The 72,089-nt window shown below is 40.3% G+C and overlaps 2 protein-coding genes across 3 annotated transcripts in view; one reads left to right on the top strand and one right to left on the bottom strand.

Annotated features, from left to right (window-relative positions):
* Window positions 1-22,617, top strand: part of LOC102509272 (kinesin-like protein KIF28P) — a 55,757-nt gene extending 33,140 nt beyond the window's left edge. Inside the window, exons 15-23 of the mRNA XM_006188171.3 lie at window positions 2,672-2,790; window positions 3,413-3,520; window positions 9,859-10,133; window positions 14,477-14,611; window positions 15,369-15,535; window positions 15,757-15,863; window positions 16,069-16,240; window positions 16,535-16,695; window positions 21,969-22,617. Coding sequence (XP_006188233.1) covers window positions 2,672-2,790; window positions 3,413-3,520; window positions 9,859-10,133; window positions 14,477-14,611; window positions 15,369-15,535; window positions 15,757-15,863; window positions 16,069-16,240; window positions 16,535-16,695; window positions 21,969-22,121 — 1,397 coding nt within the window. The 3' untranslated portion in view covers window positions 22,122-22,617. The remainder of the gene's footprint in view (window positions 1-2,671; window positions 2,791-3,412; window positions 3,521-9,858; window positions 10,134-14,476; window positions 14,612-15,368; window positions 15,536-15,756; window positions 15,864-16,068; window positions 16,241-16,534; window positions 16,696-21,968) is intronic.
* A 1,965-nt stretch (window positions 22,618-24,582) lies between these two features.
* SCCPDH (saccharopine dehydrogenase (putative)) lies at window positions 24,583-54,833 on the bottom strand. Of its 2 annotated transcripts, XM_014562159.2 has the most exons (12): window positions 54,491-54,833; window positions 51,872-51,984; window positions 46,404-46,484; window positions 44,135-44,264; window positions 41,784-41,833; window positions 35,224-35,354; window positions 34,456-34,573; window positions 33,405-33,524; window positions 33,260-33,316; window positions 27,616-27,727; window positions 26,273-26,354; window positions 24,583-25,221 (listed from the first exon to the last, which is right to left on the bottom strand). In XM_014562159.2, the coding sequence occupies exons 1-12, from the start codon at window positions 54,678-54,680 to the stop codon at window positions 25,116-25,118; spliced, it is 1,290 nt and encodes a 429-aa protein (XP_014417645.2). In that variant the 5' UTR covers window positions 54,681-54,833; the 3' UTR covers window positions 24,583-25,115. The 2 variants fall into 2 exon arrangements, with proteins under 2 accessions (XP_014417645.2, XP_032322461.1); XM_032466570.1 differs by lacking the exons at window positions 34,456-34,573; window positions 35,224-35,354.
* Between the last annotated feature and the right edge of the window lie 17,256 nt (window positions 54,834-72,089).

The following is a 72,089-nucleotide window of genomic DNA, read 5'->3' as shown; positions in this document are numbered from 1 at the left end:
GTTTTCTTCTTCTAGGCCACTTCTTCCACATTCCCTCTCCTGGATCCTCCTCATCTAACTAACCTTGAAATTTTGAGAGCCCCAGAGCTTGGACCTTGGCACTCTTCTCTAGATGGATGCTTTCCCCACGTCGCTGCCAGTCTCAGTGGTTCTAAGTGCCATCTATGCTAACAGCTCTCAGCTCCATTTGGTACCTCTTGATACCTTGATCCAGCTGCCTTCTTGATGTCTCTGCTTGCATGACTCACAGGCATCTCAACATGAAAGGGTCCAAAGCAGAGTCTTGATTCCTCACTGACTCCAAGACTGTTCTCATACCCAGGACTTTCCATCTTGGCAAACTGCTCAAGCCAAACACCTAGGCCTCCTCCTTCCCCTCACTTCTTCACCCGGCCTGCCTCTTCTCCATCCTCCTGTGCCACCGCTTCAGTGCAGGCCATCCTCATCTCTTGCCTGAACTGTATAATCACCTCTGAACTTATCAGATCATGATACTCTTGGGCTGAAAAATATTCATCAAATTTTCAGTGTTCTTAGAATAAAATCCAAACTCCTTACCATGGTCTTGAAGGCTCTGGATGATCAGCCACGTGCTTTCTCTTCAGCCTCATTTGATATCACTCTCTACTCACCACACTTTGAATCTCACTGATATCCTTTCTGCCCCTCAAACATACCAAGCCCCTTCTGCCTCAGGGCCTTTGAACATGCTGCTTGTTTTCTTTGCATCTTTGGCTCATTCTCATCTTCCATCTCTCAGCTCAAATATTACCTCCACAGATAGATCTTCCTTTTTCTTGGCTTTGTTTCCTCCTTCTTATTTAACTATTTCTTTCATAGCATTTTTAACATTTAAAATTTTATTTATTAGTTTGCCCTCATGAGACTATAAGCTCAAACTGAGATTTTTTTCTCTTGTTCATCCACTCATTTATATATTCCTCCACTCAACAAGTATTTACTGAGCTCCTACTATGTGTCAGGTATGGTCCTAAGCCCTGGGGATCCAGCAATGAGCAAAGCAGGGCTCTGTCCTTACAGAGCTGATGAGAGCATGTTCCCTTCTGAATCCCCAGAGCCTGATAACAGCCTAGCAGTGGGCCCTCAGTAAATACTTGCTGAATGAATGACAAATGAGATTAACCAAATCAGCCCCTCAACAGAAGCTTAGTTGAGCACACATGCATGGTCGAGGGCCCAAACATGGACACATTCTGCTCTTTTCTGAGAGCAGCCCACCCAGGAAGCCCATGCCCTGGACATCAGGTTCCTCCCAGGGCGGAGCAGGCGGGGGTCTGTGCTCCCCACTCACCCCCTAGCCCTGCCCAGGGGCCTTCTGGGCCTACACAAGCTGTGGCCCAGCAGCTAGATGCTGACTGGGAGCCTTTAGAGACAGTGATAAACAAAATCCTGGTCTGGAAGAAATTATAGCCCTAGTTTTCTGAGTCAAAGATTCCCCTCGTCCTCTCAGCCACCCTCCATGCCCCAGCAACAGCCTGGGACTTGCCATACACAAGAGCATTCAGCCGCTCTGGCATCCCCCTTGTCCATCTCTTCCCTCGCCTCAGATGGAGGTTCGACCACCTTCCCTCCCCTCCCATCCCCAGGCCTCAGCTCACATCCCTCAGAGGAGGCTGGGGTACTGGGGCCCCCAGAAGCCAGATGAGCTTGGGCTCCACCAGGGCCTCAACACTGTGCTGGGCTACCTGGGCTCTTTTCAAGCCACACGGGTCCTGCCTGGTCTCGCCTTAATAAACCCATGGGTGGGGAGCCGTGGGCTGCACCTACATATCAGCAAAATATCTCCTCCCTTTTTCCTACCTCAAAGACTGTTCCTCAGAATTTTAGCAGAATAAATTGGTTTGAAATTCACCTCCTTGTTTATTATTTTCTTCAAGTTCCTGACCAAAACTAAACAGGACTCCATTATACCAAGCCTGGATACTCTATCTGTTCATTTATTTATTCACAAGGTTGACTGCACACCTGCCTTCCAGCCCAGGGCTGGCAGCACAATGAGGCCGAACAAGCCCCAGACACTGCGTAGAAGGTGCTCAGCACCAGCACAGAGGGTGGGCCTTCAGCAAGGTGGCCGGTGGGCAGTTCAAGGGAGTCAGACTGCAGGGCAGGAAATCCCTGAAGAGATGAGAGTTCCTGACCCAAGGCTGCGTCAACCGGGGTCTGGCGGGGGATCTTTTCACCCATCATCTCCACAAGCCCCTCCTCCAAGCCACCCCAAATAGAACAGAAGTGAGAATGGGTTGTCCCTGCGCCAGCTGTGGCTCCAGGAGAAATCCTCAGACTTCCTTTAGCCAGCTGTACCCTACCTGCCCCACCTCCTCCCTGCACAGCCCAGAGCCACCTTGGGTCAAGGACCCTGAGACCCAGAGTGGGACTTGAAAGCAGAGCACCTCCTGTCACGATGCTGCTGAGAGTCACGGGTTGAGACCAGCAACTACTTAAGTAAAGTCAGGCAGTGTCCTTTCCTCCCCACTTATTTAGCTTTCTTCTTCTTCTTTTCATTTACATGTTTATAATTTCAAATGTAGATATTAGATGAACAACTGAATAAATGACTGAATGAAGGACCAATGAGCATGTATATTTTTCCATGGCTGGAAAGTATCCCGGAACCAGTGAGTGACTTTCCCTCCTCTCTGATCTGTCCTAGGTGCTGTGCACAATGGGGCTGGGAAGGCAGACCCCAGTGTCCTGGCTGTGTTCCAGGACTACATCAAACTGATGCCACTGGTTGCAGAAGCAAATCAAATGAGTGAAGAGCTGAGGAAGGTGAGTAAATGGTAAAATCTCTGCTCCAGAACGGGTTCAACGTGCCCCTCACTCCCATTGCCCCAAACTGGCTTTATAGTGTAGACAAGACCCGCAGGCTTGGAAAGGCGAGGTGCTTTGCCCGAGACCCCACAGTGAGCTAGTGACAGAACATCAGCCGGCACCCGGGCCCCAGTCCCAGCCTTGAGTCTAGTCCTCCCAACTTTGGCCCCACGGCTCCCAGGACCACCAGGACGCCAGACCAGTACTTGTTCACCATGGCTATCCCATCCTGGGTCATCCTCCAGAGGCCATCTGGGTGCAGGCACCCTGATGGCTTCTCGCCAGAGAGAAGCTTGGGTTGGAGTTAGATCCCTTATGGTCAGGGATCTTGCATAAGACTCAGTCACTCTGGTGAGGCTGCAAGTGTTAGTTCCAGGATATTGTTGAGAAATCCCAGGTAGTTTGTCATTTCTCTCGGTGGGAATTCCAAGGAGCAAGAGTTGATCCATTTTCTTTTAGAAAGTCAGATCCATTCGTCTTTTAGAAAGCCTGAGGGTGGAGAAGAATGAAAAATAAATTGCAAAGATGGTATAGGCTGATAAATGTAGGATTATTTAGTGAGAAGTGTTTTTCTTACCAGGGACTTAAAATGGAGTTGAAAGTGAAGAATTTAGCGTCATCAGATTCCAGGGGCTGTGACCTACAAAAAGAGGTCATGGTGAAGGTGACCAGCCAAAGGACTCATGAGGTAAGGCTGCCCCGGGGGTGGGCGTGAGCCTCTCCAAGGGGTTTCCCAGGGCCCTTCCCAGGGACACAGGTTAGTTTTACCAGGGCAGCCTGTGGAGACCCAACGAAGGCACAAGACAGGTTCCATGTGTGGGTGGGATGGTGGGGGGCAGACTCTGGGGAGAGGAGGCCTCTCCTCTGCATCTCCCCTCCTGGGCCTCTCTCCCACACAGCACCACCACCTGGGATCTTCCCCCCACACAGGCAGTGAACGCTTCCTGTTTATTTTTATCATGACTCCAAACTTTAGTACCAGAAGGGAGCCTGAAGGTGTGTCCAGCTGATAACAGTGCCCGTGTGTGTGCCCAAGAGAGACAGCGGCCATTCTGAAGCAAAGGGAAAACCACATTTTCATTTAGACTCCAGAGGCTGTTTCATAAACTCCACTGGCTGGTCCTTCCCCTGTTTGACACTGCTCGCTGTTAGGAAGGTCCTTCTTAAGCTCTTAAGACCCATTTCCTCTCCGTCTGCCTAACAAAAGAGGGGGTCTATAGCTAGTGTCCCTTATGTGTGTTATGCTGAAGTTCGGAGCAGCCCTCTAGCCAAATGCTCACTCCTAGTGCATCTTCAGAGGATGTGCCCCTGATTCTCAGGTGACCTTTGGGTGGGCTGCTCCCTCCCAAATTCTCGGTGCACACGTGCCTCCTTAGCAGTGAGTCTTGTAGCAAACATGCCACTGGAGGAGGGGCTGGCTGTGACAGGGGACTTTTTGGTCACCGGATGATCTGCTCTACTGAGCAACTAATTGATGCTTCTCTGGGTTTAACTTTTCTGCTCATTGTCCTAAAGTTGCCAAAATTTTCTGGGTCAAGACCAGTCTTTAAAAACTTTAAAAACTTGTGAAATATGACAAACAGAGAAAAGGTTATGAATATATATATGTTCACATGGTAAACGCTTGAGTACTCACCAGCCAATTCAAGGGGCTCTGTGTCTGCCAGGTGCTGGGGACACCAAGACCGCCACTCATGTTTCACTGGCCCTGGGCTGTGGGGACCCAGGAGACAAACCTGAGCAAGGCCGTTCCTGAGCCACAACTCCTGAGATTCTTGTCCTTTTCTCCTTCTCCTCTGACCAGCACCAAGCTGGCCTCCTCTCATTCAGTAGGTTGTCTTTTTGTTTTGTTGATGGTTTTCTTTGCTGTGCAAAAGCTTGTAAGTTTAATTAGGTCCCGTTGGTTTGTTTTTGATTTTCTTTCTTTTGCTTAGGAGATAGAGCCAAAAAAATATTGCTATGATTTATGTCAAAGAGTATCCTGCCTATGTTTTCTTCTAGGAGTTTTATGGTTTCAGGACTTACATTTAGGTCTTTAATCCATTTTGAGTTTGTTTTGTAGAGAAAATGTCCTAATTTTCTTCTTTTACATGTACTATTCAGTTTTCCCAGCACCACTTACTGAAGAGACTGTCTTTTCTCCACTGTATGCTTTCGCCTCCTTTGTTGTAGATCAATTGAACACAGGTGTGTGGGTTTCTTTCTGGGCTCTCTATCTGTTCCACTGAACTGTGTGTCTGTTTTTGTGCCAGTTCCATAGTGTTTGATTACTGTCGCTTTGCAGTATAGTCTGAAGTCAGGGAGTGTGATACTTCTGTCTTTGTTCTTTCTTCTCAAGATAGCTTTGGCAATTTGGGGTCTTTTGTGGTTCCACATAAACTTTAGGATTGTTTTTTCTAGTTCTGTAAAAATGTCATGGTATTTTGATAGGGACTGCATTGAGTCCGTAGATTGCTTTGGGTAGTCTGGACTTTTTAACCATATTAATTCTTCCAATCGATAAACATGGAGTGTTTCCATTTCTTTAAATCATCTTCAGTTTCCTTCATCAACATTTTATAGTTTTCAGAGTACAGGTCTTTCACCTCCTTGGTTTATTCCTAGGTATTTTATTCTCCTTTATGTAATTATAAATGGGATTGTTTTCTTGAATTCTCCTTCTGGTAGTTATTATTTATAGAAAAGCAACAGATTTCTGTCTATCAACCTTGTAGCCTGCAACTTTACTAAATTCATTCACTAGTGCTAATAGTTTCTTGGTGGAGACTTTATGGTTTTCTATATATCAAATTATGTCATCTGCAAATAGTGAGTTTTACATCTTCCCTTCCAATGTGAATGCCTTTTACTTCTTTTTCTTGTCTGACTGCTGTGACTAGGACTTCCAATACTGTTAATTAGAGGTGGTTAACAGTGGGTATCCTCGTCTTGTTCCTGATTTTAGAGGAAAGGCTTTCAACTTTTCACCATTGAGTATGATGTTAGCTGTGGGTTTGTCATAAATGGCATTTATTATGTTGAGATAAGTTTCCTCTTTACATACCACTTTGATGAGAATTTTTATCATAAATGTAGAACTGATTTAGTGGTGCTGAATTCTTTTAGCTTTTGCTTGTCTATAAAACTCTTTGTCTCTCCTTCAAATCTGAATTATAGCTTTGCTGGACACAGTATTCTTGGTTGTGGGGGTTTTTTTTCCTGTTGTCAATGAAAATTCAATGAGCTTTCAAGTTAAGAAGAAAAAAGGGGAATTTTATTCAAGCCAAACAGAATTATAACCCAAGAAGTGGATTCTTGGAAAGCTCTGAGAACTGTTCTGCCTGTTAGAATTTGAAGCCATGACATACATATTTTTGAGACAAAGTATTGTACATCAAAATGACATTCTGACATTTTAAATAAAGTTCACCAAGGATACATAGTCCAGGTAAGTACTTACACGAAGTGAGCAGCAAGTCACCATGGCCCCTAAAGAACTGGAAAAGAACACTGTTCTTTTAAGAATACATTGCTAGCATCAGAAGAAAAAAAAATTTGACCGTTATGGTTGAGCAGGCTCTCCCATCTGTGAGGACCTCTGGTTAATGTGTAATGTAGGTGCACATGGCACATTAGGGAAGGAGGAGGCCCAAACAAACACACAGAGAGAATTTTATGTTTAATTTTTTTCTTGTCCTGACTTAAAATATAAATTTTATTTCATCGCCTTCATCACTTTAAATATATTGTGCCACTCCCTTCTGGCCAACAAAGTTTCTGCTGTAAAGTTAGCTAATAGTCTTATGGGAATTTTCCGGTACAAAACTTGTTCCTTTTTCCTTTCTGCTCTCAGGAGTCTCTCTTTACTTTTTGCCATTTTAATTACAATGTGTCTTGGTATAGCTATCTTTGGGTTCATCTTGTTTGGGGCTCTCTGTGCTTCCTGTACTTAAATGTCTGATTCCTTTCCCATGCTGAGGATGTTTTCAGCTATTATTTCTTCAAATAAGTTCTCTGCCCTTTTTATTTTCCTCTCTTCTCCTCCTTCTGGGACCCCTATAATGTAAATGGTTGGTGTTGTCCCAGAGGTCCCTTAAACTGTTCTCATTTTTAAAAATTCTTTTTTCTTTTTATGTTCAGTTTGGGTGATTTCCACTACTCTCTCTTCCAGCTCATCGATCTGTTCCTCTGTATCATCTAATCTGTTGATTCCTTTTAGTGTATTTTTTCATTTTCAGTTATTGTATTCTTCAGCTCTGTTTGGTTCTTTTTTATATTTTTCTAACTCTATGTTAAACTTCTCACTGTGTTCCTCCATTCTTCTCCTGAGTTCTTTGAGCTTCTTTATGATCATTACCTTGAACTCTTTATTGGGTAGATTGCTTATCTCCATGTCACTTTGTTCTTGTTTTTTATCTTGTTCCCTCATTTGGAACATATTTCTTTATTGCCTCATCTTGCTTCATTTGCTGTTTTATTCCTATATATTTGGTGGGTTGATTACCTCTCCCAGTCTTGGAGAAGTGGCTTTTGAAGGAGACATCCTGTGTGTCCCAGCAGCATACTCCCTTCTGGTCACCAGAGCTGTATGCTATAGGGATGCTTTTCCTATGTGGACTGTGTGGGCCCTTCTGTTGTAGTGGGCTGACTGCTGTGGGTGGTCTGGTAGGCCCGGCTGGCCCCTGGGCTGGTTGGTTGCCAGGCCCTGCCTTTTGCGGAGGTTGCTGGCCACTTGTGATTGGGGCCAGGTCACAAGTGGCTGGCTGTGGAAACCTGGGGATCCTGGGGCTAGTCCTTGCCCACTGATGGGTGGAGCTGGGTCCTGGGGTGGTTGTTTGCAAGGTCAGGGGTCCTGGATCTACTGTCACCTTCTCGTGGTTGGGGCTGGTTCCTGACATGGCTGGCAGTGGGGCCTGGTGTGTCCCAACTCTGATGTTAGCCCATTGGTGAGTGAGGCTGGATCTTGAGGCAACTCTTGAGATGCTCAAGGTTCTCAGAGCTGCTGTTGGATTGCTGGTGGGTGGGATTGGGGCTCAGGGGGCCCCAGGGCTAGTGCTGGCCTGTTGGTGTGTGAAGCCAGCTCCCAGGGTCTCTGGCTGCAGGATTCTGTGGCTTCCACAGTTGGTATTGGCCTGCTGGTGGGTGAGGCTGGGTCCTGGGGTCTCTGGTTGTATGGTCTAGGGGTCCTAGAGCTGGTTTTGGCCTACTGGTGGGCAGGGTGGGGGCACAAAGGTTCCTGGGGCTAGTGCCTGGTCATTGGTGAGTGACACTAGGTCCAGGGGCTTCTGACCTGGGGGTCCTGGAGCTGGTATCAACCTGCTCGTGGGCGGGGCTGGGTCCTGGACCCTCTGGTGGACAGGGCTATGTCCCCTGGAAGCTGAGGGCTCAGGGTGTTTTTGGCAGCAGCCTGCTGATTGTTGAGGCTATGCCCCCTGCCACTACCTGCTTAGACTGAGGCATCCTAGGACTGGTGTCAACTGGCTGGTGAGTGGGGCCAGGTCCCAGTGCTAATAAGCTAGAGGGAGGATTCCAAAATAGTGCTTGCCAGCACCAGTGTCCTCTTGGTACATAAGCCCCCCAAAATGGCTGCCACCAGCATCTATGTCCCCAGGGTGAACTCCAGTTGCCTCTTGCCTCTCCAGGAGGCTCTACAAGATTAGCAGGTGGGTCTGATCTAGGCTGCTTTCAAACTAGTGTTTCTGCTCTAGGTCTTGAAATGTGTGAGATTTTGTAGGGGCCCTTTAAGAGTAGAGTCTACATTTTTCCACAGCCCTCTCGCTCTCCTGAAAGTGAGCCTCACTGGCCTTCAAAGCCAAACATTCTGGGGGTTTGTCTTCCCGGTGCACAACTCCCAGGCTAGGGTGCCCAATGTAGGGCTCAGACCCCTCACTCCTTCAGGAGAACCTGTGCAGTTGTAATTACCTTCCTGTCTGTGGGTTGCTCACCTGGGGGTGTGGGTCTTGATTATACAATGTCTCCGCCCCTCCTACCCATCTCGTTGTGATTCCCTCTTTATATCTTTCATTGTAGATCTTTTCTGCTAGTCTTCAGGCCTTTCTCATTAATAGCCTGTCTATAAATTGTTCTAATCTTGGTGTGCTCATGGGAGGAGGTAAGCTCAGGGTCTTCCTAGTCATCCATCTTGGCTACTCCTGGTAACCATTTCTGATGTGACATTTATCATCAAGAAGTTTTCCATCTGACTGGAATTCCTCATATTCTGGCTTATGCTTTTGTCCACTTTCTCAGTAGGCAGTTCTGATACAGAGGCCCTGTCCCTCACCTACCTTTGGGACAGATAGTGGCAGGCTCTGTCCTGGATCTTCTGCTCACTAGGTATGAGCACACAAATAAATTATCTTATAGTTCAGTGAGCAAGGAGTCCAACACTGATCTTACTGGGCTGAAAGCAAGGTATCAGAGGGCTGTTTTGCGTTCTGGAGGCCTTAGGGGAGAATGTGTTTCCTTACTTTTTCAAGCTTCTAGAGCCGCCAACGTTCCTTGGCTCGTGGCCATCAGAGTCAGCAACACAGCATCTCTAACCCTGCTTCCATCACTCTCTCTTTTCTCTGACCCTCTCTTCTGCCTCCCTCTTCCATATTTAAGGCCCATCTTGATAATCCAAGCTAATCTCCCTATTTTAAGGTCATGTGATGAGCAAACTTAATTCCTCTTTTCCAGGTAAGGTAACGGATTCACAGGTTCCAGAGACTGGGACACAGACATCTTTGAGGGTCATTCTTCTGTGTACCACGAGCCCAAACCTTCATTTCCTGGGAAAGTTTATTTTTTTTTTAAACTCCATTGTTTCCTCTAAGTCATATCCTGGGCTCCTGCAACTCAAGCAGTGCTGAAGTAAATAGGTCAGGAATGAATGTAATGCTCATGAAGGACTTCACCAAAGCCAAGTTTGATGAGAGTCTTCCTACTCCTTGGGTACCCAAAACCCAGCCTGGAGAGAGCATGCTGGGAAAAATCGTAGAAAAGATTTCTTAGAGCAACAGATGGAATCAAATATTGTGATATATATATAATTTGTGTTTCCAGGTGTGGATTTGGTCCAAAGCCAAGTTTATCAATAGGAAATTCCTAATGGAGGAACTTTACCAGCGTTTTCTAGATGGAGAAGACAGCCATGTAGCTCAGGAAGATGATCCTTTCTGGGATCCTGTTGAAGTCATCCACTTGGGCTCAGCTCACATCTGGCTCCAGTCGCTTGCCTACTGCATGAAGTTTGAGGAGCAAGTGGAGTTTCTGAACTGTGATGGGCTCAGAGAGGCCGTGTTGCACATCCACATAACCCCGTGCTTCCCGACAGGACAGTGGGTATCTCCTCCACTCCCTTGTCTAGTTCTGAGTCTGTCACATAGAAAACTGACAGCAAGCCTGAGTTCTCCTGGAGGGGGAGGTCAACTTGGTACCCTGAAGAGGTCATTCATGAGACCAATGAATGAGCTCATTCATTCATGATTTGGCTTTATCAATTCTGATTTTTACCATGGCAGCCAAATCAGCTGACCCGGAATATTTAAAGTCCCATGCCCAGCAGCCTTTGAGCAGCTCAGCACTGCCATGGGGGACCAAAGGAATGAGGACATCCTGCAAAGAGGCAGCAGAAGGAAGGCAACATGGACACAAACAAAAAGACCTGGGTTGATAGAGAAGCCAAGGGTGCTGTAGGACCTTCTGCCTGCAGCCCTCTCCTGGCACCTGTGAGGTCTGGCACCCACCACACACACTTGCTCCTTCCTGTGCTAGAGGCCCATCCCTGCTGATGAGGCCTGAGAACCAGAAGCAGAAAGCTGATTTCCAGCTCATCCTGTCTCCATCCTTGGTACAGGCTTCGGTAATTTCTTTGTTCCTTGTCTCAAGGGACTGTGGTGTCTTTGTTTCCTTCTCTGGCCTCATTCTGAGCAGTTATCTGACCACTTTCTGTGGGTACAAGCTTTGTTTTAAATCCACTCCATTACCTTTACCACCCTCTCCCGGGGAGGAACCTGTTTTCTCTCTTTGAGCCATAAGCAGTTTAGGCAGTTTTTACAAAAACTAAAGTCCTTTAGCAATTCTAAGCAAAGAGGCAGGCTGGGGGTCTAGTCTGGGTGCCAGGGTCCTCATGGGCACCCAATGCAAGCTTTTTGTCTTTCTGAAGAGGAAACAGACTCAAGAAAGGGGCAAGAGAATGGCAAAATCCTGTGACTAAGAGATCAAGATGAGCACTGACTCACTGTTCTTAATGGGACTCTAAACAACTTCCCGGGCACTTGGCTGCCTTGGGCTTCTAGGCTGCCTGCTGGTTATCTTTCCCGTTGTGAATTAATACAGTGCATTCTAGTTTACAGGTTGCAAACTTGTGAGCTTGGTTGGTAAGAGAGATATCCCCTGTTGGAAAGCTGCCCAAATTAGTTTCTGAGCCTGTAGGCCTGGAGTTTACTCTGGACTATGAAGAATTCGCCAAGGAAAATGACACCTTGATGAGGCCACCTCTAGGCAGCCAGCTGGCTTTCTCTGGGTGGCAGCCCCTCTGTCCCACTGGGAACCTACTAAATCTTCAGTGGTAGTTTGTCACCCACATCTGGGTGCATTTACTGCATGAAGTTGTTATATTCCTGCCTCCTCCTTGAGAAGGTCCATATCTTACCTTGAAGTACTAGCCTAGAGTGGACCCCTGTTAAGTCTCTTGAATGAATGAATTCTATAGCTGGTAGTATTACCCATCCTTCCTTCAGAGAATTTGGCCACCTCTTATGGAGTCTGTATAATTCCTATTGACATCACAGTCCTAACTTGCTTGGACCCAGGCTTTTTTTTTTTAATTGAAGTATAGTCAGTTACAATGTGTCAATTTCTGTGTACAGCATAATACCCCAGTCATGCATATACATACATACATATATTCATTTGCATATTTCTTCTTAAAGGTTATTATAAGATATTAAATATAGTTCCCTATGCTATACAGAAGAAATTTGAGTTTTTTAAATCTATTTTTATATATAGTAGCTAACATTTGCAAATCTAACTCCCAAATTTATCCCTTCCCATCCCTTTTCCCCCAGTAACCATAAGATTGTTTACTATGCAAGTCTGTTTCTGTTCTGTAGATGAGTTCTTTTTTTTTTTTTTTTTAGAGTCTACATATGAGTGATATCATGATATTTTTCTTTCTTTCTGGCTTACTTCACTTAGAATGATGATCTCCAAGTCTGTCTATGTTGCTGCAAATGGCTTATTTTATTCTTTTTAATGGCTCAGTAGTATTCCATTGTATAAATATACCACAACTTCTTTATCCAGTCATCTGTTGATGGACATTTAGGTTGTTTCCATGTCTTGGCTATTGTCTATAGTGATGCTATGAACATTGGGATGCATGTATCTTCCCAAATTAGAGTTCCCTCCAGATATGTTCCCAGGCATGGGATTGCCAGACCATATGGTAAGTCTATTTTTAGTTTTCTGACGAATCTCCATACTGTTTTCCACAGTGGCTGTACCAAACTACATTCCTACCAGCAGTGTAGGAGAGTTCCCTTTTCTCCACACCCTCTCCAGCATTTATCATTTGTGGACTTTTGAATGATGGCCATTCTGACTGGTGTGAGGTGATACCTCATTGTAGTTTTGATTTGCATTTCTCTGATAGTTAGCAATATTAAGCATTTTTTCATGTGCCTATTGGCCATTTGTATGTCTTCATTAGAGAATTGCTTGTTTAGGTCTTCTGCCCATTTTGGGATTAGGTTGTTTATTTTTTGTTATTAAGTTATATGAGCTGTTTATATATTCTGGAAATTAAACCTTTGTCAGTCATATCATTTGCAAATATTTTCTCCCATTCTGTAGGTTGTCGTTTTGTTTTGTTTATGGTTTTCTTTGCTGTGCAAAAGCTTATAAATTTCATTAGTTCCCATTTATTAATTTTTGCTTTTATTTCTGTTGCCTGGGTAAACTGCCCTAGGAGAACATTGCCAAGATTTGTGTCAGAATGTTTTGCCTATGTTTTCTTCTAGGAGGTTTATCGTGTCTTGTCTTATATTTAAGCCATTTTGAGTTTATTTTTGTGTATGGTGTGAGGGAGTGTTCTAACTTCATTGGTTTATATGCTGCTGTACAGTTTTCCCAACACAACTTGCTGAAGAGACTCTCTTTTCTCCATTGTATATTCTTGCCTCCTTTGTTGAAGATTAATTGACCATGAGTCTGTGGGTTAATTTCTGGGCTCTCTGTTCTGTTCCATTGATCCATATGTCTGTTTTTTTGGCAATACCATGCTGTTTTGATTACTGTAACTGAAGTCTTTTTCTTCAGTATTGCTTTAGCAATTCTGGGCTTTTTGTTATTCCATAGAAATTTTAGGATTATTTGTTCTAGTTCTGTGAATAATGTCATAGGTAATTTGATAGGGATCGCATTAAATCTGTAGATTACATTGGCCATTTTAACAATATTGAGTCTTCCAATCCAAGAGCATAAGATAGCTTTCCATTTCTTTAAGTCACCTTTAATTTCCTTAATCAATGTTTGTGTAAGTCTTTCACCTCCTTGGTCAGATTTATTCCTAAGTATTTTATTGTTTTAGATGCAATTATAAAAGGGATTGTTTCTTTACTTTCTTTTCCTGATATTTCATTGTTAGTGAAAAAAAAATGCAACTGATTTCTGTATGTTAATCTTGTATCCTGCTACCTCGCCAAATTCTTTAATCTGCTCTAGTAGTTTTTGTGTGGAGCCTTTAGGGTTTTCTATGTATAGTATCATGTCATCTGCATACAGTGACAATTTAACTCTTCTCTTCCAGTTTGGACCCCTTTTATTTCTTTTTCTTGCCTGACTGCTGTGGCTAGGACTTCCAAAACTATGTTGAATAGAAGTGGTGAGAGTAGGCATCCTTGTCTTGTTCCAGATTTTAGTGGGAAGGCTTTCAGTTTTCCACCACTGAATATTATACTAGCTCTCGGTTTGTCATAAATAGCTTTTATTGTGTTGAGATATGTTCCCTCTATACCTACTTTGGTAAGAGTTTTAATCATAAATGAGTGTTGAATTTTACCAAATGCTTTTTCTGTATCTATTGAGATGATCATGTGATTTTTGTCCTTTTGTGGATGTAGTGTATCACACTGATTGATTTGCATATGTTGAACCATTCTTGTATCCGTGGGAGGAATCCAACTTGATCATGGTGTATGATCTTTTTAAAATGCTATTGGATTCTGTTTGCTAATATTTTGTTGAGGATTTTTGCATCTATGTTCATCAATGATACTGGCCTATAGCTTTCTTTTTTGGTAGTGTCCTTGTCTGGTTTTGGTATCAGGGTGATGGTGGCTTCATAAGAATGAGTTTGGGAGTATTCTCTCCTCTTCAGTCTTTTGGAAGAGTTTGAGAAGGATCGGTATGAGTTCTTCTTTGTATGTTTGGTAGAATTCCCCAGTGAAGCCATCTGGTCCTGGACTTTTGTTTGCAGGGAGGTTTTTTTATTGCTGATTCTATTTCATTTCTAGTGATTGGTCTGTTCAAGAGGTCTATTTCTTCTTGATTCAGTCTTGAGGGATTGTACGTTTCCAGAAACTTGTCCATTTCTTTTAGGTTGTCCAAATTGTTTCCATATAGTTGTTCATAGTCAGGCTAACTTGTGATCAGTGTTTACCTTTTCTGTTTGTAGAGCACATGGTGAGGAGGACGTGGTTATCGACCCTTTGGAGCTGCTGGGCAAGAGGATGGATTTCCACATTCACATTGTGCGGTGCCTTGGCACCAAGTGGCTAAAGGAAGATGCAGAGCGGGGCATCCAGATTGGGTACCAGCCTGCCCCACAGAACTGCTTGCTGTGTACAAACTACCCACCTCGTGGTCCCTGGTGGGGGGTGTATTTTCTCAAGTTTTAAAAATGAGTTGATCGTGAAAAATGAATTGATCTGCTTATTCAACTCCCTATTTAACAGAGGGATAAGCCACATGTCCCTCCAGGTCACTGGACTGTGGTCAGTGTGTACTGATCCTCCTAAGTGATTGAAGTGATAAGAGTCAGAAGTTTTAATTATCAGAAAGAGTATCTAGTAAAACTGTTATCTGAGGAGGATGACTGAGGTTTTTGGGTTTTGTTTTTTTTTTTGTTTTTTTTTTTTGTTTTTTTTTTTTTGAAGCAAAAGGACTGTATTACCATATGGCAGAGATACCAGATATACTTAAACTAATTAGGCTAAAAGGATATTAAAAGATAAAGCAATAAAGAAAGGGAGATTTTGAAGGACAAAAACAAACCACCACTTCACATGGAAAATTAACAATTTTAGATTATCTAAGTAGAAAGTATTTATCAAAATCCTTTTCCTTTTTTGTTAGACATTTCATATTATCCATGTAGTGATGATACCCATGTTGAATAGCTGAGATGCTGGAGGCGGTAATCATGAGAATCAATTTTAGGTTATCTTTTATCAACTAACCAAAGCAGGCTATAATTCTTTGGCTCACCTGACCAAAGTGTATACCTTCTGGTTTCTTTACGAGTGTATACCTTCTGGTTTAAGTTATGTTTTCTGTTCTTCTCTCAGGTACAGAATTTATGACCTTCCAAACACTTTATATACCAAGCCTGTATGGAAAATTGTGAATCCCCAAATTGAAGAGACTATCCAGTTTACAGCCTTAAATGCATCTCAGGAGTTTCTGAATTATTTACAGACAAATGCTCTCATTGTTGACTTATGGGGTCTTCAAGGTACCACATTTATTTCCTCTTTTGCATGGTGCATTCCTCAGTCAGATATTGTGTCAGGGTATCTAGGGCTGCAAAGGTCTTGACAGCGGTGGCCAAGAGAATCTTCCCCTGGGCCCCTGGGGTTTAGTCCACAGGTGATTATGTGGTTTAAAGCTCCTCACACAACAGTGCCGGATAATTGAGACATTTCTTTCTTTGGTGGTGTCTTCCCCACACTACAGAAGGCTGTGCCGAACTGAGCTGCTCTTGGGCAAACTTCATGGTCACAGGTGAAGGCCATATCATGGTAGACACCAAGAAAAGTTCCACTATGATGGATCCAGGCCAGGTGTGTATATTTATGTGACATTAAAATGGACGTTACAGATGACTAGAAAAATCTCAGGTGACAGCTGCTTAGGGATCATCAATGTTCCTTCCCATTAACAAACCTTTTTTTCAAATCTAGATTTCACATGGTATAGCAACAATTGCCTGTCTCAAAGGATATGCAGATAATCCAGCAAAAGGCTAAACTGACATGTTTTTTGTAGACTACATCAAACCAGATATCAGAACTCTATCTGAAGCTGCTCAAGTTAGAACAGGAGACGGACCTGCTCAGAAACATTAACAGAGTCCTTCGAGTAGAAAATGTGTTTCTCAAAGAATCTCTTGAGAAAATTGGTGCTTGTCAACAAGGTGAGAGGCCACTCAGGTCTTGGTGTTTAGTTTCTCTTTGAACTCCTACATTTGTGATGTGTATCTGTCTTTCTAAGAAATAAATTCTTTAATAAGTTAATTTATTTCTTGTCTTAGTTGGAAAAAAAAAAGGGAGAACTCTTTTTCCTTGTAAAATTTCTTTGGATGGGTCCAAATTGGTGTCTGATGAAAATGCTGATGTAGTAAAATGCCACCAAGATAATTAAATATATAAATACCTGGATAAATAGATAAATAAGTAAATGCTATCTTTTGTTTCAGTCTCAGAACATCAGCCTTCGAACACCCTGAAGATAGCTGGGATGACAGCACGACTGCCAGCAGCCAAAGAGATTAGTCAGATGGGCACCCAGCAAGCCAGCTATGACAGAGAATTTGCCAAAGCGCTTAAGGTGTTCTACCAAAGCATGAATGTGGCGAGAGGGCAGTTTCTCAAACTGAGACATTATAAACCTCCGGTAAGTAACCAGAATCCTGGGAGCAAAAGGAATTTCTTCCCATTAGATGTAGATATTTGATATAATTGCACTTCTCAAGCTTGGGGATGTGCATGTGTTTAAGCAGAAGAGCAGGTTGAGGCCTGGAATGGTGTGAGTTTACTCCTTTCAGGCCTCTGCCCGCCTTTGCTCCTGGTTTTTTCACTTTAGTGTACATCTGGCTGGTTCAAGGCAGCTGTGGCCATTGCAGGATTGATATTCATTCACTTTATGAAATACAGGATATCCCAGAAATGCAAGTTCTGTTTATCATTATGAAAACAAATAAATATAATTCATCATATTAAGCTATTACGGGAGAAAAGCCATGATTACTTCACTAGATACAGAAAAAGCATGTGATAAAATTCAGCATCCTACCATGATAAAAACTTTTACAAACTAGGAATAAAATAGACATTCCTTAATCTGAAAAGGTAATCTTAAAGGGACACACAGCAAGCATAATCTTAATGTTAAATCACCAATGTCAGCTATCTTCACTTCTGTTTGACACTGTACTTTAGATTCTAGCTAGTGCAGCAAGGCCAGAAATATGAAGTATAAAGATTGGAAAGGAAAAAAATAGTAATAGCAGTTAACAGCATATATTATATAATACTAACTGCTTTTACATTTTCTGACTCAATTCTCACAAGAACCCCACGGGTAGGTACTGTTACCAGCCTTATTTTACAGCTGATGGATCTAAGGCACAAAGAGCGGTTACGTAACTTCTGTAAGGACACACAGCTAGTAAGTGTTAGGGCAAAGCTCCAAACCCAGCCAGGGCTGTTCCACAGTCTAGACCCCCACACCATGGTGCCTCTAGTATTATTTCCAGATGACGTGTTTATGTAAATAGAAAATCCAAAAGAATTTATAAATTAAAAAGTTGCTGGATACAAAATCAATATTTAAAAATTAACTGTATTTGAATATGACAGGAACAAGACAGAAAAATTTTTATAAGCAATACCATTATAATTACCTCAAATATAAGAAGCACTTAGGCCTTTAGCTAACATAAAACTATGGACCTTCTATGGAGAAAATTTTAAAAGTTGAGAGATGTTAAACATGATCTAAATAAATGGAGAAACATGCCATGGCTCCACGGTTTGGAAGACTTGCTATTGCAAATCTGTCAAGTCTCCTGCGATTCAATATAATCTCAATAAAATGTAATGGAATCTGACAAGATAAACCTATAATTTAGATAAAGTTGCAAAAGCAAAGAATAGCCAAGACAATTCAAGATCCAAAAACAAGATAGGAGGACTTGCCCTAGCCTGATATCAAGGCTTATTTAATGCTATTTGTAATAGATAGTAAGGGATTGGCCCAAATGTAGGTAAGATAACCAAAGGAAAAGAACAGAAAATCCAGAAATAGATTCACTCAGAACTAGAGATGAGTGTGGCAAGGATGGATTTTTCAATAAATAGTGGTAAGAGATTTATATGAGGATAAATTGAGTCTTACCTAGAACTATACCCAAAAATGAATTTTAGGTGAGAATTAAAGACCTAAATATGAAAGGTAAACCCCTAACACTTACAGAAGATACTTCAAGAGATGTCTTCATGATCTCACAGTAGAAAATGATTTAAACATGATGTGAAAAATACCTAGGTTTAAAGAAAAAGATTGATAGATTCACCTACCTTAAAATTGTAAAGTTTACATAAATGCTGGAGAGGGTGTGGAGAAAAGGGAACCCTCCTACACTGTCAGTGGGAATGTAATTTGGTGCAGCCACCATGGAAAACAGTATGGAGATTCCTTAAAAAACTAAAAATAGACTTACCATATGATCCAGCAACCCCACTCCTGGGCATATATCCTGAGGAAGCTCTAATTTGAAAAGATACATGCAACCCATTGTTCACAGCAGCACTATATACAATAGCAAAGACAGGGAAGCAATCTAAATGTCCATTAACAGATGGTTTGATAAAGAAGTTGCAGTATAACATACACACACACACACAATGAAATACTACTCAGCCATAAAAAAAGATTAAAATAATGCCATTTGTAGCAACATGGATGGACCTGGAGCTTGTCATACTAAGTGAAGAAAAAGAAAAATGCCGTATCGTATCACTTACATGTGGAATCTAAAAAAATGACACTAATGAACTTATTTACAAAACAAACAGACTCACAGACATAGAAAACAAACTTATGGTTACCAGGGAGAAAGGTGGGAGTGGAGGGATAAATTGGGAGTTCAGGATTTGCAGATACTATTACATATAAAATAAACAACAAGGTCCTAATGTACAGCACAGGGAACTATATTCAATACCTTGTAATAGCCTATAATGAAAAAATACTATAAAAAGGAATATATATATATGTATAACTGAATCACTATGCTGTACACCAGAAATTAACACAGCATTGTAAACTGACTATATTTCAATTAAAAAAATTAAAACTTTCCAAAAAAAATTGTAAAGTTTGGTCCAGATACCAAAATAAAGTCAAAAGGGATAGGAAAAGTCATCTGCAACACATTTATTATATAATGAACTACTACAAACCAAAAAGAAAAATAGATTTTTACTCAATAGAAAAAAAATGATCAGAAGACCTAAACAGGAACTTAACAAAAGAGGAAATCAAAAAGGCCAATAAATATATGAAAAAGGGCTTACCCTCATTAATAATTTGTGAAACACTAACTGAAGCCACAATGATATACTAGTATAAAGCAACCATACTGGCAAAAATTTCAGTCTGAAAATACCAAGTTTTAGTGAAGATACGAAGCAACAGAAACTTTCATGCTATGCTGGAAGGAGTATAAATTGGTACAACCACTTCAAAAATTGTCTGCCATTTATCTACTAAAGGTCAAAGACGCATCTACCCTATAAGCCTGCAATTCTACTCCTCTTCTCCAGGGTACGCTGGTTTTAATGCCCCGAGGCAGAATTTCTCAAAGTGTGGGCTCCCCACCAGCAGCTCCAGCATCATCATTTGTTAGAAATGCACATTCCACAGTTCCCTCCCAGACCTGCTGAACCAGAATCTCTGGGGTGAGGCCCAGTAATCTTGTGTTTTAACAAGCCCTCCTGATGATTCTGCCTGAAACTGAAGTTTGAGAACCACCTCTCTAGGCATCCTATGTATGTAATGAATTAATTTTTCTCTTACCTGTCTGGAACAGTGCTAGTTATACACTACTCTTGAGAGAATTGGGAAAAGTCACTCATTTTCTATTCTGTGGTTCAGATGATGGATTCTGCAGAAACCTGTGCCTATGTGCACTGACTTTTTATAACACCATCTTCCGTAATAGTCCCAACGTGGAAACATCTCAGTGTACATCCACAGAAGATAAGTAAATCATAGCACCTTTTATACTGTGGAACACGACACTGCAGTGAAAATGAACTATAGCCACATGTAACTGGATGAATCTCACCATCAACAGTGCTGACTGAAGCTTCAGGTCACAAAAGATGTCATCCAGTAAGATTCCATGCAAATGGCTAAAAGACAGGCAAAATATACTGTTTAGGGCTGCATTCTAGGTGGCAATTATCCCACAATTCATGTTAGTTTTTGCTTCTGGGGGAGGGGGAATGGGTGTGATCAGGAGGAGCTTTAGAGGCAGCATTTTTTTCCTTGAGCAGGTATGTTCCCTTTAACTGTACCTACACATGCATTTTGGGTATTCTTTTGTATGATATATCTCATAATAAAAAAGGAAAAAAATGCGATGAAAGACACTAAAAACAAAGTTAAAAATAAGCCATGATCTGTATCTATTTGTATTTATCATCAAAAATTAGTATCCAGAATATATAAACAACTACATACTTTTAAAGTAAGAGAAAGACATGTTGGAAAACACACTGGAAAAAATGGCAATAGTACATGAGCAGGCATTTCACTAATAAGCAGAGAAACAGCAACTAACACGAGGTGCATGGCACACTACCTGCCCCCTGCCCGTTCCCATCTCTGTGAGCACTGGCACCTGCGCCACCACGGCTCACTGGCACCCTGGCCCACAGGGGTACCTGCTTCTATGGGGCAGGGGATACATCAGCCAACCCCAACCATGGGAGAAGTCCCACCATGTATGATCCTTTGCAAACCTCAGAACTGCTACAGCATTAAAAAAAAATACATACCATTCCAATATGAAATATTTGGTTATCTCACCAATTTTTCCTGTTGGCAGTAACTAAAGGGCCACTCAGGCAGCCTTCTCTAGTAGCAGCTATCAAATGCAGCTTTCTAGCCCAAAGGGAGAACTCACTAGCTACCTCCCTCATGTACGCACATAATTTTTACTATAATGATGTGAGTCACTAATATTGAAACCAAACAGGACCCTGCAGGACCATCCTGGGTACAAAGGCCTTTCCGTGTCCCCTGTTTGTTGTTTGTCGAAAAGGCGTTAGTTTCCTAGGCCTTCCCTGAGTTCCAAAGAGTGGATTCAAGCACTTACTAACTAGGGAAGTGAGGGAAGGCAGAAATAAAGGAAATATAAGCCCAACATGATCTCTTCCATGACTATTAGCTGAAACCAATGCCTTGATTTATGACCCCAAACTGGGGGATAATGTCCTATGGCTTCTGTTAGCTGGCCCCAAATGGACTTAAAATTGATGACCAGGAAGGTCAATTAAGAACTGAAATTCCTGAACCATCACGAAGGCTCTAAGTAAATAATAAAATGCCTCAACCATTGCTTGTGCTCTCTCCTCGAAAGTTAAGGTATCAGGAGACCATGATGTATTTGCTTTGCAGGAATACATAGATCAATCACATTCACAAGAGACACATCAAATCACCAGACGATGCCAGGAAGTCTGCAACTGAGGTCTTATCAGAAAGCACAGGGAACTATATTCAATATCTTGTAATAACTTGTAATGAAAATGAATGTATGTATATATATGCATGACTAAGGCATTATGTACACCAGAAATTAACACATTGTAACTATACTTCAATTAATAAAAAGAAAAAAAAGAAAGCTGAAATCACAAAGATCCCCTCTCCCCTTTACCTTTTTTGCCTTTAAAAACCTTGTGCCTTGGCCAGCTGACAAAATGAATTTAAGATGAGTCTAGATTTCCCATCTTCCAGGTTGGTACCTCCTCGACTAATAAACCTTTTCCTGCTCCAAACTCCGACGTTTTGGTTTGTTTGGCCTCACTGTGCATCTGGCACACGAACTTGGGTTCAACAACAGTATCATTTTTTCTCCTTTCATTTATTTTTAGGAAGATGATCAAATGCTTCGACCATTTGTACACCAACAGTCACAAATGTTAAAGGAATTTGGGGACCTACTTGAATCTAGCTTGTGGAAACTGAAAAATGATGTTGCTCTTATAGTGAAAAAGAAGAGAGAATGTTTACTGCACATGGAATAAAGAAGATACACCAACTGAAAACATTTGAGCTGTTGAGGATTATTTGTGCAGCTAATGAGCTGAATTAACTTAGTTATAAGAGCTGAATTGTGAACTCAACATAGTCAACCCATTTCCAACTTATTCAACCTATATCGCTTTTAAGCAAAACTCATCTTAAATTTGATTTAAAATCATGTAAAAAATGAATCCATATCCAGGGTGAAGTTTAGGTGGGAGATACAAAAGTTGATTGTTTAACACTGAGCTCTGGGATCGACTGCCTGGGCTTGAATCCATCACTTATCAGCTGTGTGCTTTGGGGCTTCCCCTCTCTAAGCCTCTTTGCTTATCTGTTACATGGGAATGGTAACTACTTACTACAGATGGTTAACAAATATAAGAGAATATAAAGCTTTTAGTATGGTGCCTAGCACTCAGAAGCAATTGATAAGCATTTGCTCTTCATATTTTCAAGACCAACAGTTTGAAACTTCAAGTAAAAACTCTTTTGATAAATTTCTTGCAGACCTAGAGAATGGTTATTTCATGACCTTCATTTTGTATCTTTGCTCTGAACAAAGTTTGATATTCTACCTCCCCTTATTTTCTGTCTTCATAGGTTTATTTGAAATAGGTTCAATTCATTAAGCATCATTGGTACCTGTACTGTGGGACTGCTTCAGTGCAAGGGCCTTGCGTTCAAAGATTAAGATTTATTACGAAATCTGCCAGGAGTTAGTGAACCTCAAAGTGATCTTGATTCCACAAAGAATTCATTGATGAGTCTTAGTCAAGGACTTACAGGCACTGAGTGCTCTGGGGAAAGGCTTGTAAAGAAACTTTTTGTAGCCAAAGAGAGACTAATAACAATAGCAGCAATAATACTGAGACTGAGTGCTTACTGTGTGTCAGGCACTAATGTAAGTGCTAAGTATCTGTTAGCTCATTTAATTCTCACCATAATTCTATGAGTTTGGCTTTATTACTTTCCCCATTTGCGGGGCTTTAAATGTTAAATAAACAAGGCTTGTCCAGGCCACTGTGAGTAAGCAGTGGGCTGACTCAGACTGCATTTCTAACCAAAGGCCTTGGGCCTTAATATGCAGGACTGTCCCAGGGAGCCATTGGACTGATTTGCATAAGCAACCAGGAAGGAGGAAATAGAGGTGACAACCCTAAAATGTAAACTTAGGGAAATCAAATGTAATGACACTGAAACTCTGCTGGCAGGAGGGGCCATCAAGGGCTCTAAAAAGGAGTCTCCCTGGGAAGGGGAAGGAATCTGGGCTGGATGATTTCAGCTTACTACCAGGGTCCAAGGGCTTATGGGGGGAGCTTGGGTTTTGCCTGCAGCTCAACGCCTGACTGAGTGCATAGCAACTAAAAAATAACCTGTAAACTTGGAGCCCAAGCGTGGAGCTCCATGTTGGTGATGGCAGGGACAAGGGTCAGCAAACCATCATGGAATCCTAGAAAGCCTCTGTCAATGAGGCAGAACAGCAGTGAGGCCACAGGAAGCAAGAAAAATTTTTAACTCTTGGACTGAGCCTTGAAGTTTTTGGACAATTTGCAGAAAGTATATTATTCAGACAAGTAGTATACTTTCTGCAAATGAGGAGGTAGAGCCTTGGGGTAGGGGGTGGATGTTAAAAAGAAAATCAGGATGAGACACGCTGGTTTCTCAAGCTGGAGGACAGAGTCACACAGGTGGTCATTATCAGTGTCAACCCTAGAATACAACACAGCACACGTTGCAAAGGTGGAAAGAACACTGACACACACGGAGTCTTACCCAGAAGCTCCCAAATGCAGATCTAAACCACAGATTCCTATGGCCCAACCTTCAGACCTTCTGCATCAAACTGCTGAGGTTCACTGGAGAACCTATGTTGTTTGTGATTCTGATATGCAGTTAATCATGACATCCGTTGCTCCTGCCCATCTTCCTGATTTTAGAGATGATAAAACCTTTTCTAAGGTCCCACAAATTAGGGTGCAGCTGAGACCAGATTCTGACCAGCCCTGGGCAGAGGAAGCAAAGTTAGGATGAACAGTACTAACACCAAGAATCTCCCTCTCATCTTCTGTACAGGCAGCACATGAATAAGATTCCTATCAATGTCACTCCTCTTGCTGTAGAGCAGAAATTCCATAAAGACAGTGGCTGTCCTCTTTACATAATGAATGTAACAGAACACTTATATGTGTTTATTGTATGCTTATTACCAAAGGAAAAGTCTTTTACCTTAGTTTAGGGCTTCAGTGGAAAACCTGGTTAAAATATAAAAAATAAATTGAAAAAAATTTTGCTTAGGCAATGAAAATTAATAGAAACTTACCAGCTGTATCCTTAAAAACAACCACAGGTACAGAACCAGGTAAAATGAATGACAAGTCCAATTATTAGCAGTACACAGACCACTTAGGAAGCACATTTCCACCACTACTAAATTACACGGCCATGTTCAAACACAAAAACCACTGTTTAATTGATAATCCTTTATTATGCAACTTAGGTAAGAATCCAGAATCAGTCAGTGTAGGTGGGTGAAAAACTAGGCTAAAATAGCAAAAATGCAGTTTCATTTGGCAAAGGCCTACTCGATGTAGAGAAACTCATGGGAAAGTGTGATAATCATGGCAAAGAAAGCAGCAGCTACTTATTACATGAACACCAGCCTGGGTGCTTCGTCAAGGAATCTGTCAGCAACACAGACAGAGCTATCCACCCCACCCTCTGATCTGCCAGCTCACTTATAGAAACTGACCATGAATTCTTCAATGAAAAAGTCAGTCAAATAGTTTTTTCTTACAAGTAATAAAAATCACAAAAATCAGCTAAGATTTGAAATTTAGGGTAAGCAAATACAATTTCCTGCTTTTAGTGTACATATTTTAAATTTGACAATCTTTTCCATATATAGTCAGATAGGCTTATAGAAGAATTTCAAATAACAAATTAAAAAGCTGTTAATTCATGCATTTTATGACTTCAGTTAATTCTTCAAATGTTTAGACTTCAGAGCTGCTAATGACACTAAATTCAATGCCACGTTGGGTAAGTCTGTCAATCAACTTTGTTCTGGAGAAAGCTGCTGCAGGTGTGAAGACCCCGCCCCTGAAAGACAATAACAAGATAAAACAGTGCACAGAGCCCAGCTCCAGCCCCTTCCTCTGCCAGCGCGATTTACTAGAGGCCTAGCTGTCAGATCACCACAGAGCTCATGAATACCTGATTCTTGACTCTGTCATGGACTAGTTTTGGTTCTGTTTCTAAAATCAGCCAAAAGAGCAAGTATCTAATACTCAGGAGGACACTAGTACCCAGCAAACCTGTCTAGACTGGTTCAACAACTAGTGAAACTGTTTCCATGGTACTGGTGTGTGTCCGAAGGGCACATGGAGGGTTATCAACCCAAGTAACAGCAGCTGTTTATAAAGTCAGCGAGTTTATAAATTCAGGATTAAATAAAGAAATCAGCAAAGTAAATTTAAGCAATCAATTATTAATAAAGCATAAATGAGACAAACTGGATGAAAAGAAGTTCCTTTAAATATAATGGCTAATATTTAGAAAATGATAAATATTTTCAAAGGGCATACAAAAATTTGAAAAACTTTAATTAGGTTTCACTTTGTATAATTTCTATGTTTATTATTTATTATTGTTTCAGGTCATGCCTAAACTTATTTGTTCCTAAGCTTGTGGGCCTATGCTCATTTATAGAGTTGGCCTACTTTTAGGGTAACAGCTAAATGCTCCAGTAAAATAATCCATTTGAAAATTACCTGGCCTGGATGCTTGGTGTCAAGGCTCCCACTGCCAGCTGGGTATCATTCAGTGCAGATTACAGGCTCCTGTCAATACCATTCAACTACAGGGACCTTTTCTGAGTAGCTGACCATACACCTGAGTTATTTTTAGGAGGAACTGAAGCCAACTTACATGGATCTCAAACTTTTCTGTCTCCTCTCATTTACTCTACTCTGCTCCTAGGGGTCAATAGGAACTATCCTTCTCACAATTTTAAGTTTACCTCTTTGATCTTTGATCAAAGGTACTGTAAATGCTTATAGACAAACCCGACGCCTGAAAACCAAACCTAAATAAGCTAAATTTTAACATAAGTGAAAAAGGTATCTTCAAACTTGAAGACAATCAGACTTACACCTTAGGAAGATCAGAGGCATCATTTAGAAGAGTCATGGCTGCCTGGACCATGGCTATGGAGGTAGCCACATAGCCGGCTTCTGTAGGAAACAGATGATCAAAGAGAAAGAAAGTGTTCATGAAATATGCATTCAAAAAGACCCACAAATCAAATGGTAGATTTTATACCTAAGTATAGGTATACAGAATTTCCTCAATACATACTCTGTTCACATAGTAACAAATATAACATTTATATAGAACTTACTAAGTATTAGGAACTGTATTAAGTGCTTTAAATCTATTAAACTCATTTAATTCTCCCAACAGTTATATGAGGTAAGTACTATTTTACATCCATTTTAGAGATTAGGGAACTGAGACAGTGAGAGGTTAGGCGGCTCATCCAAATGCACAAAGTTAGGCAGTGGGTGAGCCAGAATCACATTCAGGCAGCCGGCTCAGGTCCACACTCTTACCAATGATCCTAGGCTTCTTATTTCTCTTTCATACACTAAACTTATCTTTATCGATCAAATATACTAAACTTCACTTTTAAAAAAGGACTCAATTTCTTAAAAAAAAGCAACTGAGTAACTCTCAAAGAAGTCCAATTTTTAAAAGTAACTCTAAACAAAGTCTATAAACAAACAGGCCATTAGTGTTTATATTCATGTCAAATAAGAACATAGTCAACTTATCTTAAAAAGCCAGGTGACATTTGAAAAAAAAAATATCTTTACTACTGGGCTTGATTAAAACTACAAAAGAGATCCCCTGTGATATACTAGGAACGAGGGTAACTAAACTTATACTGTGATCCACAAGCAGGATTGTCTCTGTATAGTTCTCTAAAATTTACAGCATTAAGTTATGAATGTTTTTGGGTGACAATTCCTTGTAACAACCTATCAAAACTTTTACCCTCCCCAGGAAAATGCACATGTGCACACACACTTTACAAGCAATGTCAGGGTGATCACAGACTCCAAAGAAACCTTGAATCACAGCTTTGATTTATGTTATAATTGTACTGCTTTACAGTAACCTTTGAGTATGAGACTAGAATAGAAAAATATCAATCAGCCCCTTGTCTTCTTAATATTTAAAAAATTCCATTCAGAATTATTGAATCATACTGAAAAAGAAAACCAGAGGGAAGAATACAATAATAAAATTGAAATATGCCAATAATTTCAATCCTTCTTTGAGAGAATCATTTATCATTATTAGTTAATTTGTGCAAATTTATTTCTAAAACAAACAAGCTTTAAAAAAGCATCTACTGTAGTAGTAGTACACCACTGTACAGCTTAAGACAATGTAAAGCTCCCAAGCGTTCTTAAGTCATATGTGAAATACCTGGTCCTTTCACCTGAGTACAAATTCTGATATTTGGTTTGCTCTTATCAGTACCAAATCCTTGGCTGTATCCTTGACCAAAAAATGTCATAGTAAATGATGAGGCATCAATCTGAGGAAAAGAAAGCAAAGGGTTTATTAAATAAATATGTCATTTCCTCCTTGAACACAATAAAATCTACTATTATACTTCATATAAGATATTTTCAGTAGATTAAAAAAAAATTCTATCTGCCAGAACATCCTGTCATCCTGTATTGAAGCATGGAGCAAAATGTAATTCTTTGAAGACATACAAGTTTTGCTGACTGGTGTATACTGGGGGGAGGGAGGTAGTGAGGAATAAAGCTGAAACAAAGATGATTCTCAGGTTGTGGCTTAAAGAAGGACAGCATCACTAAAATGCAGTTTCAGAGGGAAAACTGGAGGTATTTTTATTTTATGGTACTCTAGTTTTAGATATCTGAGGTGACAAGACAAAAATAGTCAGCAGCTAGTGACAGTATGTAATGGCTTAGGGTGTAGATATAAAATTGCTCCACTTTGAAGTATAAAAATTTGATTCAAAAATTATAGAAGATTTATCCAAGCATCTGTCATAATCACTGACTTTAGAAATAAGGTAATAAAGCCATGGTCAACAAACTTTTACTTAGTATTAACTAAAGATCAGACGCTATGTTAGGCCCTGAGACTAAATAAAATATTTATAAAATAAAATATATGGCATTCCTAGAGCTTCCAGTTTAGTTAGAGGAAATATATATGTGTATAAAAATTTACTGAGGAGGCGGCTAGGGTTTTGAATTGTATGTGCGTGCATGCATGTGTGTGCATGCACGCACATACACACACACACTCTCTCTAACAGAGAAGTTTATTACACAGAAAAGTAAGGTTGGTGACAGAAAGGAAAAATCACTATTTAAAGGCAAAACCAGGCAAGGGTGCCACAAGAAAATCACAGCCAATATCCCTGATGAACATAAATGCAAAAATCCTCAACAAAGTATCAGCAAACTAAATTCAACAACATACGAAAAGGACACAACACCATGATCAAGTGGGCTTTATTTTAGGGATGCAAGGATGGTTTAATATCCACAAATCAGTCAACGTGATATACCACATTAATAAATAAAGGATAAAAATCATATGATCATCTCAATAAATGCAGAAAAATCATTTGACAAAGTTCAACATTTAAGATAAAAAGTCTCAACAAAGTGGATATATAGAGGGAACATACTTCCACATAACAAAGAACATATATAAACCCACGGCTAACATCATACTCAATAGTGAAAAGCTGAAAGCATATCCTCTATGATCAGGAACAAGAGTGCCCACTCTTGCCACTTTTATTCAACCTAGTATTAGAAGTCCTAGCCACAACAATCAGACAAAAAAAAAAAAAAAAGAAATAAAAGGAATCTAAATTTGAAAGGAAGTAAAACTGTCACTGTTCACAGAGGTCATGATACCACATATAGAAAATCCTAAAGATGTCACCAAAAAACTATTACAACTAATAAATGAATTCAGTAAAGTTGTAGGATACAAGGTTAATATACAGAAATCTGTTGTATTTCTATACACTAACAACAAACTATCAGAAATTGAGAAAACAATCTCATTTTCAATCGCATCAAAATTTATAAGACACTGATGAAAGAAGCTGAAGATGACACAAATGGAATACCACGCTCTTGGACTGAAAAGAACTAATATTGTTAAAATGACCATAATTACCCAAGACAATCTACAGTCAATGAAACTGCTATCAAAACACCAATGGAATTTTCCCAGAACAAGACCAAATAACTTAAATTTGAGGTCAAAACAGAGAAAGACAAATATATGGTATCACTTACATCCCCACCAACAGTGTAGAAGGGGCTCCCTTTTCTCCACACTCTCTCGAGCATTTATTATTATTAGTCTTTTTGATGATGGCCATTCTGACAGGTGCGAGATGATACCTCATTGTAGTTTTGATTTGTATTTCTCTAATAATTAGTGATGTTGAGCATCTTTTCATGTGCCTTTTTGCCATCTGTATGTCTTCACTGGAGAAATGTCTAAGTCTTCTGCCCATTTTCTGATTGGGCTGTTTTTTTTTTAATATTGAGTTTTATGAGCTACTTACATATTTTGGACATTAACCCATTTTTGGTCGCATTATTTGCAAATATTTTCTCCCATTCTGTAGGTTGTCTTTTCATTTTGTTGATGGTTTTCTTTTCTGTGCAAAAGGTTTTAAGTTTAACTAGGTCCCATTTTTTTTTAAATTTTTGCTTTTATTTCTTTTGCCTTGTGATACAGATCTAAGAAAATACTGCTACGATTTACATCCAAGATTGTTTTGCCTGTGTTCTCTTGTAGGAGTTTCATGGTATCATGTCTTATACTTTGGCCTTTAAGCCTTTTTGAGTTTATTTTTGTATACGATGTGAGGGAGTGTTCTAGTTTCACTGAGTTACATAAAGCTGTCCAGCTTTCCCAATACCACTTGCTGAAGAGACCATTTTTCTCTATTGTGTATTCTTGCTGGTTTTGTCATAGATTAATTGACTGTATATTTGTGGTTTTATTTCTGGGATTTCTATTCTGTTCCACCAATCAGAATATGTCTATTTTTGTGCCAATACCACGTTATTTTGGTAACTGTAGCTTTGTCATATTGTCTGAAGTATGGGAGGGCTATGCCTCCAGCTTTGTTCTTTTTTCACAGGATTACTTTGGCAATTCTGGGCCTTTCATGGTTCCATTTTTTCTAGTTCTGTGAAAAAATGTCATGGGTAACTTGACAGGGATGGCATTAAATCTGTAGATTGCTTTGGATAGTATGGCCATTTTAACAATATTCATTCTTCCAATCCAAGAGCACAGGATATCTTTCCATTTCTTTGAATCATTTTCAGTTTCCTTTATCAACGTTTTACAGTTTTCAGCACATAGGTCTTTCACCTCTTTGGTTAAATTTATTCCTACATTTTTTGTTTGTTTGTTTTGATGTGATTTTAAACTTTTTCTTTCTGATATTTCATTGTTAGTGTAAAGGAATGCAACAGATTTCTGTATATTAATCTTGTATTCTGCTATCTTGCTGAATTCATTTACTAGTTCCAACAGGTTCTGTGTAGAGTCTTTGGGGTTCTCTATAGAGTATCATGTCATCTGCAAATAATGACACTTTTACCTCTTCCCTTCCAGTATCGATATCTTTAATTTCTTTTTCTTGTCTGACTACAGTGCCTAGGACTTCTAATACTATGTTTAATAGAAGTGGCGACAGTGGGTATCCTTGTCTTGTTCCTGAATTTAGTGGGAAGGCTTTCAGCTTTCTACTGCTGACTATTACATTGGCTGTGGGTTTGCAGTAAAAGGCTTTTATTATGTTGAGATATGTTCCCTCAATATCCACTTTGGTGAGAGTTTTTATCATGAATTGATGTTGAATTTTATCAAATGCTTTTTCTGCATCTATTGAGATGATCATATAGGTTTTGTCTTTTCTTTAGTTAATATGTATGTCACATTGATTGATCTGCATATTTTGATCATTCTTTCGAACAGAATCAGATTTGTGTCACAGTTTTCTTGTACAGCAGTGGGAAGATGAATTAGAAAGAAATCATAGGAAGGCTATGAATAGTTCAGCTGAGAGATAAGGGTCTGCATTATTAACAGTGAAAAGACAACCCACAGATTGGAAGAAAATATTTGCAAATCACATATTTGATAAGGGATTAATATGCACAATATATAGAGAAGACTTCAAACTCAACAATACAATTAAAAAATGGGCAAAAGATTTGAACAGACATTTTTCTAAAGAAGATCTACAAATGGCCAATAAACATATGAAAAGAAGTGCAACACTGCTAATTATTAGGGAAATGCAAAAATCAAAACCATAATGAGATATCACCTCCCACCTATTCGGATGGCTACTATAAAAAATAACAGGAAATAACAAGTGTTGGTAAGGAATGTGGAGAAACTGGAATCTTTGTGCACAGTTGGTGGGAATGTAAAATGGTGCAGCTGCAGTGGAAAAGTTTGGTGGCTCCTCAAAAAATTAAAAATAGAATTACCATAGGATCCAGCAAATGCACCTCTGGGTATATACCCCAAAGAACTGAAAGCAGGGTCTCAAAGAGAAATCTGCACACCCAATTTCATAAAGGCATTATTCAAAATAGACAAAAGGTGTAAGTAATCCAAGTGTCCATGAACAGATGAATGGATAAGCAAAATATGGTATATACAGTCAACCCTCAATATCCGTGGTTCCCACGTCCACAGATTCAATCGTGAATCAAAATTATTTGGGAAAAAAGGATTCCAGAAAATTCCAAAGAGCAAAATTTGAATTTGCCTCATGCCAGCAACTACTTACATAGCATTTACATTGCATTTATAATTATTTACCTAGCATTTACATTGTATCAGATATTATAAAGTAATCTAGAGATGATTTAAAGTATACAGGACAGTGTCCATAGGTTATATGCAAATACAATGCCATTTTATGTAGGAACTTGAGCATCATGGATTCTGGCATCTGTGGGGGATCCTGGAACCAACCCCCTACAGATACCGAGGGACAACTGTATATACAATGCAATATTATTCAGCCTCAAAAAGAAAGGAAATTCTGACCCATGCCACAACATGGATGAACTCTGAGGACACTATGCTATGTAAAATAAGCCAATCAGAGAAGGGCAATTACTGCATAATTCCCCTCATGAGGTACCTAGTGTGGTCAAATTCATATATACAAAGTAGAAAGATGTTTGCCAAGAGCTGGGGAAAAGGGGGAAAGGAGAGTTATTTTTTAATGGTATAGAGTTTTAGTTGTACAACAATATGAATAAACTTGATACTACTGAACACTTAAAAATGGTTAAGATGGTAAATTTTATTTCATACGTATTTTACCACAATTAGAAGGAAAAAGAGCAGAGAGAGAGGTAACAGCCTGAACTAAGGTAGCTGTGATGGATTTGGAGAAAAATCTAGAATGTTGCTTATGCTCATGACTGGGCAGATGATAGTGTCACCAACTGAGATGGGAAATAGAGAAGGCAGAAGAGGGTTTGGGGGAAAGAAGTCCAGATTTTTACATGTTAGATCTGAAGTGCCTGAAGCAGTCACATCATGGAGGATATTGGACAGGAGGTAATTCAATCTACCATGGGGATTCAGGGTGTGTGGAAGGGGAAGAGGGACACATGGGGGAAAGGGAGAGAGGAGGTGAAAAGGAGGAGATAACAAAGGAGAAAAACAGAAGAGTAAAAATATTTGAAATCTCTATGAAGTAAAGAGAATACAATTTCTGGAGCCAGATGGCTGGGTTCTCATCCTAGCTTGGTCATTTACTCACTATAGGACTTTGGCAAATTTCTTAGCCTCTCTGTGATTCACTTTCCTCATCTGTTAAATGGAGATAACACCTACCTCAAGGAGTGTTTGAAAAGATTAAGTAATCTAATTTATGTAAAGAACATAAAGGAGCGTCTTAAACACAGTAAGTGCTCCATTGAGTTTTAGCTTTTATTGTCACTGCACTGAGGAAAAGTAAAAACAAAGAGACGTATTGCTTCAGAGACCTAGATACAAAAGAAAAGGTTACCTGTCTTTGTGTTGGACCTTGTTTTGAAAAATAACCAAAGGAGAAGAGCCATGGGAACTAAAGGAAGAAAAAAAAAACTTCAGTGATATTTTTAAACTCATGGAAAATAATTCTAAAGGTCTAATTACATAAAAATATTACTTACTTTTATGAGAAGTTGCCTTCCAATGCTAAACCTCACAAAGAATAAAAAGAAAAGTCCAGCAAACATCAGCTTAATAACAGAGGTGATGCCTCCCACAGTAAGATAAGCAGCATACTGAACCTGAACAAAGAATATAAAGCCAGGATGTTACTCCCTGCTTTCTTAGACCAAGTAATACAAGGATGTTACCTACTTATAACTTATTCTATAGTCATAAATACCAAACAACAGCAGTTTCCACTTTATGAATGTGTTATGTTCTAAAAGCTGGTTCAGAAACCAGATACTGGGAGGACATTTTAAAAAAGAAATTGTTATAAATGGTAATTAGCTTCCCCTACTTGAACACAAAAGTTCATATAATCCATATATAAAAGTCCATAATATACCTGAGTTTAGCAACTATACACTATAGAATGCAGACTCCACTTATGACAACCTCTTCTATGAGAAAATACTACTTTTTTTTTTTTAACTTGAGATAGCTTCTTCTTCAAGTCTCAGCAGTGGGAGTAATTCCTTCCCTCACCAAAAGAATAAGATGATACTCCAGAGGTAGTAAGGAGAGAAGAGAGAAGAATCCAGACATCTCCATAGGCAACAGAAAGAGTATTCTAGCAGCTGAAATTCTCAACAGGATTGTCAGGTGTTTATGCCCCAAGATTTCCCAAACTGAGCTTGCTACTGTTGCATTACATTAAAAAGGTATTCAGCAGGCCAGATTTGAATTATGGGAGGAGGCTGTTACCACCCTTATAAGATGCAAAATGCTCTATGCTACTAATTCTTTGTTTCCAGAAACTAAAACATGCATTATTTAGCTCTTTCTTTTATTGCTTTATAAACAGAAAAATCCTACATCAAACAGACAGGAGAACTGAAGTAAAGACAGAATACTCTATAGTAAAAAAAAAAAATCATAAAAACAAATATATGTATGTTCATGTATGACTGAAGCATTATGCTGTACACCAGAAATTGACACAACATTGTAAACCGACTGTACTTCAATAAAAATATATATATACAAAAATAAATCATATACACTTACAGGTGATTGCTCTAAATTTTCATACAAGTAACGCTGAGTCCGCTTCACAACAGATACATCTGCTCCCAAGAAAGGGATGGAGTAACTGTTGAGTTCTCTGCAGTAGGAAATTGGCCACCTGCAAGACAGACCCACGTTGCATTTTCTCCATTTACAGTGACCACAACTTTAACTGGTAAATTTCTGAATAAAAATCTTAATTTATCTTGAGGCAATAACAGCAAGATGGCAGATCTGCTCTTAATTAAAATTTACTTTAGTATTTAGTATTTGTTCTTTGTTCTCTACACCTACACCTAAACAAGTGACAAGTTGGAACAATGTAGTATTCTTCACACCATGGATACTTAACACATAGTTTAACTGTTTCATATCCCATCAATTTTCCTAGACAATGATAAAAAGAACACTCATTTCAACAGCCAAACTCTGAGTTTAGAGATCTCACATATAAATACCATTAATAGATTGTTTAATCTACATAAGATCATCACATTTTTACTGCATAAAATTTAACTGATGTTTAATTTTGATATTGATAGTGAAAAGTCATAAAATAAATTTTTCCCAGAGTCAAAGTGTATTATAATAGATGAAATATTTAAACTTAGGGTAAGGTATTAGTTATATTTTATTTATCTTTGAAAACAATCCTGAACTCACTATACGTCTCCTAGCTTTTCTTAGTAGTGTATGTTATTAACAGCCAGATCACCAACAATATGCTTAGATTAGATTAACTAAAGAACAGATTTTGAGATAACATACCTTCTTTTCAATTTTGGACCAACAATTGGGACAGGCTTCAGATTTGCCTCATTTCGTAGTTTTTTCAAACTACTCTGATCACCAAAACCATAAACTGCTGACTTCCAGGTACCATCATGAACACACAACCCCTGACAAAATAATTCAAGACTTAAAGAAACGTATCTTAAGGAATAATAAAATGTAAACCCAAGTAACTTATAATTAATACAAAGAACATTTCACCTCTATTTGAGCAAGGCATAATCTCTTATTTAACAATCTTGAGATAAATTTTCACGACCGGCTAGGCAGCAGTAACGCTCACTATTTTGATCGTATTCACTATTTACACCCTATTTACACATTACATATTTACAACACATGCCCTTTCTTCTTTCTTCCTAATTATACTTTTTTTAATAAGACAATTTCACTCAGCTAATTGACCATACACCTTTAAAATTAGCCTCTCTAATCCCTGTCTCAACGCTGATTCTTCAAAATTTCAAGATATGTTCATAAGCACAATTATGTATGCATACACAGTGTACTGTCGGTCTAGTCCTTCCCTGTTGTATTTGGTGCCCCCTGCCCGAAACACCCCTTATTCTAGCCCCAAGTTATACAAATGTATTCCACAGAAGGCTTTTTAAAATATATTTTTTTAATTTTAAGGCTTATTAATATGATTTATATTTTAATTTCTTTCTCCACTTCAATTTCTTTCTGGTACTGTACCCAGCATAGAATCCTTGTTTGATCTCACCCGGACTCTCATTCATCCATTTATTTTTCATCTCTTCGATGACATTCTTAGCTCTTGGTGCCTTCCATTCCTTCTAATACAATTACACCTTCCACAACCCTCACCTCCAACTCTAATTAGAAATGACTGGCAGAGGGGAGTGTATAGCTCAGTGGTAAAGTACGTGCTTAGCGTGCAGGAGGTCCTGTGTTCAATCCCCAGTACCTCCATAAATTTAAAAAAAAAAGCTTTAAAAAAAAAGAAAGAAAGAAACGACTGGCAGAAAGGAGAGCACAGGTAAGGATGTAATCTTGGAAATTACTGTCTTAGTACTGTCCCTTCTTTACCTAACTTCTAGGTGGGCCTTTTAATTCTCTATTACATAAATATTTTAAATTTTATTTATAATTTTGATTGTACACATTGTATTATGTCCTGCTTTATATGCTGTCTACCTTGTTTGAATGAACCAAGTCATTTAGAAAAATTCAAAACCAACTCCATCACAAGATTCTGAAAGACAAGTAACAGTAAAGCAGATGCGAAGATACCATTGACTGCTTTAAGTAGAATAAAAGAAACAATCAAACCATCAGAAGACTCAGGATTTCATATCATAGCTCTGATGACACTGAAAGGTAGAGAGACACCAACCTAATTTCTATTTTGGTACAGATTAATTTATTCTGTTTTGTTAAAACTAAAACAGAGCTAAAAGTCTCAAGAGTTTATGAAACTATCCTAAATCTGTGCCTAGTCAATTTGACCTATTTGCAAACAAAGATTTCCAAAAATCAGAGGAAAACAGTTTTCTGAAAACCTAAGAATATCTTCTTATAAATACAAGCCATCAAAAAGGCAAAAACTACATTCCATTTAAAAAAAACTTCTTACTTTAGTTCACTGAAAAATAAAGAGAAGTATACAAGACATAAATGTACAACTTAATGAAATTATGAAGCAAACATCTATGTAAGCCCAGAAGGCCTTTGTGGTAATCAAGAAAAGTCCTTGCTTTTCTTAAGAGTTTTGCTGCCTAAGTAAGTATTCATTCCTAAACAGTACAGTGAGTTTTGCCTGTTTCAAAATCTTACAGAAATGGAAACATATAATATACTCTTTGAGTTTGGCTTCTTTTGCTCAAAATTGTGCTGTTAGGATTTATCATGTGTTAGAAGTACCCCCTACTCTGCAGCTGACCTTTCCATTTTCTTAGTGGTGTCTTTCGATAAACAGACATTCTCAATTATAAGTTTATACAATTTTAAGTTTTTCTTTACATTTAACGCCTCTGTGTCTTTTTAAAGCAGTCATTTCCTGTACAGCATGGTGACTATAGTTAATACTATCTACCATATTAAAAATTTGCTAAGAGAGAAGATTTTAAATGTTCTCATCACAAGAAAAACAATTTGTAACCAAGTGTGGTGATGGGTGCTAACGAGCAGTGATCGTTTTGTAATATATACAAGTATCAAATCAGTATGTTGTACACCAGAATAGTACACTTGTTATCTGTCAATGATACTTCAATAAAAATAAATTAATAAAATATATTTCTGAAAATAAGAAGCCATTCCCCATTCCTGACCTTGAGGCCATGAAATATGTCTTCTTCTAACAGCTTACTGTTTTGCCTTATGCTTCTAGGTCTATAATCCACCTAAACTTGATTTTTGTACATAATGCAAAGTATGAGTCTAATTTCATTTTTTTCTCCATATAGGTACCCATCATCTGCTGAAAAGCCCCTTTACCATAAATCAAGTACTCATACATACACGAACTACTTTGAGCCCTTTATCCTGTTCCACTGATCTACCGATATGCCCCTGCTAACACACTAACTTATGATGTCTTGATATTTGAGAGCATCTTTCTACCTTATTCTCCTTTAAGAACACCTTGGCTATTCTTGGCCCTCTGTATCTCCATATACATTTTAGAATTAGCTTGTCAAGTTGCACACCAAAACAAAACAAACAAGCAAAAAAAAAATCTGTTTGAGATTTTGATTGGAATTATATGGGATTATAAATTAATCTAAGGAAAACTGACATTTTAACAAAACCAAGTCTTCCAATCAATAGATAATGGTGAATTCTTCCATTTATTTGTCTTCTTTTAAGGTCTTGCTATAACATTTTACAGTTTTCTTCATAGGAATTTTGTATATTTTATATCACTTATTCTTAAGTACTTGATTTTTTTATTTAAGTATAGTGAGTTACAATGTCTCAATTTCTGGTGTACAGCATGTTTCAGTCATACATATACATAGATACACTCATTTTCATATTCTTTTTCATTATAGGTTTCTACAAGATATTGAATATAGTTCCCTGTGCTATACAGAAGTCTGTTTTTTATCTATTTTATATATAATAGTTAATATTTTCAAATCTCAAGTTTATCCCTTCCCATGCCCTTTCCCCCCAGTAACCATAAGATTGTTTACTTAAGTACTTGATTTTTAAATGCTACTGTAAATGGTCTCTTTTTTTAAAAAACCCATTTTCTAACTGTGGCTGGTATACAGAAATGCAACTGTTTTTTCCATTATTGGTGTATCCAGCAACAATAAAGACTAGAGAGGAAATAAATGAAACAGAGAATAGAAAAACAACAGAGAAAGCAAAGCCAAAAGTTGGTTCTTTGAAGAAATCAACCAAATTGAAAAACCTTTAGCAAAACAGAGAGAGAGAGACAGAAAGAGAAAAGAGAGCAAGAGAAAGCGAGCACGTGAGAGAGAACTCAAATTACTAAAATCAAGAATGAAAGAAGGGGCATTACCAACCTTACAGAAATAAAAAGAAGTATAAGGCGATACTACAAACAACTATATGCCAACAAATTAGATAACCTGGATGAAACAGACAAATTCCTAGAAAGACACCGTTATGGATTAAACTGTGTGCCCCCTCAAATTCATATGTTGAAGGCCTAACCCCCAGAACCCCAGAACATAACATTACTTGGAAATAGGGTTGTTGTAGATGTAATTAGTTAAGCTGAGGTCATACTGGAGTAGGTGGGTGCCTAATCCAAAACCACCAGGGTCCTTATAAAAAGTAGAAACTTGCACATGCGCGCACACACACACATACACACACACCATGGGAAGATGAGAGGCTGGAGTGATGCATCTACAGACTAAGGAACATCAAAGACTGCTGGCAAACCACCAGAAGCTAGGAAAGAAACATTGAACAGATTCTCCCTCACAGCCCTCAGAAGAAACCAATCCTGCCAACATCTTGATCTTGAACTTCTAACCTCCAAAACTGTGAGAACAATAAACTTGTTGTTTAAGCAACCCAGTTTGTGGTACTTTATTATGGCAGTCCTGGAAAACTAACGTAGAAACAAACTACCAAAACTGACTTAGGAAGAAACAGAAAATCCCAACAACCTATAAGAAGTGAAGAGATTGAATTCTTGTTACTGTTTCACTGATTGCTAAATTGCATTATAGTTTAAAAAATACTCTAGAAAAGGGGTTGGCAAACTGTAAAAGGTCATACTAAATATCTCGGGCTGTGCAGGCCACATCTGGTCTCTGCTGCACACCCCTTTAAAAATATAAATCATTCCAGGCTTGCAGCCATATAAACGCAGGCCACGGGCTGACCCCCCGTCCATTGTACAGCACGTAGGGAACACCTTCATCACTGTGTTGTGGATGTGGAGGATCTACTAGCCAGCACTGTTCTTGAGTACATGATTTCAATCCACTGAAATTCTCTGAGTCTTGCTTTATGGCCTAACACACAGTCTATGACTCAATTTTTTATGTAAAATTAAAAAGCTTAAGGGGAAAAGTAGGGTAAGGAGTGGCAGGAGAACAATCTAGTGCCAAGGGATGCAAAGAATCAAGGGAATTATTTCTGTCCCATCCTTATGAAATTAAGGCTCTGAATTTGCTTTAAGGGGGATTAGCAGGACCTGCACTGATGTGGATGCTTCAACTCTCTGGTCTTGATGTAAGCCCCAACTTTGAGTCTTTATAATAATAATACTTAATGACATTCGAGTGATTATTAAGTGTCAACCACTGTTCTGAATTATATTCACTAATTTAATCCTTATAGCAACTGTATGAAGTAGACACAATTATCATCTCCTGTTGTAGAGCATCTCCTGCTGCTCTTTCAAAGAGGCCTCTTCTCTAGCTCTATTTTCTCACATCTCCCTGTAGTGGACATCTGTTTTTCGTCAGTCGTGCATTAATTTCCTGTAACCCCTAACCCAACTTCTGCTTATAATATTCTCTTTTCTATTTGGAATTTGCTCTGTGTTGTTCAGAAGGGCTTGGCCCTATGATCCCCACTCCAGAGGCCCATGACCCAGGCCGAGGCAATCTGATTATTCCATTACCCCAGTGCGCACCGATTGGCTCAAGAGTATTTGACTCATCTCCTTATCATTTGATACACAAACTCTGGCAGCTGATCCTGAGAAATTACGAACCTTAAGGACAATACACACCTGGGGCTGCCAGCTCCTTCCCTGCCACTGTGAGAGCCTACACAGAGGAACACAGAAGAAATGAAGAGACAGGAAGAGGAAAGAGAAAAAAAAATAGTTCTGATAATCTCATGTGAACATCTAGATCCAGCTACATTATTAACTTGCAGACGTCTGGTTATATGAATCAATACATTCCTTTGTTTTGTTAGTTTAAACCAAGTGAGTTGAGTTTCTAACACATGCTGCCCAGGGTTCCAAGCATGTCTTTTGATCTTGTTTCAAAGCCTCTGTTCAGGTTGCTGCCTCTGACCTTCCAGATGCTATTCACTTTTCAAGGTTAAGCTTAACAAGGCCTCTGCGAGACATTCCCAGATTACTCAGGCCCACTATTCTGACACTCTAGTGGACATTCTTTGTAACCACAAATTTTAGCATGGTTTATATAGTTCTTTGTGTTCATTAATCTGAACCCACAAGCAAGACAAATAGAACCATTACTTAAATATGCTCCACACCATCCCACAGTTACATCTTTATTAAACTATTTCCTCTCCCTTATCCACAGTTCCTCAGCACTAACCTTTAAAATTCAGTCCATATCCCAACTTCTACAAAAAAATTCTTCATCTGTAGCCTCCTACATAGATATACTCTCCATTCTCAGAATCCTACAGTAGGATATGCTGCTTTAATAACACTTTTAATCTCCTGCTAAGTTAAATTATTACCTCTTTAAGGGCAGGGTTTGCATCTTACTTATGTCTCACATTATCTTGCACTCCTATATATACTTGTACTACTACACAAGATTTGAAATACTGAAGTATTTAAAGAGAGCAAATACTTATGAAGCCTCCATTATAGACACAAATTGGGTTAGACAGTATTGGCAACAAAAGTACTACCATAAAACATGGTCCTTTTCCAGAAATACAACTATCTTACATTCTCTGATAGACCATAAATTCAATAAGGTCACATTTACATCATACATTTCTTGTATGGCCACAACAGCACCTAACTCCAAGTAAGGTACATAATAAAAATGCACTGATTGGCACCAAGGTGATAATTTTCTTGGTTGACAACATTCATCACATAACAATGGTAGATCTTTAGTGTTAGGATGATGGTAATTCATTCTAATATAATGAATTGTGCAGCTGCTGTAAACAAAGTTTATTTTAAATAAAAATAATTCTCAGCAATTTTTACTTTTTAAAATTAAGCATAGTGACTTCCATACACTAAAATTACAACTATATATAAAATTTAATTAATCTGAATCCTTTTTAACAGGCACATATCATTTCCAAATGTTTTTAGTATTAACATAGAAAACACATGACCAACCAAAACTAACCTCAGGTCCTGAATGTATAGTCAGGAAACTTTCCACAGCAGTCAATGTACCTAAAAAAGGAAGAAAATAATAAAAGTAAAATCAAATAAAAATCTACTGACCCAGGACAAATAATAATAAGCTATTCCTATTCATTTAAGGAACATTTTTATTAAGCCTACAGCTGATATAATCAGAAAAATCTGTGCTATAACAGTATTATTAGGTTATTGTAAGCAGACTTAAGAAGGAACTAAAGCCAGGTAAAATGTCAGAACAAGAGTAGTTTAGCATAAACTACCTATTGGTACTGACAAAATCTTTCCTAGTATTTAAGCTGACAATGCTAAAAATCTCTTCCAATAAGACAATTATTTAGCTCACTCATTCTGGAAGGCCATCAGTTCTCAAAACCACATCTATGGAAATTATTCAATTTTCCAATATGGGAGCTTTCAAGAAGACTTACTAGTAGCGACTTACAATGAATGTACAGAAAACCTACCAAAATGGGCCTTTGTGATGACTTACAAAATACTTAAAGTAAGGTGTTTTAATGAAATAAAAATATAATGAGTAAAAAATAAAAACAGAAAACCAAGACCAGAAAAAAGGGGAGAAACCAATTATATTAACCATGGGGACTAATATATACATATAGTGGTTAAGTAATCTTTGAGCTTATCAAGAGCAATAAGACAGAAGGAAAACATAAAGACTAGCTAATTCTCAAAATCTGGTAAAATGAAATACATCAATTTCTTAAAAGACAAATGTTACTAGTTTTAATTCCAAGGGAAAATTAAAGCGTGGGACCTTAGAAAGCTGACACTAAGCAAGGTAACAAATTACAGTGTCATCAACAGTGATGTTACACTAGAAGAATGCTGCTAGTCTGACCACTGACAAAAACCAAGACTAAATCATTAAAATCCAGCTCCCTAGAGATGATTCTGAGGGTTAAGAGAAGGTCGCCTGGATATCTGGCTCTGTGATCTAACTCATCCAACTCTATCCACAGAAAGAACATGCACCACCTAGAGCAGTATGTAATAAAAACGTGAGCCACCCACATCAAAAGTCCGCAGCAGTATTTGTTAAAATGCTGACTGCTAGGTTTCAGTATCTGGAAAAAAAGTTTTAAAACAAATCTTAAAGTAACATTTCTCTCTTAAAAAGAAAAGGGCCTATTCAAAATTAAAACTATTAAATATTTAAGAATAACCTCAATGAAAAAAAAATGTAGGACCCATCATGAAAAAAATCTAAACTTTTTTAGTAATTATAGATTTTTAATAAATGGAAATATACCAGATCCCTGGATTGGAAGACTAAATAAATATTTTAAAGATGTTCAATTCATGCCCTTCTCTTTGCTAGGCATGGTTCCAGTGTTTCATCTTAAGTATGATGTTGGCTACTGCCTTCTGACATTCATTGTGTTAAGAAAGCATTCTATTTCTAAAAATCTAAAATCAGTAAATGGCATGAATTTTCAAATCATTTATTGAAATGGGCATATAGCTTTTCGCCTTTGATTGTCTGATGTGATGATTATGTAACTTCCTAAAAAACCTTAGTCTTGATATATTATTCTTTTAAAATGCCACTGGAATTTATTAAAATTCTATTTAGCACTTTCTCTTTACTACTAATTTCACAAGCAAGACTGATTTGTAGCTTTCTTCTGTGTGTGTGTATGCGTGTGTGTGTGTGCATGCCATGCTATCTTTGCTGGTCTTTTCAATATAAATTGGAACACTTCCCATCTTTTTAAGCTGTAGTATGATTTATACAAAAGTGGACTTGCTTCATGTCATTTTCTAGATGGACACTTTTTATATATGCACAACATTACTAACGTCCACTGTTTTACTTAACAGTAATTTTTTCCACTCTTTTTGTTTTGATTTTTTCCATTCTTAAATTATTGTCTCCATTTTATAAATGAGGTAAAAAAGATATCAAAAACTTTGTTCAATACTTTCTAGCTTTGTTGGTTAAAAAAATGAAAACTTTCTAATTATAGTGACTATATAGATTACACTTTAAGATGTAGTAATTCCTAAGCAAAGCAAGTTTGAATTCATAATGCCTGAATTTTTTTCCAGGAATTTTACAGCTGTAACCAAAACTAAATTGAAACAATGGATAATTCCTTAATTATTACACTTACAGTACTAACCATATCTCAAAAATAGTGTCAGTAACATTTTCTAAGAAGTATAGCTATATTAAAAACAAAGCATGTGTTTTAACACTACCCGCTTATAGTTACGTTTCTTTTCCCAAGCAGAATTTAGTTCATCACAGTTACAAACATGAAGTCTTTTTATTTTAAATTCCATTATTGCTTATTGATCAATAATTACCATTCATTTTATTTTTGGTATATATTACTCCCAGATCTGCTGGAATGGAGTCAAAGCCACTGCTTCCAATGATATAAACCCCCTTTTCTGCAGCTTTCTCATGATACTTCCAATACATTAGTTCCAGAAACTAAACATTCAAGAAAAAAGATCTGAATCAGAGCTATACAGAAACATCAGACCAATATTAAATCATTTAAGAATAAAGCAATTAAACTTTGACAATGCTAACCAAAATGGCTCTGCAGCAAAATATTAACTGTCAAAATATTTGGCACTTATTCAGCAAACATACCTACCACGTGCTAGGTGGTGCAGGAGCTGTGCTGACGGAACTTAATGACACTATTCATTTTTTGAATGTCTTTTAAATGCAAAAGTCATACCTATTATGAAAAATTAATATAGACAAACACAAAGCAAGCAAAATAGTTACCTCAAATCACATGACCCAGATGAACACCATTACAGACATGTATCTATGCAGGTGGAAACAGAAGATGGAGTGGTAGGAAAGGAGGGGATGTGAGAGGAAGAATGTCCGAGCAAATCCTTTGCCTGTATTTTTAGAAATTATTTTTTATAACAGTTTTAGATTTACAGAAAAATCGATTAGTGGAGAGTTCCTAGGTACCCCACACTCAATTAACCCTATCATTACATCTTTTACATTAATACTTGTTATAATTAATGAACCAATTAATTGGTTCAGGTTTCCTTAGGTTCTGCCTAAAGACCTTTTTCTGTTCCAGGATCCCATGCAGGATGCTATATTACATTTAGTTGTCATGTCTCCTTGGGCTCCTCTTGGCTGTGATGGTTTTTCAGACTTCCCTGATTTTTTTATGACCCTGACAGCACTAGTCAGGTATTTTGTAGAATGCCCCTCTGTTGGTATTTACCTCATGATTTTCTCATGACTACACCAGGGTTATAGGTTTTGAGGAGGAAGACCACAGGGATAAAGTGGCATTTCATGAAGTCATATCAGGAGTACATACTATCTCACAGACACTGAAAACAAATTTATGGTTACCAAAGGGGGATAGGGATTAATTAGGAGTCTGGGATTAACAGATACATACCACTACATATAAAATAGATACACAACAAGGATTTACTGTATAGCACAGGGAACTGAATTTGATATCTTGTAATACCCTATAATGCAAAACAATCTGAAGAAATAAATATACATAACTGAATCACTTTGCTGCACACCTGAAACTAACACAGTATTGTAACTCAACCATATGTCAGTTAAAAAACAGAAGAGAAAAAAAAAAAAACAGAAGAGGACATACTATAAACACGATTTATCTCTATTCACACTGACCCTGAATACCTGGCTGAGCTAGTGTGTGCCTGGTTTCTCCACTGTTAAATGATTCTTTTTTCCCCTCCTTTTGGGATTGTACTCACTGAAAGGAAGTGCCTGCGTGCAGCCCACACATAAGGAGTGCAGAGTTACACTACCCTCCTTGAAGGCACAAGAGCTACATGAATTATTTGGAATTTCTCTGCACAGGAGACTTGCCTCTTTTCATCCCTTTGCCCATTTTTTAATTGGATTAAATTTGTATTTTAGACTTGTATATATTCTGGATCTTTATTAGGTTTTGATATCACTTTCACAGCACTTTATAACTTACAAGCTTATCATCATTGTCTTTGCTTTAGAAGATTTTAAATAAGATAGCAATCAGTTTTTGTTTCATTCATGTTTCCTACCTCTTCTTGAATCAGTCTTGGTAACTTACACTCTCCTAGCACTTTCCAACATACATTACCAACTGAAAAGCTCTAAGTACGTACTATATTGGCACATTGATGACGGCAGTCGGCAGAGACTGTAGGGACATACAAGGTTACAGTTATAAAGGAGGTAGTGTAGCTTAATGCTCATTAACACTCCACTTCCTGTAGCCAGGCAAACCTCAATTCAAGTTCTAGTTTTTCTCCTTACTAGTTGCATGACTCTGAGCAAATCTGATTTTAATTAATTCTGTTTACAGCATGCAATAGCTATATAAATCAGCACATCCCACACACAAAGGACTTGATATAAATAAGGTTGTAGGGAAGAAAAATTCAAGAAAATTGAAGCTAAGACCTTACCGTCATGCTCTCCTTCAAGCTTTCAATGAAATACCATCTCTAAACTCTAGGGAGGAGTCATCACCTTCCAAAATATGTCTGCAAAATTGCACTATCTTTCACATTAACAGAAAGTTGTATCGTTAATTCTGCTCTTTTTCATTATACATACCTGAGGTTCCCCACAGATGTCAATACAGCTAGTTCCATTTTCAACACATGCTTTTACTACAGGTTCTCCATAAAATCGGTACTGGGTGAATAAAGAAAACCAACAGTTTACTTTGACACAACAAGCTTAAAGGAAGGAATACTATTGAGTTTTGGAAGTACAGTCTTGCTTTTTAAGAAATCAAATATTAATAAAGTAGCCTAAGAGAAAATGAGAAAATAATGTTCCTGCAATATACCATGAAGACATGATGGAATTACAGTGGAATGTCTGCTTACCTCTAACTGAAGACAAAATGGGAAATTTTACAGAAGAAGTGATTTATTTGAGCTGAATCCTGAAGAAAAATAAGGATTTGCCAAGAAAAAGAAAAATCCAAATAAAGAAAAAAGTATATGCAAAAGTGTAAAAAAAGGTCAGGATATCTGAAGCACAGAGTAGTTGAGAGGGGAGTGGTAAGAGATAAGTCTGGAAAGAAACACTTGGGTCAGATCAGGAACGACCCTGAGTGTCGTGCTATCAAGAACTTTACCTCTGCTGCATTACTGAGCTCTCCTGGAGGATTGTCAACAGGACAGTGGTGTAAGATTTATAGCACAGACATACCGCTGTCTGTGGTATTGGAAAGTGAAACTCAAGGCAGATAAGAAATGATGAAGGACACAACTAAGGAAGGGGAAGGACATACTAAGGATAAGATATACTTAAAAGACAGAAATGACTGGACCTCCTGATTAGCTGGATAGAGACCACAATTAGTGGTACTATTAGCCAAAATAAAAACAGGACAAAAAGAAGGTTTGGAGGGGATAACTTTAATATTGAACACAGTAGATATTCTGAGACTGTATGATTTTGAACCTCTCAAGTTATTTGTTGCTCAAACTCAAGGAATTAAAATTTAAAAATTATATAATAGCCAATACATCAGGGTGAGTCCCATTTCAAAACAGCATGACAAATTTTTCCTTCTGTGAGGGCAGGATAAGGAGAAGCACAGACTCTTCTGCTTCTCTCATTCCCCGCAGAAAAAGATGGAGAAAGGAGATCACTTGTTTCTTCTAGCCTTCAAGAAACAAGTAAAGGGACACTTAAAAGGTAATGCAAGGACTGACCTTTTCAAGGAGGTCACATAGGTTTCTCTATACCTAGCTCCAAAGCCTCACCTCCACAGCCTTAAGAATAGCAAATAACATTAGACTTAAAGGACTGCGAAAGTGTACATAAATTCTAGTTCCTCCTCTGCCATTAACCAACTATGTAAAATGACTGAAGCACTTAACTTCTGAGGCAACAAAGTATAATGGAAAAAACAAGGGCTTCCAAGGTAGCAAGACTCAAGTTCACACCCTAAATCCATCATCTACTAAACTATATGAATTCATTTACATATCACTTACATGGACTACTATACTAATATACATTTAAACATACATAAAATGGAAATAAAGTTGAGATTAAAATAAATACAAGTCAAAGCTCTGTTTTCTTTCTGTACCCAACAGATCACCTTGGGTAATCTTTACACATAACCATTTGAAACTCATTTAGAGATTTCCTTGGTCTTTCTCTTGGTTGTTTTATCTCCAAATATCTCAAGCTGGCCAGTAGTCCACCTGTGTTAAAATCACCTGAGCCACTCATTAAACATGCCAGTTACTCAGCCCCACCCCAAATTCCTCCAATAACAGGTTTTCTGGGGTAGACACCAGCAACCTGCAGGCTTAATGAGCCTCACAGGTGATTCTTATGTATATTAGAGGAGGAGAATCACCCCCACCCACACATTCTCCCTGGAAAATCTCACCTACTATCCTTACTTCAACTACATTATGCTGATGACTTCCAACTTCTATCTCCAGAGCTGCACACTGATGAGCATTCCTTATCTGTAGCTTCTGTTATAAAATGCAGGACCCACAAGAGCAAAGGACATGGGGCAAAACTAATTTCACTTTGGCTTCATTCTCTCCACTATTTTCTCTTCACCCAGACTTCCTCAGTTACCTTAAAAAAAAATTCCACTATATTGTAAGTATTTCCTGTCTTATTTCAAAAATATCTAGCAGACACCTCAGTTTCAGCATGTCCAAAATCAGATTCATCATCTTTCTCTCAAAATCACTTTTCTCCTCCAGTTCCCAACACAGGAAACAATAAAGAATAATGATTAAAAGCAATCATTCAGTCATTTCTGTATATTTTGACATAATGCTTGTTTATGTATGCCTAACTAGCTTTATAGATATCATTTGATTCTCACTAAATAAACTGTGACAAAACAGAGAAATGGATTAAAAAAAAACCTGCAAAGAAACAAATTATGACCCCCAAGTTGGCAAAGTTAACACATCTACCCTTGGGAGTATAATTCATATTATAAAGTGAAAACAGCCATCCAAGTGGAGCTTAGGGATGAACAAGTTTTCAGGGCAGAAAGCTAGAGATGCCCATGAATCATCAAAGTGGAAACATCCAGAAGAAGGTAGCTAGATCCTCCAGCCTGGAGTTTAAGGAGTAGGTTCTCACTGGAAATAACTTAATGTAGACATCACCAACCTACAGATGGTATTTAAAGCCTTTCAAATCTGACCACAATCCACCCTAAGAAATTCATTTCACATAGCAGCTCCATGCACCAATATATCTAACTGAAACAAAGGGTTCATGAACCAGTCATTTACCTATATTATGTATAATTCACCCCATTTTCTCTTTCAGTCTATGATTTTTTTCTTTTTAATGCCTACTCTCAACTCACTAAATTGATTTCACACTGTTTAAAAAATACTGTCCCAGGGAAGTGGGGTATAGCTCAGTGGTAGAGCACATACTTAGCATGCATGAAGTCCTGGGTTCAATCCCCAGTACCTTCGTTCAGGAGAAAACAAATAAGTGAATTTTTTTTAATTAAAAAAAAATACTGGCCCAGTTACAGTTTCTGTTTGGGATGATGAGAAAGTTCTGGAAATAAAGTGGTGATAGTAACACAACACTATGAATGTACTTAATGTCACTGAAATGTATACTCAAAAATGGTCAAAAAGGTAAATTTTATTTTGTGTATATTTTACCACAATAATAATAATAATAATATAAAAAAGTGGTCCAGGAAGTATAAATAGAGAAGAGTTTCTAATGCTTAAGCTCTAAAGTCTCTGGCATTTGGAGGAGGATAAAAAAGATCCAAAAGAGGAGACTGAGACAAAGCTGGTGGATAAAAAAATAGCTAGAAGAGGGCAAGAATTCAGGAGCCACTTGAGGAAAGGAAGAAGTGACGGACTGGGACAAATGCTGGGGGATGTGATTAAGATGAGGGCTGAGAACTGATGCTTGGATTTGATAGGATGGGGAGCTTGGCAGAGTAGTTCCATTTAAGGAGGAAGGATAAAAGCCACACAGGGCTAGTTTAAGATAAAGAAGGAGGTGATAAAGTAGAGACAGTAAGTAAAGAGAACTCTTTCAAGGAGTTTTGCTAAATGGGGGTAGTTAGAGGAGTATGTAGAATTAAGGGAAGTTTTTCTTAAGATGGGAGATATAACCCCATATTTGTATGTTGAGAGAAATAATTCAATCGAGAGGGAAAACGTGATGATAACAAGAGGATGTATAACTGTAAACCTAAAGTCTCTGAATACCGTGCCCAACATAAGCAGGGGCGGCTTCTTGTAATGAGAGGTGAGTGGAGTCAGGGTACAATGCAAGTGGGCAAGTAGGAAGACCTGGTGATACGAAGACAAATTCTCTTCTGAAAGCTTCTATTTTCATAGTATGAAAAGAAAAAGAAAATCACCAGGTAAGAGTGAGGAAAAAGGAAGGGGATGCAGAAAGTGTGAGGAGAAAAAAAAGTTATAAGACCGCTGCTTCCAAGAGTAGGAGAGAGAATAGCCCAGAAGTACTGAGGTCACAGGTGAGGTTTGTAGCCACATTCTTAAAGTGGGACCAGTCAGCAGGGGGATGCATTTTTCTGCAGCCACACTGAATTACACATATTCAGGTAAAGAGTAAGCAGGGAGTTGGAATAACCAAGGCTGGGGTTTTTCCAGGGTACTGGGAAGGCAAGGACAAGGGAGTTAGCTGAGAATGTACATAAGACAGTGATTCAAGCACCAAACCACAGAACCACATTCTAAGCTAGTCAAGAATGAGATAAATCTAAATAAACAACAATTTAAATACATTTTTTACTTGATAACAATCAAAAAGACCTTTCTGCTTACATTTTTAAAATTATCAAGTTTTCTAGATGCTTAATTTTGAAATGTTTTGCCAATTGTGATGGCCTCCTCAGATAAGTAAGTGTCACCAACATTCACCCTGTTACACAACCAAAAGTGTCTCAATCTAGTCCAGCAGAAGTTAGTGACTCTCCTCTCAAAACATCTGAACTCAGCCACTTCTCAGTACCTCTAATACTCCTACCCTGTGCTTGGCTTGCTTGGACCATTTCACTCTTGGTCCTCTACCATCTATTTTTCCTCTCAGAAGCCAAAGAATTTCAAAAGTGTAGATCAAATCACGCCCTTGCTTTCAACCATTCAATGACTGTCTTATTTAGAAGAAAATTCAAACCCTGATCTTGACCTTTCAGACCTGATGACCTAGCTCCTGGGTACATCTCTGATCTAACTTCCCACCTCTCTGCCCAGTTCACACCCAACCACACTGGCCTCTGGCACATTTCTCAGTCTTGCCAAGCACGTGCTCACCTCAGGACCTTTGTATCTGCTCTTTCCTGAAAGACCCTTTTCCTCAAATACTTACTTGGTTTACTCCCTATCTTCATTCTGGTCTATACGCAAATCTCAATTCCTCACAGAGACCTTCCCTGACCATCCATCCAATAGAAATTGATGTACCAATCTCTTCACCTCCTTTCCCTGTTTTTTTGTTTTTTTTTTTTCCTTCAAAGCACTGGTCACTACCTACTGTTTCAACCTTATTTCTCTGTCTTCCCCACCGACTGTAAGCTCTGTGAGGGATTTTCTGTATTACTCACATTATGCCCCTAGACTGGTACAGTGTACATATAATAAACATTCAATAAATATTTTTTGAATAAATGAACAAGCCCTTTTTTAATCTCTATATTTGTACATGTTTTAACATATATATTGGTACAGTAATGCAGAATATAATTTTAAAATAAATTAAAAGTACATTGGGGTACATGCTCAAAATTTTTTATTTCAGGGGCATACAGTTTAAAAAAAAGTTTGGCAATTATAGCTGTAACCACTAAATAAACCAGCACATATTCCTTCAGTCTGGTGTCATTCTCTCTCTCAGGAGACCTTGGTCATATCCATTTGCTTGTCACAAGAAGTGAGAATTCCCCATATGGGGTTAAGGCCCTGAATCAACTCTTCTGCCCCCTGCCCTTATGTTTCTCTGGAATATAAAATACCAGATTCTGCTAGAAATGAATAGACTGTTTGTTCTGATACAAAGAAGGGCTGATTACTTACTGGTCCTACACAACTGAGGACAACTGTTGCCTGTTTAGCCATTTCATCAAGTGAGGCTGGATTAGTGATATCACAAATTATGATTCCAACTTCAGATGACAGTGTTGGTCTTCCTAAAATGAGAAATAAATTGTTTTAAGCAAATCCTGATATAGTATTAGATTTCCCAGATCTTCTTTTCATAGTAACCAGTGATGGCAAATTTACTAAATATATTGAAAGTTAATTCTCCCTCTCAAACAAAAGATCAAAGTGTTTTTAACTATGTAATAAAAAAGGAAAGACTATGAAGAAAATGGAATTAATACTAAGATTCACTAAAAAATAATAACCTTTAAAAGAAAATCTAACATAAGGAATGTGTAAATGACAACCCTACATAAAATGGCGATTTTACAGTTGTTCAGATACTGAGCAGATGATTGTCCTGACTTCCTCTCCACCAAGAATTACATTATAAATAATAAGTAGTTTCTCATCTCCTATTAAACAACTACCTATGATAAAATTATGGGGTGGAGGGAAGTTGTTAACAGCAACATAATGAAACAAAAGACTGAGATGAAAAACAGTCTAGGGAAGAACACTCAGTTCATAATAAGAAAATAAGTGGAATAAACTGAATCAACAGAGTAATGCAAGTTTTATGGATCAAGGTGTATTCTCTGCAGTAATTTGATCTAGGCATTACAAATGGTAGGTAAGTAGGCTATACCTGTACAGTCTTATTTAACAGGAAAAATAAATGAAAGCATATATTTTAATAGTTAAAGTATTTCATTTGAAAAAAGTAAAGAAAGACCAAAAAGCTCTTTGGTCAAGATTCTGTGCTTGGTACTGGCAGCAGGAAGAGCTGTAGGAGAGCGCAGCCTACAAGGTATCCTCTGTACATGACTACCTACAAAACAGGTTCCAAATTCCCACCGTAAGCAGGGCTCTGTGTGGAATTATAAGGCAGTGGGATAAATTAAACAGCAGAATGTATGCCCAGAACTCTAACAGGTGCTATTTGTCTGTATGAAGGAAGAGCAGTGTGGAAAATTAACAGCCAATTTAAAGGCTACCGATTCCTAAATCAGATGTCTCCTCCCTCCCCCACGACCATGAGGGTAGGGTCCCACATCTGTATCCCCAACACTCAGAATAGGACCTGGCGTAGAAAAGATGTCTCACTAAAAATACGTTGAATGAATGCTGAAAAAGTAACACCCAAGCCAGAAATACAAAACAATTTTTTTTTGGATGAAGAGTGGTGAAAGGGTGCAGGATGTTGTGGACTCCCCCCACCCCCCCAACCCCTGCCTCTTGTTTATAGAAAAGCTGAAGTCTCCAGGCTTCCCTAAGTCATAGAACAGCAAGTTGATTGGGACAAGCATGCAGGCACTGGGGGATGGCAACTACTCTGACCACCTATCTCAACGATTAACTGAGATTATTCCATTTCCCTTTAAAACTTTCATGGCTGAACAGAATCTTTGGAGATGGTTTTAGGGGGGATGCTGGGTTAAAAGCAACTTTCCTTTTTGTTACCAAGGCTGTTGCCCCCAGGATCATACTCTGCTCCTCCCTCAAACAGAAACCAATTACTCTCATCTAAGTCTCAGGAGGCAGCTGTAAGAAATTAGAACTCCTTAGAACCAACACCCAAGATGGTGGAGGATGTGACTTCCAGCAGACTTCGAGCCTTATTATACACTCATTGTAATGTATTAGCATGCTAAATGACACACTCACCAGCACCATGACAGCTGACAGTTCTCATGACAACAACCAGAAAAGCCCTTACAAGGACTGAAACACTCGAACCAGGACTGACTGGCTCCATCACACCCAGAAGGGGGACTTGATAGCAGAATTCTCCCCTAAGAGTCCACATGGCCTGACTGGGCTGGAGCTGTTTCTACCAGCCATCTTGGCTGACGGCTCCCTGCTCAGCATCCCTTCCCCGCTCCAATGCTTTCCACCCTTTTCCTCTTTTGAGAAATAAAAGCAGTTTTTGCTCTGTCCCACTGCCTCAGCTGTGAATTCTTTCCAGCTGGCAGGCAGGGATCCATACTTTGGTGGGCCTCCTAATTTAAGGGGATCTCACTATCGGCTAGCAGTGGGACTGCTGGGGAATTCTCACAAGCAAAAAATAAATTAAAAATAAAAGCCACAGGAACGTTATCAGTAAAACACTTAAGCTTTCTCTCCCACCTCCAAAACACAAGGCAAAGACAAAGTATAAACAATCTCCAAGAAACCAGGGCTCTACTTTCTACCCATCAAGTATCAAGAGACCTCCGGTCCCACCAGTTACTAGAATGGGACGGAGCTGGGAAACGAAATACTAAAGTTCTTCACTATTTCCCCAGCGGGGCTCCCCAACTAAAGGAGAAATTCAAGGTGTGAGTTTTTTTTTCATTTAAGGGGCAGAACAAAGCTCTGTCACTATTTGAAGCATCGCTCTCCACCTCCTGGCCTCGAGCAGGGCTCGGGGAGCTTGAGGGACGCCGTGGGACGAGAAACGCTCGTTTCAGGAAACCTGAACCCCTCAGCCCAGAGAAGGGGGGCTCCGCAGTGAGGGCGGCGGGGCCGAGCTTGGGTCCCCAGAGCCCCGTCCCAGCCCGTCCCCTTTACCCAGCTTCATGGCAGCCCTCTCCAGCACTCGCTGCAGCTTCTCCCGTGAGCGGCCCGCCACGGCCCACGGCAGGTGGGAGTTCCGCTCCGGGGACACCTGCTCCCGGGCCACCTCCTCGGTCACGAACTGGCCGGTAAAGCCAGAAGCGCCGAACACCACCAGGTGGAAAGGCCTCTGCTGGGTCGCCATGACGAGCTCACAGCGATACGAGACCGGGACGGGCTGAGTCCACGGCGCCTGCGCCTCAGGCAGCGACCCCAGTACCGGGTGCAGCAACCGCCTCCGCCGTGGCCGCCACGGTCTCCGCCGCCTGCGCGCCGCTCTCCCGAAGCCCCGCGCGCGTCGCCGCGCCAGAGCCCCGCCCCCAGCCCCGCCCACGCCGACTCGCGCTCGCGCTGCCGTGGCGCCTCTTTTCCGGGGGGCTCAGGCCACACTAGCGTGGGCGGCCCTGGTTCCGGGGGCTGGTCCGCGTCCGGGGCTATCGGGAGCAGATGGCGGCCCATCCTCCGCCCGGCCCTCGCTCAAGCACAGTTCTGACGGCGCCAGGCGTCGCGTCTTCTCGCTCGCCTGAAGGCTGAAGGGGGCGGCGGCTGTAGCTAGTTATTGTGGTTGCAGGAGGGCGTTGCGCAAAGTAAGAGTTCGTAAAAACCTGGTGGCCGGAGAGCACTACCTATGCCGAGAACGGAGAACCACCCCCACCACAACCCCCCCCCTTTTTTTTTTTACTTTCTAAGCACTTTTTCCAAGGAGTGTCTGCAGAGCCGGGTGGAGGTGGTGGGTGGATGTGAGGTCCGGGGTTTCCACGGATCGCCTCCACCATCCCAGGGCCCAAGTCTGCAGCGCCCTGTGTCCAGGCCCCTGCCTCCAACGAAACCACTTCATGCGCTGTGACACAGTTAATGGTGAAGCTCCGCGGGGAAGTATCTCAGAGAGCTCTCCTGACATTTGAGCTGTGATGTAAGGTGAATGGTGGCTCAGGACGTCTTCAAAATGCAGAAGAAATCAAAAGTTACTTGAGCGGTTATTATTCATATATTCACAAACGTTTCAACATAAGTAATTGAGATAGTACATACATAAATGAGAGAGAAGAGACAAATCTCCCAGTACAGACGTGTTTCAAATGACCTGTGTACTTAATTCCTCCTCCAGGAAAGGAGCTTAACTCCCTCCCCTTTGAATAAAGGCTTTGTTCAGTGCCATGTTTCCAAAGAGGAGACGGTGGAAAGAAGAGGAATAACTCTTTTTGAAATAGTCCTCCATCTGAAGGATTTCCAAGGAATCCCTCCTTTCTGGGGACCAGTATGGAGGTTCGTTCAGTTCAGCCCCAAGGGTAGAACCAAGAAGAAGGGAAGATGCCTCTTCGTACAAGAGAAGAAAGGTTGACTTGTGGACAAGGTGCTGGCCACCATCTTCAAGAAGTCAGAGACGCAGCCATCTGAGGCTCAGGGGTGAAGGGTAGAAAGGTCAGGGGGCTTGAGAAAACAGAAGAATGCCTGTGACATTAGCTGTGAATGTTTGCTAGGTAACAAGATTTTTCTCCTTGACCAAACTCTAGCAAGGCTCTTCTGAGCCCGCCTCACAACTAGGCCTCAACCTCAGCCTATAAAGACTTGAACAAACACTGACACAGTGTATAATTGCTCAAGGATGCATCCCTAGGAATATACTAAAATTCCTGAAAGAGCCTGCCTGAGAAAACTCAAGGTGGCCAAGATACTTTACTGTTCATTCCAGCCAACACCTGAAGATAGGATCCCTGTCTCCCAGCCTCTCTGGGAGGGTAGGAGCCTAACTTCAGGAAACACCAATTAGCAAGCCCAGATTGGCTGCACATGGACCAAACCATTACCACTTTTTATAATTCTTCACTTTCCTGACTCTACTGAGTCACCTTCCTCCCTATTCCTTCATTCTCCCTTTAAAATGTCCAGGCACTTCTGTTGAGTTCTGTTCACACTGGCCTCTTTTTCCCTAGTCCAATAATATATTACTGGTTAGAAGCTGTCCTTACACTTTAGTATCTGGCTTTATCTTTGATGTCATAAATCAGAAAGAGAGAAATAAAGGAACATTGAGGTAGTTCTGGGTCCATTTGAAGCTGAAAGAGGAAAACCAACTTGTGAGCTGCAGGTGGGGCTGCAGCTCTCTGGGGCCCAGTGGGCACAAAGCAGACATGGGCATGAGCCACCTGAGGAAGTGGTGTGGCAGTTTCAGCTATATGTGCAGGGGAGAAGGGGGGTGTCACTTAGAAGTTGTTTTGATTGCCAGACTCACTTGCTGATCCCTAGTGGATAATGCCATGCCTCCAAACACAAGCAGAAAGCAACGAAAGGGGGAGGGTACAGCTCAGTGGTAGAGCTTGTGCTTAGCATGTCCAAGGTCCTAGATTCAATCCCTAGGACCACCATTAAAAAATAATTTTTAAAAAACTTAATTACCTCCCTTCCCCCACCAAAAAAGAATGGATCCTCTAGGAAGATGGGAGAGCTAATAATGGCCACCCTCCTGAGATCAGTCATCATAAATGTAAAGCAGGACTCATCAGCTGGGGTGTTTACTCAGCCACATTCAGCTGCACAGGTTAGGTATTGAGAAAGCAGAGAGTCGTATTCAAACAGGATCATGGCTTAAGGCGAGCAATATGCTGAAGCAAAAGAAGATGACTCAAGTTGTGATCACAAGCATGTGCTTATCTTCTGCTTAACAGAAATGGGGTTTGTGTTTTACTTTTTGCCACTCCCTTCCTATTGCCTCTTAATTGCCTGTTGCCCTAAACGGTAGGTACAGAGAAATTTTACTCTGGTTTAGTTGGGAACCCTGGCAAAACATCACAGTTTGCTTAAATACAGTATAACACTTAAATGGGCATATGTTGATATCATGCATTTGGATAAAGAGATGTATATACAAATAAAATAATTAAGGTGGCTGGAGCTCCAGCTCTTTAGGAAAGAAGAGAGAGATGAAAATGGCATCCTTTGGGGAAGTAAATTTAGTTTATTGAGCTTCTGTTATTCCCTTTAGTCTGTATCCGGGTTTCTCAACCTGGCACTATTGACATTTAGGGTCAGAGAATTCTTTGTTGTAGAGACCTGTCCTGTGCATGGTAAGATGCTTAGTAGCGTCCCTGGCCTCTACCCACTAGATGCAAATAGCATTCCCCAGGTTGTTGCAACCAAAAATATCTCCATATAGAACAGGGAAATATATGCAAGATCTTATGGTAGCTCACAGAGAAAAAAATGTGACAATGAATATATATATGTTCATGTATAACTGAAAAATTGTGCTCTACACTGGAATTTGACACAACATTGTAAAATGATTGTAAATCAATAAAAAAAAAGTTAAAAACAAAATCTCCAGAATGTCCTAAGGGGGGGATGGGGGCAAAATCACCACAGCTGAGAACACTTTGGCCACCCAACCCTTGCCAATGCTTAGCAAGACAAAGAGTGAAGGGGAACTGGTAAACCCACACATTTACCCTCTGTCCAGGCTCTGGTTTGGGCCCAGCTGGGAAAAGCAAGTCAGATTCATTGGAAGTTTATCAGGCAGGTATATTCACTGGACCAGAATATATTCTTGGCCATGTGACACTTCAGGTAAACACTTAAATATTTTTCAGGATGGAAAAAGATAGTATGGGAAATTTAGGTCTCCTAGTTATTTGTTTGTATGATGGTTAATTTTACGTGTCAACCTGAATAGGCAATGATATCTAGTTTTGATCAAAAACAAATGTAGATGTTCTTGTGAAAGTATTTTTTAGATGAGATTAACATTTAAATCAGACTTTGAGTAAAGGTGATTACCCTTCACAGTGCGGGTGGGCATCATTGAATCATTTAAAGACCTTAGTAGAAAAGACTGGAGTCCCCTGAGATAAAAGGAATTCGGCTTCCAGACTGCCTTTGGACTCAGCACTGCAACATCAGCTCTTCCCTGGGTCTCCTGCCTGCAGGCCCAGCCTGCAGATTTTAGACTTGGCAGTTACCACTACTGAGTGGGCCTGGAACCCTGACTCATGTGGTTGGTTTCGCTCAAATGGAACATGTTCAAATCAAACCGATTAGATTTCCTAAGAAGCACCCTCTGGATACCTATTAGTATCCTCATGATGCCTGAGCCATAGGATCAGTCAGGAGAGTTGTGTTACAATATGGAGGCATATAAAGTTCAAACTGTCTGCATGAATGGGCCAAGTAATTTTTTCTTTTACAGAAGACATCAGAAAGACCTAGGGAAAGATTAACAAAGAGTTTTGCAAGGATAGATGTGTGAGCCAACTGGCAGGCTAAGCTGGAATTGTCCTCAGTAACAACCATTGTAAAAAAAAAAAAATCAGGATTGGTAGGTAGGGTGTAGTTCAAGCAGTAGAGTGCATGTTTAGCATGCATGGGGTCCTGGGTTCAATCCCCTGTACCTCCTCTAAAATTAAATAAGCCTAATTACCTCCCCCACCACACACACACACCAAAAAGAAACAGAAAAAACCCAAATAAAATAAAATGCCGGATTAAAAAAATTTTTTAATCAGGATTAAAAATCTCAGAACAATTTGCTTGCACAAGGGCCTAATGACTTAGTACACATTGCGCGGATAACAACTTGTCAGGTTGGGCACTTATGGTTGCACTTAAGTGGTTCTCAACCTTTAGCATGTATCAGAAAAACCTGGAGATTTTGCTAAAACACGGACTGCTGGGCCCCTTTCCTCAAGTTTCTGATTGGATAGCTTTGGGGCAGGCTCTGAGAATCTGCATTTCTAACAATGTCCCAGGTAATACTGATGCTGCTGGCCGGACCACACTTTGAGAACCACGGTTAGAAAAGATTGCTTCAAGAGGAAAATCAGAGCAAGGATGAGAGACTTGCATCTGGTGGGTATCTTCAGCACTCGCCAGAACCCCGCATCTGAAAGTGCTGCACTGTCTCAACACAGTGATCATTTATTGAGCATCTGCTAGGTACAAGCCCAAGCTAGGCGCTGGGCGTATTAAACAGCGACACAAGCCCTGCCTCCACCGCCCCCACCCCGTTACCTCCACTTACCTTATTGACCAAGGAATCTAGATTGTTACAAGATCTCTATTTGGGTGTACACCATAATCTGGCCCCAATATTACAATGCCATCTCTGTCCTACCCCTTCCTCCCTCACACTTTATGGTTTAATAATACTAAAATGCTTACAGTTCCCCGAGCTCACAGTGGTATTTTGTGCCTTCATGATTATGCCTATTTTCTTCCTTCTGAGAAAAATGCACTTTTTTTCTCTTCCTGCCTGAGTAAATCTGACCTCAAAACTTAACTCAGGCTTCCTGGAACCACCAGGTTGGAAAGCCCAGGTGCCCTTTATACATCTTTGTGGAACTCCCTCCACACGGAACCTTAGGACCACAGGAAAGAGGAACTTTTCTAACGATATGAACAGAGTAACACCCCTGGCCTCCTTTCCCACCTCTCTCCCAGCAGAGAAGGGAAGCTCACCTGATTGGTGAGTCAGGAGAAGGAATAGGGTGTCTCCCCTCTTTTCAGACTGTTGTGTGCAGAGTTTTGTTCTGCCCTGCTCTGTCATGTCCCACTGTGTCAGTGCCTGGATGGCAATGTCTGTCCAGTTTAGGGGTGAAGGATTAAGAAGCCCACATATCCAGAATGTGCTATGGTACAACTGTTATGGAAAATAGTATGGTGATTCCTCAAAAGATTCAAAATAGACTTACTATATGATCCAGCAATCCCATTCCTGGCTATATATCCAGAGGGATGTGGTGATTTTGCCTATATCGCTGTTTTCAGGAAGACCCTCCTTCTGAGGCTGCCTTTATTTAACTTGACTAGGACCTCACCTCACCCAGTGTAAAAAGCCATTTCCCTGGAGCATTTTTGGAAAAAACTTCTACATCATTGTTGACCTTTGCAGCTGCCTGAAGTTGGTGAATGGTGTTTGGGGAAACAGTAATCTCACAAAAAAGCTTAAAATGAAAACCTGGACAATGAGATGTCACTGGGGGCTTTGAAAAGCTTTGACCTGATCCTGGGAATCTAGAAGGCCATGCACAAGCATGGGGCTGGGTGCTTGTCCAGGAGAGATCTGAGAAGGCCCTAAGCTCTCACCTCAGTTGATGTGAAGGCTCTGTGTGAGTAAAAAGTGAAGGATAAATTGGTGTGATGTCTTCTATTTAAGATACTCTAGCAAAGAAAAACTGCAACACCATTGGTGAAACAGACTGGTAAAAACAACGATAGTTTTTTAAGTTGGGTGATAGATACATGTGAATTCATTATATCATTCTCTTCATTTTATATGCGTTGAAAATGTAAAGAGTAAAAATAAAAATTTATCCATAAATATTTTGGTGCGTATCTCTTACAGGAAAGTTACAAGAGGAATACAAAGAATTTCTATGTATCCTTTCATCCAGATTCACCAAATATTAAAATTTTGCCTTATCTTCTTCTTTATCATTTTCTCTTTCTCAATAGATGTGCATATTTTTCTTCAGAACCCTTTGAGAGTAAATTGCACATATGTCCCTTTAACTCTTTAAGTATTTCTATGTGTCTATTTCCCAAGAATAGGAACATTCTCTTACATAACCACAGTATAAAGATCAAAATTAGGAAATTAATACTGATGCAATATGACTAATGAATCAATAAACGGTTTTCAAATTTTGTTTCTTGTCTCAATAGTGCCTTTATAACTAAACAAAAAATCCAGTGTCACAAGTTCATTCTGTTGTCATCTCTTGGTTCTTCTCTGACTTGGAACACTTCCTCAGTCTTGCTTTGTCTTTCATAACCTTAATATTTATGATGAGTACAGGCAAGTTATTTTCTAGAATGTCCATCAGTTAGAGTTTGTCTGATGTTTCCTCATGAACAGCATTTGCATTTTGTCAGAAATATCCCAGAAGTGATGTTTTCTTCTCTCTGCTTTTTTGAGGCACATGATTTCAGTCTGTTCCATTTCTAGTTATGTTAACTTTGATGATCTGGTTAATTAATGTCTGCCAAGTTTCTCGACTGTAAGGTTGCCATTTGTCCTTGGTGAATAAATGTTTTGAGACTATGTAAATAGAGTGTTACTCTTCAAATTTTCGCCCACTAGTTTCAGTATCCTTTGATGATTCTTGCCTGAATCCATTACTATAATGATGGTTGTCAAATATTTATTTCCTAATCCCATCATTCCATCTACATTTATGAATTGGGTTTCTACCACAACACATACACACACATGTACACACATGTTGTACATGTTATCAATATCTTGGACTCTTGGATTTTTATTTTATTCAGAGGATTACAATATTTTACTATCATTATTCTGTACTCAAATTATCCCAGATATAGCCAATGGGAGCCCTTCCACACTGGCTTCTGCATCAATAAAGAATTTGAAAAAATAATAAGCCCCAAAGTTTCATCAAATTTAATATTAACAATAATTCCTTAATATAATGTCACATCCAGTCTATTCTCAAATTTGGTGATTGCCTCACAATGTCTTTTTATAGTAGTTTAAATCAGCATTCAAACAATATATGTTGTTTTTTATATAGCTTGTAAGTCTGTTAATCTGTAACAATTCCTTCTACCTTCATTTTTATTCATTTTACTTCATGCCATTTACTTGTTAAAGAGGTCATGCCATCTGTCCTACAGAATTTAATACATTCTGGTTCCAATTGATTGCATCATCCTCAATGTGTAACTTAACGTTTTCCTTTATCCTTCTTATTTCCTATAAATCAATAGCTACACTTAGATGCCCGACTACACGCAGCACAATTCTTTCGGTGAGAACGCTTTGTAGATATGCTTTGTGCTGCTTATCACCAGGCAGATGATGTCAGACTCTTCCAGTCTCAGTGATACTCAGACTCGTCACTGGATTGAGATGGGGTCAGCTTGATGCCTCCATTGTAAAGTTTCTCATCAACCATTTACTTGATTAGCAGGCATTGATAATTGTTGCCTAGAATCATTATTTCACTAATGTTGCAGATGGCAGTTTTCTAACTCTATTATTCCATCTTCAATTATTATGTTGAAATTTTTGTACAAAGGAAAAATTTCCTCATCAATTATTTGTTTACTCTAGAATATCGATGGGGAAAAATGTGAGAAATTCTTGAGTTCTTCCTTTATCAATTTTCAGAATAATAATAGTGATTAATAAATTTTTAGTATTATTGTAAATGCATGGATTTGTATTTGTTTAATATGTTTCAATAGATCACAGTTAAAATTGTTTCTGATGGTCAAAGTGCCCCATCTTTGAACAGTGGGATTCCCTTCAAGTTAAATTTTGTGTTCTTTTTTTCTCCCCCCCTTTTTTTAATTAAAGTATAAAATAAATAAAGTCTTAAATATATAGATCATTGAATTTTTTTAACATTTTTTATTGAGTTGCAGTCATTTTACAATGTTGTGTCAAATTCCAGTGTAGAGCACATTTTTTCAGTTATACATGAACATACATATATTCATTGTCACATTTTTTTTCGCTGTGAGCTCAGATCATTGAATTTTAACACATATGTGTACCCTGTAACCACCACTCAGATCAAGATATCAGATGTTTGCAACACCCCAGTTTTCATTGTAATCCTTTCCATTTAATAAATATTAAATTACTCCAGGAGTAACTTCTTGAACTCATAAAATTGAAATCGTTCACTATGCGCTCTTTCACATCTGGTTTCTTTTGTTCAACATAGTGTCATTAAGATTTACCTGTGCTACTGCATGTACCAGGAATATGTAATTTCTTAGTTTTATTGCTGTGTAATACTACATTGTATGGGTAAACCAACATTTAATTTTTATTCTCCTGTTGATAGATACTTGGGTATTTCTAGTTTTACAATTATGAATTAAGCTGCTCTGAACATTCTTGTACATATTTCTAATTGCTTATGTATCCTTATGTCTCTTGAATGCATATCTAGGAGTGAAGCTGCTGGTTTAAAAGGTTGGTATATGCTTAGGTATAGCAGACACTGCTACGCAGTTTACCAAAGTGGCTGTTTCAGTTGACACTTCCACTGGTTGCTCCCTGTTCCCACCAGCACTTGGTATTGCCACTCGTCTTAATTTTTAAGCCATCCTGGTCTGTGTGTAGTGGCATTTTGTTGTGCTCTTAATTTGTATTTACCTGGTAATTAAAGATATAGAGCACCTTTTCATGTTTATCGGTCATTTGCATAGAGTGGTTATTTCCTCTTTTGTGAGGAATCTATTACAGTATTCCCTTTCCCTACCTTTTTGGTCTTATTGGTGATGTTAAGTTTGATCACTTGATTAACTGATATCTGCTTTATTTCTCCATTTGAAAGATTCCTAAAGTTTTTCTACAAACAAGAGACAGGTGGAAGACATGGTGGGGTGGGGGGTCCTGTTCCAGGAAGACCCCATAGGATCCTGCTCAGTTACACCATCATCCTTGCGTGTGTCCTTTGTCTCAGTGGGTAAGAATGAGTTCTGAGTTCCTGGCCAGGAGTATTGGGTGTAACAATAATGAGGGTAACTGCCATTATCCTTAGTGGACACATCTTTTCCAGGCCTGTGTCCTGCAAGTTCTCCACCTCTCCAGCTACACTCCTCAGAATCAAGGCAGAGAAACTGATGTTAGTGGCAAGATCTAGGTGAGCCACCATCAAACACATTTCATGGCTCTCTTGAAACCCAATTGATCCAAATTAGACTGACAACATCTATTTGTATATATAAATTAAGTAAGGATACGAGTAAACATGTGGAGTAGTGATGTCATTAAGATGGAGACAGGTGGGAAGGGTATAGCTCAAGTAGTAGAGTGCATGCTTAGCATGCATGAGGTCCTGGGTTCAATCTCCAGTACGTACTTCCTCTAAAAATAAATAAATAATAAACCTAATTACCTACTCCCCCCACCCTCCCCTGCCAAAAAAGCTTAAAAAACAAAGATGGAGACATAGGTGTTCACAACTTCAGTCCCCCTCTCAAGAAAAACTAGCAACATCCCCGTTTCACAGGGCATTGTGAAAATCCCAGAACACTGGGGTGAGGCTGAAGCACCCCTGGACAACAGACCTAGAAGGATCACATCAGGTTGGTCAAAGGAATGGCAACACTCTGACCCCATCCCCCCTCCCAGGCCTGGACAGAGCTGCACCAAGAGGGCCCCCAAGCCTGTGGCTTCTCCAGTGAGAAAAAGAGCCCGAGGTGGACATCAGCTTCCCCAGCATTGTGGGGCACTTCCCAGGAGGCCTACTCAGGTCCCACTGCATGGGGATCACTGGGCAGAGGAGTGGAGTTTGGCCACTGGGGATGAGGTGGAGATGCAGAAGGAGAGACAGGGCTTGCAGCACCTCCTTGCAGCAGTGCCGGAGCAGACGCCCCAGCCAGCAGCTCTGCCCCTCTGTGGCACCCAGCCCCTGTGGTGCCCCCTCTGGCCAGGGAACTCAGTTGAAAGTTCTGCCTGGCTTGGGTCCCCTGCCAATAGGTGATACCAGCTGTGGCACTTGTTCCATGGCCACATCCAGACAGGGCAGCAGATTCACAGCTCCATCCACCTGCTCAGCATGGCCCCCAATCTCACCCCTCGGGGAAGTGTAGCCACAGATGCCTGGCAGCCCCAGAGCCCATTCCATGGCCTCCCACCCAGGGAGCCCAGCCAGCAGCCCTGCCCGACTGTTGGGCACAGCCTCTGGCCCCACCTGACCAGGGAACCCAGACAGTGACCCTGTCCGACTACAGAGAACCATCTCCAGACCCACTCAACTGTGGAGGACCGGTGGAGGCCCTGCCAAGCTAGAGAGACTGCCAGCAACCTCACCCAACAGCAGAACAGAGTCAGCGGCCCCCATGGCCACAAAGCCTAGCCCACGGCCCCTTCCAGCTTGAGGGCAGAGCCTGTGGTCCCATCTGATCTGACCACAGAGTCCAGCCAGCAACTTCATCCAGTCGGGAAGCACAGTCTGGACCCTACTCACCCAGGAGTGATTGCACAGTGGCCAGCAGCCCTGACTTACAGTGGAGTCCAACCTGTGGCACTGCCCTGCCAGGGATCACAGAGTGTGACCTTGCCCGACCAGAGGGGTTACAGAGCCCAAGTAGTGGCTCCAAGTGGCCCCAGAGCCCAGCCAGCAGCCCCACCCACTCAGGGAGCCCATCCAGTGGCCCCACTTGAGCCCAGAGCCCAGAGCCCAGCCAGCGGCACCCCTGGCCTCCAAGCACGGGCAGTGGCCTTGCCCAACTAAAGCAAGCCCCACCTACCAGCTGAGCCATCGGGTACTGACTGGTGAAGGTCTTTCCCTGCCCAAAGCTGTGATGTCTAGAAGAGGAGATTGCAGAACAGCACACAGATGCCAATGCAGGGGTAAAGGATCACGGAGAATTGGGTAAACATGATACCAGCCAAGGGCACTGACAAAACTCCAGCTACTGACCCTGAGAAGTGCAGACCTATGACCTGTCCCACAGAAAATTCACAATAATCCTCTTAAAGAAGTTCGGCGAATTACAAGGACACCGAGACAGACAACTAAATGAAATTAGGAAAACAATGCATAAACAAAATAAGAAGTTCAACAAAGTAATAGGAACCATTAAAAAAAAACAAAACAGAAATCCTGGAGTGAAGACTACAATGATTGAACATAAGAATTCAATAGAGAGACTGCCTTTGGGGCTGGGTCAGAAAGAGGTTTTCCATGTGACTTCTGTCCTCATGTCCATTTCCAGGGCTGTGTTCTGTCTGCCCTTGAGCCCTCCTGCCCTGCCTCCTCCTCTCTCATTCCTGAAGGAAGTGGAGCCGGTGAGGCCAGACAGGTTCATGTGTATGGGGACCACCGTTTTATGTCATTTGAATGACAAATGTGGGGTTTTGTCTCAGTCTCATCTGAGCAGCTGATGAACATGAGTGCAAAGCCTCGCCTCTGTTTCTCTAATGACAGTTTCCCTGGCTGCATAGTTTCCTTTCAGATTTTTCACAGGATTCTCCATATTCTTGGTGGGCACAGGAAAACACTTTTTGTTCACTTGGCACTATTCTCCTCCTATGAGGCTGAACACCTCCATAAGTTGAAAGGGAAACAGACAAGATGCTAAGGCCCTAGGAGAGATTTGCAAAGCAACAGGCACTGCTCTCTTAGTGGACCCTCCTCCCCCTTGGCCCTCTCCCTCCCCAGTTATTTCAGGACTAGCACCCCTGAGCCCAACCTGATGAAATTCCTCCTAAAGGCCACCAGGTGGCGCTGCTGAGCAACAAGGCCAGTATAGCCTCACCTGGCTGGCTGTTACTGCTCTGGTTGATTCATGGATTTTTTTTTCCATCTCTTCAAACAAACATTTACTATGTGTTACCAGGAGGCAAGAACTGGAGACTGGTAATAATTAGCAGTGGATTATTACCTGACCACTTACAAATGCTCAGTAGCTACCAGGCCCACAAGGGGAGCCAGGGAAGTTGGGAAGACCAGGCCTTGAGGAGTGAGCAGGCTCCTCCACAGGCAGGTGGGAATACAGGGGAGCTTGTGAGTGAGGCGCCGCCAAACTAAAGCAAAAGGATGGGGTTGACAGTGAGCAGGGTGGCCTGGAATGGCCTTCTCTGGGCCTCAGCCTCCTCAGGAAGCCCAGCAGGTGCCTCTGGGCTTCACATCTTTCACCAAGTTGAGAATAACAGCCGAGATGCCCATGTCTTTGGTGGGCACATGTGCTTGCCCTCCTCTGGGACGACGAAGGTGCCCAGGACAGGCTGTAAGGTGTGAAGAGAATGCCTGAGCTCACAAGATGACAGGCCTGCATTTAAATCCCATCTCAGCCACAGCTGCTGTTTCAGTGACCTGGGACAGGTTACTTAACTTCTCTGACCACCAGTTTCATCTTCTAGAATACAGCGCTGATAACATTTGCTTTTATTCGGGGGGAGATACTCTGCAGAATTTAAGAGCCCGGAGGCCTGAGTTCAAGTTCTGGCTCAGCCACTGGCTAATTGTGTGACCCTGGAAGTCAGCAAATCCCACGGAGTCAGAATTTCTTCCTCTCTAATGTGGGGATATGAGCTCTAGCTCATAGGAAGAATGAAAACTTCACTAAGGTGATGTTTCTGACCCAGGGCCTGGAACATGTTGGGTACTCAATACTGTTACTTTTTCCCTCTCACTCACACAGCACTTCTGCCAGAAATACAGTTACACAAGCAATATATCCTGCCTTGCATTGCTCACAATTGCTACATTTGTTGGCCTTGTTTCCACAACAACTTCATAAGGTCATGGATCACATTGCCTAGCAACGCGCCCAGCACACAGTAAGCACAGAATAAACAAACCTCCGTGCCAAGGACCAAGGCAGGGATACTCGGACGTTGGCACTTTCATTGATCTAAGCGTTATTTGAGGAGTTACTATGTTCAGGCTTATAAATTCTGAAACTCTTCTTTTTCAGGACTTAAACTTTCTCTATAACAATGTTCTAACATGTAAAATGTTCCAGGGATCACAGACTGACTCTGTGGCTACTACTATCAACAACAACAACAACAATAACAACAGCTAACCTTTACTGAACATTCCATGAATAACAGACAATGCACTCAGGATGTATTAGCTTATTTAATCCTCATAACAAACTCAGGAGGTGATTTTTGATTATTTGAATTCTACAGATAAGGAAACTGAGGCTCAAGAGGTTAAGTAAAAAGCTGACGTTCACATAGCTAGTAAGCGGGGAAAACTGGGATTTAAGTCCAGGTCTTTCTGACACTGGAGCTCTTGCCCTGGCTACTCTGCCATCCTGCCTCTCAAGTAATGACATACATGCACGCACCTCACAAGTGCCTGGCACATAATAGGTACTCAGTAAAAGTTGGCTGTCTTCCTTCAGTTTAAGAAGTACATACTTTGAGTCTAGGATGAAACAGGCCCTATGGTGAATAACGAGGGTGTAAAACCTCATCCCTTCCTCCAGGTGATAGACTATCCAATCAGATTCTAATGTGCTGTAGAAAAACCTCAGATACTTGGGGATTTTTCCAGCTTAGGATCGGCAAGAAGGCTTTGTTTCGGGCAAGCTGTGAGAAGGGGACACTGCAGTTCCTCATCCAAGAATCTGGTGCCACCTCGTGTAGTGGTGCCATCATTAGGTACAGCATCCCCAGAGGTCTGCTTCCAAAGCAAGGAGAAGGCAGAAGGGTCACTCGAGGATTCGGGAGCTAAATTTGGTATTTCTGAGAGACAGCTGCCTCTGTGTCCTCTGTCCCAACCCTGAAACCACAGTCTGTGACCCACATGCTAGTCTTCGGAATCTCTTCTTCGGGGAAAAATAATGTGAGCCCTGCCACGGAGCTTATTTACAGAACAAACACACAGAGCTATTTTGAGCAACAATCCTGGGAATCATTACAGCTCAACATGTGTAACTGGAACTAGGTCATCAGGTAATCTCAGCAGAGTCAGAAGAAATGCATCTGGGACGGAGAACGCAAACCCAGGAAGGCGGGAGAGGAGCCCTCCCCTTTGCCTCTGGTGAATCCATCTGCTATGGAAAACTGAGGACGTTTGAGAGGCAGGAGTTATGTGGACCAAGCATTTTCTTTTAAAATTGGTGATAATCTGACCATAAAGGGAAAAATCGAGTCTTCTGGCTTTTGTTTTGGTGTCATCATCATTGCCGAGGGTAGTCATGGAAACTAGCAGCGGTGTCACACCTTAGCACTCACAGCTTTGAGACCAGAACCGGAAGTTACTCTGATGGAGTTTTGTTTTTCTTTTTTATTAGAAACTGTCTTGAGCCTGGATGAGCAGGCCTCAATGTTCTCCCTTCACCTGGTTTAGAAATGTTTTCCTTTATCTTTTCTGGCTACATGGACCCTAATAATACATCAGTAATTGGTCCTGTGATGTATATAAAATGTTATAGTCGGATTCTTGTCGGTTGCCAAAGGCAGAAACCTAAGTCAACTGAGGTTAGATGTGAAAAAATGGGAGGAGGGGTTCATTAGCTTGTATAGAGGGAAAGGGCTAAAGCTGGGCTGAACACACACAGGGACTCAAAGATGGCACTCTCAGGGTCTCTCTCTGTTTTGCTGTCTCTCACCTTGGTGTCCACCGGGGACAGACCTTCAGCTCTACGGCTCCTCCTTGGCAGGAGATGTGACTGCTGGCAGTTCTGAAGTCACATCCTCACATTCTTTCTATTTCAGCCTCAATTTTTTAAAAAATTCTAAATGAGGCTACAGAGATGTGTAAAACATTTCTGTAGTAAGGTAAGGAGATAATTTTGCTTGTTTTCTTCCAAAGTTGTTTAAATGTGAATTTAAGTTAAAAAAAAGTTTGATTCCTAGTCTCGGCCCTGCTTCTTGTAGTAGGTCAAAGACACTCTTCTCACCACACAACCCTCAACCTGGCTGTTACTGGGAAAAGGGAAATAAGAATTACCTCAGTTCTTAGGCACCCCCCCCCAAAAAAGAATTTTTAACGAGAGACAGCGTGATATGAGCAAGATTTTTATTAGTAAAGTAAAAAGTTAGTAAAAGATAGTACACTCCCGAGAACTGGTAGGGGGCCAATTCAAGAGAGGAAAAATGGTGCCCGCTCCTGTGTTTTCCGATCTTATATCCTGGCTTAGGGGCGTTGTTGTGATTGATTGATTAACGGCTCAGGTTCTTTGAGTGATCAGGCTGATTGACAGCTCAGGTTCCTTGTGCTCTGGCACGCCCATCCCTTTTTGTGCAGGTTCTTACCCATGAAGCACACAGCGAAACCTATGGGAGGGGGCTGAAACTGTAATGTTAATTACATTATAATGAGCATTGGATCAGGTTATGCCTGGGCCTTCTCTATTGCGCAGCTGCAGCATTGGATCCTAGCCGGCTTCCTTTGCTGACCCTCATTTAGAGAAAGTAAAAGTTTCTGGCGTCCCTTATCCTGAGTGCAGACATATTGTTATTTCCTGGGTTATTCCTTTCCCGTTCGTCTCCCCGTGCCCAGTGCTCATTTCTACCTAACTGCCTAACAAGGCTACTCTGAACTTATAAGGGGTCTTCTCCCACAGGGTGAGAAGTCAGGCTACAAACTCTGAGCCCAGATCCTGGATGGTAAGACGTGTCTCCTGAGCCTGAGTCAGGCATGCAGAAGGCAGCGGCTCTTTGGATCTCTAAGGGCTCATTCCATTGTTAACAGGCTAGACTTCATGTTATGTGCTGGGTTTTTTTACAATAAAAATAAGTAAGTAAAATAAAATACGAAGAAAAAGAGGAAAAAAAATAAAGCAATGGGGAAGGAAGCAAAGAGGAAGGGGGAAAGGGTCTGGTGTGTCACCTAGTTACCTGGAGATGACAGAACAGGAGAAAACTCCTCTCCGAAGGTTTTAAAGATGATGTCTCCACAGTGTTCACTCAGCAAGATGGTCCTGTCCTTTCTCATCCTCGTTCAACAGGGACCCGAAATGTCATCTTTATCACAAAGACATAACTATAATCTCATGTTCATAGCAGCATTTTAAACAGTGGCCAGGATGAGTTTGTCAGTTGAGGGGCCTGGAACTCATACCTGTGCGGAGCTGGTCACCTCACTGAGAGGACACCTCACCCCCGCACAGTGGCCCAGCTCTCTCGGGCATACCCCGCACTTGCACAGGAGGAGTGCGTGTGTTTACACAGACTACTTCTCAGCCACTGTCCGGAGACTCGGACACCTTTTGCTGGCAGGTACTGCTCCCCAGAAGACCTCCAGAGTTTACGTCTGCACAGTCCTACCTTATAAACTCCCATCTTCAATGCTCCTGTCTCCCTGCAGGGACAACATGAGACAATAAACACAAAGAGCTGTGAAATCCTCTGAGAAAAGCTATTCCACACCTTCAGTGTTTACAGACAACATCCTCCCTCTGATCGCAGGTCCTCAGGCAATTGTAAGCTATTTGAAGGGCCCCCAGAGGTTACTCCTGGAAAAATGAACTATCCTAGTCACAGATTTTTAAAGTTTCCACCTCCCTCAAAACAGTCATTTTCTTTCTTCCAGGCCCTTGGACCCATTCATAGGGAGACCATACGTCCCAGTTTACTTCGGACAATCCTTGTTTACATTTACTGTCCTGGTGTAATCACACCAGCTCCAAGGTATCCTGGTTTGTGTGATAAATTTTAGACCATCCTACCCATTAGTCACATCTGTGTTTCAGGTTAAGCATGCCCTCCAGTGGTTGGAGAGGCTCATTACATGTATCCCAGCTGTAGAAGGCCCTGGAGGAGGACCCACTGGGGGACTCCAGCTTGTAGGAGTAACATCTGAGGTTGCCTGCAGGGGTGTGAGAGACAAGAGGGGAGAGAGAAAGGGCTGCCTTAGAAAACAGAGCTAGTGCCTACATCCCAGGAAAGAGATGAGTCCCTCAACCCCAGGGGAATTGTCACAATTATTAAAAAGCATCCACTGGGAAGGCAGAGAGTAGGTTACAAAGGCAAAACAAGCCCAGTCCCCAGACCACAAGAAACTTCTCATTTAGTTGAGGAGATATAGAAAAATAAACGGCAGTGCAAGGTAGTGTGAGCCAGGTCCATGCAGGCATATATTTATTGAGTCCTTTATTCATTCAACGAACG

Source organism: Camelus ferus, chromosome 23, assembly GCF_009834535.1.
Source record: "Camelus ferus isolate YT-003-E chromosome 23, BCGSAC_Cfer_1.0, whole genome shotgun sequence".
NCBI classification, from domain to species: Eukaryota; Metazoa; Chordata; class Mammalia; order Artiodactyla; family Camelidae; genus Camelus; species Camelus ferus.
This window is presented reverse-complemented; position numbering and strand designations above follow the sequence as displayed.

Excerpts from the sequence above, each read along its gene's own strand:
- SCCPDH (XM_014562159.2), bottom strand. The coding sequence starts at position 54,680 with ATGGCGACCCAGCAGAGGCCTTTCCACCTGGTGGTGTTCGGCGCTTCT. Across the intron at positions 41,834-44,134 it reads TACCAAAAATAAAATGAATG|GTACATTGACTGCTGTGGAA; the intron begins GTAATTATTGAT and ends TTCCTTTTTTAG. Across the intron at positions 33,317-33,404 it reads GAAGGCAACTTCTCATAAAA|TTCCCATGGCTCTTCTCCTT; the intron begins GTAAGTAATATT and ends TTCTTCCTTTAG.